General features: G+C 29.2%; 2 protein-coding genes and 2 long non-coding RNA genes across 7 annotated transcripts; 1 reads left to right on the top strand and 3 right to left on the bottom strand.

The window, feature by feature from the left end:
* Window positions 1-3653: 3653 nt before the first annotated feature.
* On the bottom strand, window positions 3654-52187 carry LOC124955773. Of its 3 annotated transcripts, none has more exons than XM_047510707.1 (5): window positions 51832-52187; window positions 43188-43288; window positions 5965-6225; window positions 5276-5488; window positions 3654-4830 (listed from the first exon to the last, which is right to left on the bottom strand). In XM_047510707.1, exons 3-5 carry the CDS (start codon window positions 6217-6219, stop codon window positions 4492-4494), a joined length of 807 nt encoding a protein of 268 aa, XP_047366663.1. In that variant the 5' UTR covers window positions 6220-6225; window positions 43188-43288; window positions 51832-52187; the 3' UTR covers window positions 3654-4491. The 3 variants fall into 3 exon arrangements, with proteins under 3 accessions (XP_047366663.1, XP_047366653.1, XP_047366644.1); XM_047510697.1 differs by lacking the exon at window positions 43188-43288 and adding an exon at window positions 39018-39202; XM_047510688.1 differs by lacking the exon at window positions 43188-43288.
* Window positions 12810-14825, top strand: LOC124955795. The gene is made up of 4 exons (XR_007102973.1): window positions 12810-13360; window positions 13887-13925; window positions 14002-14347; window positions 14417-14825. It is a non-coding gene; the product is annotated as an uncharacterized LOC124955795 (long non-coding RNA).
* LOC124955792 lies at window positions 36941-38986 on the bottom strand. The gene is made up of 2 exons (XR_007102972.1): window positions 37806-38986; window positions 36941-37735 (listed from the first exon to the last, which is right to left on the bottom strand). It is a non-coding gene; the product is annotated as an uncharacterized LOC124955792 (long non-coding RNA).
* A 2799-nt stretch (window positions 52188-54986) lies between the features above and the next one.
* Window positions 54987-56971, bottom strand: LOC124955787. Of its 2 annotated transcripts, XR_007102971.1 has the most exons (5): window positions 56811-56971; window positions 56495-56647; window positions 56153-56233; window positions 55714-55995; window positions 54987-55548 (listed from the first exon to the last, which is right to left on the bottom strand). XR_007102971.1 is itself a non-coding variant. In XM_047510720.1 (4 exons), the coding sequence occupies exons 1-4, from the start codon at window positions 56887-56889 to the stop codon at window positions 55790-55792; spliced, it is 519 nt and encodes a 172-aa protein (XP_047366676.1). In that variant the 5' UTR covers window positions 56890-56971; the 3' UTR covers window positions 54987-55789. The 2 variants fall into 2 exon arrangements, 1 of the variants encoding a protein (XP_047366676.1); XM_047510720.1 differs by having other exon boundaries at window positions 54987-55995.
* Window positions 56972-61420: the final 4449 nt, after the last annotated feature.

Below are 61420 nucleotides of genomic sequence, written 5' to 3'. Positions count from 1 at the left end.
CTTACCAACTACGTATGTACACATGGATATCGTCTAATGATCTCCAAGAAAATCTTTAGTTGTTCCTTCCACCTTTCATGGATTTTATTTTATCTCTTTTTTATTGCTACTTGCAATAATTATTAATGTAATTTCTTTCATGTGGTAAGACTCTTGATACATCGTTTGTGGGAAGTTTAATTTTATATAGGCTAAAATGATCAAGATCAATTTATTGTTCTTAATATAATTTCGAAAATAGTCTTATAATCATTATGAATTTATAATTGTGCGTAATTATGATTTATAAATAGAAGTAATATCTAATATTGTATAATTTTGTATAAGTTGCAACATTTTTTCCAAATCAAATACTCCTATTTAATAATAACTTTCATTATTTGTAAACGATCATAGAGATCCTTGGAGAGAAATGGATATTTTTGTATTTCTAAAAGTTATTAAAATATCATGATATTCGTTTATTTTAAAGGTAAATAAATGTTATATGAATCGTCAGTTTTTATCTTACATCATTGTTTCAAATTTATTCATATTGTAATTTATTGATTTATCCGAAAAAACTATTTGAGTACTATTGAGAAAAAATAAAAATCTCGAATTAATATATTAATTAATAAAAATAATAAATTTTCCCTGTCATCGACTTCTTTCATCATAATGGTTTCCGAAGTCGTAGAAAAAAATAATAAAACGAGTATGAATTCATTGACCTCAATTAAGACACATTCTCTTAAAAGAATCATCGAGCAACTGCATCGGAATGGTAAACGTTCGTGATACTATGTATAATAATTTCCACATAAAGTGGCTTAAATTTAATAAATTTCTTGATTGTTACGAGCTAATCGTTGAAATTAGTCGAGCAACGTGATTCCGTCTCATTTCGTCCTGTTAGTTGTTTGAGTGAATATTATCAAATCCGGTTTTTTATTTGGCTGTCCGGGACAACCTTGAAACGAAAGATCTTGATCTTCTTTTTATACGTAATTTTAAAATAAACAAATATCGTAATAGATATATAGAATTTATATAAAATATTTTCATGTTATATATAATTCGTAAATGTTTTAAAAAACTTTTCTTTTCTTTTTTTTTTTACATCATTGATTAAAAAATGCTTCAAATTTTACCGTCAATTATTTTATAACTGGCTATAAACGTTTTTAATTGTCATGATTAATGAATGATGTTATAATTGAAGAATCCCGGTCACGTTAATTTCGTGTGAATAAACTATAATTTAAGAATATTGTTATTATTTTTCCTTTATTATTTTATTGTTTAAGTTACGATATCGTATCGATAACTGGAAAACGATTGGGCAAAAAGACTTTATAAGACGTAAGCACAGTGAATTTCCTTTCTTTTTAAAAATTAAATGATGGACTTTTTGAGACTTTGGAATATTTGAAAAAAAAAATCTCGGTATCTTCGTTTTGCTCATGATGACCCATGATAGTCGGTCATGGATTTTATTATACGTATGTATGAGTAATGGCTTCAGTTTATCAGAGATTACAATGTAAGCAATGTAAGTATTGCATCTATTGATGCTGTGAATACACTTGGAAATGATTTGAATTGAATGGATCCGTCAATGGAATATTCTCATGCTGATAAAATGCCGCAGATATATTCGATGTAATTAGAAAGTAACAAAGTTTTATCAAAGTCCGAACTAATGAGACTGTCAATTTATAAATTTATAGATACTCATTAATCATACAATGGTAACGATAATGATAATATAATCATTTTGAACACGTTTATATAAGATAAAAACTAGACATCGAGATGATAATTCATAATTATTATAATTTTCTTCTTCGTTGTTCGAAGTTATAAAATAGTATTAATTTTAATTATAAATTAAAGATTATTGTATTAAAATACAATACATTAGTTTAATCTCTTTTATAGATTCATAAAAAATAGATAATAATTTAAAAAAGAAAAAAAGAAGAAAACCAATATTTATAACTTATCATATATAATTTAAAAATTTAATTAACTTTCAATTAGTATCAGAAAATTAAAAATTGTATTCTTGTTTGTTTACTTAATTAAAAATTGTTTTGTTAAAAGAACTGAATAGAACACCATCTGTTGACACTCATGTGGAGTTAAACAATAACATAGAACATGTTAGAAAAGTAAAAAAGAAAATTTTAGAATCGAGCAATCTTTTTATTAATCTATAGTATGATTAATCAATGAAATTCATTTAAGATTTAAGATACTATTTATTACCACAATTGTTACATAGATAAAGATATTTATGATCATTTGCAATGATTAATGATGATACATATTATGAAACATAACGATACAAATATATTTATATCACAGTCGTAGATAAAGAAATTAATACTAATTGATATCTGAAAGATATAGCTTACATAACAGCGTTTAAATCTGTTTGGAATTCACAAAATTTATAAATTCGTTAATCGTTTAATTGAAATTATTTTTATACAAAAAACTGATGATGAATTGCTAAGTAAATTCCATCGAGATTATAATCATCGTAAAATCTAATTAATCTTAAGTATGATAAATTTGATTGGCGAGATAACCAGTAAATTGATACTTATATATTCTTAATACAAAAAGGTTTGCTTTTAACGTAAAGATTAAAAAAACAATAAAATGAAAATAGAATAAAAATAATTCTATTATCTATAATAATAGTTTGACATGTAGATGAGTTCTTTGATCTACGTTTACTAATTGTAAAAGATGTTAATGTGGATGGTAAGACCAGTCTTATTGCGATCGCTATTAATTAACAATTTGGACATGACATACTCTGTAATGTCAGCCTTGATTTTCTATTATTGGTAAGACATATGGATAATAGATATCGATAATATTTCTTAATGAATATTCAGTTAAAAATTTTGCAATACAATAGAATTTTACATCAAGATAGAAAAAAAGTACATTGCATTGGATAGTACAGATTGTCATTTGTAGCATGAATCGGTAATATCGGAAACTATATCATTTTATTAAAACCTTTCTATATCGTAGAGCAAAGACATATATTTGAAAGGATGGCGATATAATTTTTAAATTTTTTATTGAGGCTTTGATTTTACGTTTTTATCTTTTCCAAATTCTTAATAATTAATAAGTTTTACATATTAACAATAGACAAAGCTTTATAGTAAGGAAATGTAGCGATCGACTTTACCGACTGTTCCAAAGAAGGTAAGTTCATATTGTGAGAAATATTTTTACTAGGAAATCTTCCATTTATGATTGGCTAAAATCGTAAACATAGATCGCGTTAACAAATTCAGAGAGAAATGTTACAATTTCTACAGACAACATAACGCCTTGGAAGGGAAAGTTACAAGATTTATATCTACATACACATTACATGGGTTTTTTAACTTACGCATACATATATTGCATATAATATAATAGCATTGTATTGATGATTTATGATTAAACGATTCTTATCATAGATCGTCTTATAGATTCAGGATTTATTTCTATAGACGTATCTAAGATTAGAAACTTCAACGATCACGTTTATATAGTGATTGTATCGTCGGATAACAACCTCGAGCGTTTTTCTTAAAATTATAGGTAAGAAACAAAAAATCGAAACTTTTACGAAACTAATTTCTGTTTTTAAAGAATAATCTATTTTCGTGAAATTAACATTCATGACCACGGTGTATGCCTATGACAGAATATACAAAAGTGAATAATAATGAATATACAGAAACGAGACAAGTTTTTAACGCTCTTTTTTTTTTTGTAATTTTTTTCGCTCATTATGTTCTATAATTTCGTGTCACGCTTCATGTATTTCTCATTGAAATACTCATTCTTCGTTATTCACTGTAAAATAATTGAACGTAAATTTCGAGTATTTCTTTCAAGTTCCTAGTAATTTCGTCGTAATTCCTTGTATTTTACGAGTATCGATTTGGAACGAAATAATATGATTCTTGTAAAAACAGTCAGCCTTTTATCTTTATTATGCAGATTTATGAAAGGCGACGTAAAGAGTTTCGAAATAATCCAATATCCCATCTAGGTATATAATGATATCCTGTAACGAAAATAAATGATTCCCCGAAAACTTAGATGAATTTCAGTCTTCCATTTATCCAATATCCAGAAACGGTATGATAAAATCTATGACGATGAAATCGATGAAATATCAAGAAGTTCAAATAAAATTACCGGATAAGTGAATTTAATCTGAACTCGATGGAAATGTATCGATTCCTATCATCGTCAATTTTCCTTTGCAAATTATTTCTCTTTAATCGGAAAATGGGATATATTTTTGCTTAAAAAAAAAAAAAAAAAAAAAAAAAAAAAAAAAAAAAAAAAAAAATAAACGGAATTCTTGTTAACTCCACATATAATGATACTCTCATTGTAAAAAAAAGAAAGAAGATTCGATTCGATATAAGGTGAAGAGGTGAAGTGAAACTACGAGGATTTCATGAGGTTGTCCGTGACTCAGAAACTTGCCTCGAGGGAGTTCTCTAACTCGCTCAAGGCTGGCACCAACGTTTGAAGGGAGAAATATCGCGATCGATCGGCAGCATCGACGCTCGTCACGTGCTGGAATTGGCATGGCTGGCTTATGTTGCTCTTCGCTGGTAGGACGACCTTCTTCTGCGGCACCTTCTTTTTCTTTTTACCTGGCACCGAGAGACTTATGTTCTCTGGACACGACACTAGTCGTTCTATGTGCTGCCACAAATCGTTCGCTGCTTTCGGATTGTCGAAGCTCAATCCAGCCAAACGTGTGTGGTCCGATGAGAGACACATTGTGTGAAATGCTGGTCCCGATACCTGTATTAAATTCTAGTGTGGGTATTTTTTTTTCTTCTTTTTTTCTTTTTTTCACCCTACAGTTTAATCTGTTATCTAAGAGAAGATAAGTTAAATCGTCACGAAGATATAATTTAATTTTTTTAATTATTAAAGAATAAATAAATCAATTTATTTCTAATTTCTATTAAAAAAAAAATTAGATCTTTAAATTTTTTTTTGTTCATTTTTTTATTTTTATTTTGAATAAAAATAAATTTCATGCATTTACGTTCGTCGATTAAGAATTTTCTTAGTTAACGGGTTAACAAATGTTCGTTCTATTCGATTTGAAAATGATATAAACCTAATACGATTTTAGACACGTTACATTTATTTAATGTCTTGCTTCTTGTCTCTTTTCAAATGTATCGATTATGAAATTCTAAATTATAGAGAATTAAAAATGTAAAAGAAACAAACATACCTTATAGGATGAAAGATTATCAATAGTTTCTCGCCACAATGTGAAGCAAGTGCCTCGCTCAGCTAATAAAATCTGAATACGTCTTTTAGATCTTGATCGTGTTTCTCCAAGATCGAGGACGACAACCGGTATTCCGGTGAATCGAAGTTCCCACCTTTCTGTTTGCGAGGCGCTACCAAGATACAAGTTTGCCAGTGATTCGCATACGAATACCTGTAAATTCAAAGGCAAAAATAACCAAGTTAAAATACATTGAAATATACAATATATATATATATATATATATTTTTTTTTTTTTCTGTTAAGATATCTTTTCCATACATGTTACATAACTTTTTCCTTGCTTAAACAACAAAATGCTGCTTTTGATTTTCCATATTTGATAGGACGCTATATTTGATATTACAATATATTTACATATATTGAAATATATATAAATATTCAAACATGTACATGAACTCGTTCATTCTATATTTCTTTGCATATAAGTACTATATAATAATATATGTATATATGTAATATATAATATAATAATTATACAATAAAAATTATACAATTTATAATATTTATGTGTGGGTGTGTTTATGTAGTATATGTTTATGTAGTGTGTATATACATATAGATAGATATACTGTACATCGTATTTCGAATGTATATTATTTTCGTGTATATTGTATTTCGAATATTACCTGTGATTTCAGTCCACGAAAGAACGTCTCCAATTGTTCGCGTTCCATTTGGCTAACCGGATCCAATCGTGATTCGTCGCTGTTTTCGGAGCTGTCGCTTCCTTCGTAGCTCGAAGTAGCGGAAGTATCAGCCTCACCGGTCGATGACAATCGTCTTCTAGTTGTGCCACTGTATTCGCTATAATATGATGAACTATGTAAAGAGAGATTCGATTGTAGTGTAGGACAGGAGGACGCATAAACCGGTCCGTTCATTTTTCCCTAAAAAAGAAAAAAAGAAATAAAACAATATTATATATTATAGTTTTTCTTATAAACATCGTTTAGATTATTTATTAAATTGTTTACGTTTTAATATAGATTTCTCGAAGTAGTTTCGAAGAAGAAATATTATTTTATAATGTTCCTATAATACTATTTATATTTTATGAATGTATTTATTATATTTTATATAGAATTAATATCTCTCAGGAGTTTAAAATTTTGGCAATTTTCTACTTATTTAGTGTCTATGCTCGTTTAATCGAATATGTCCGATGAATTACATTCAGCTAAATATCAGATATCAAACAGTAAATAGACCTCAAACATACGTTATTCGGCCGAATGTTAAACCTTATTTGAATGGAATCAAATAGTTAGAGTTTCGAGTGGATAAATGAGCGAGTCGGCTTTTCTTTACATTCAAATGCGTTTTAATAGTCGCACCGACTTTACTCCATTTATCATCCTTTTATATCCTCTCTTCCTTTTTTATCCATCAGTATGATATCGAAATCAAATCGATAAGTAAGCCATAGCAAAATATTACGCTCCATTTAATCTAAAAGCGAGGAAACTTTTGTATGATCGAGTAATAGTCGCTCCTTTTTCATGTGTATTTTTATGTTTATGTACGTGAAAGCTCATCAATTTTATGAAAGCCCTGATTTGAATTTTAGATTCTTCTATAAATAGCTCAACAATCTTTGTATATCGAGTCATTTCCTTTCGATTTTATCCTCGAATGTTATACAAGTTGAACTTTACGATTAAAGAGAAGACTCTACTAAACAAAATAATAGATACCTATAAGTATGATATATCATATATATATATATATATATATGATATATGTATGCATATATGTGTATATATACATACATACATGAGTACATACACTATATAATAAATAATAAATAAAAAAATATTTAATAGAGATTACATCTCATTAGAATAAAAATTTCTGGGGAACCATAAAAATGATTTGGTAAACAAACATATCATTGATTATAATGAAAGTCTTTCTTAAATAAGAAAGACAATAATTATGTATAGAATAGGAGAAATTTAAAAAGCATAGAGATATAAAAATAGAAAGAGAGAAAGAGAAACTGTTTCAATTCGATCGATTTTTTTAATCTTCTCTTCGTTTTTCTTTCTCTTTTTTTTTAATTGACCTCGGTTGTGCAAGAAATTAGGTCGTCGACTTCGATGCTGTGACGCAAGAGATACTAGCAACTTCGTACAAGAGCTAATCAGTCAATGGCGCACCGACAACGACCCACTTAACCTGAACGAGAAAAGCCCATCTTCTGATGGCCTTAATTTGATCTCACTGCTTATAATCACCTTACGCTATAGATCTTTTACCAAAGCATTTACTAATATATCGGTTTGATATAACGATAGTAATTGAAACGCAATAGCTACGATCAGAAATCTATATCGGAAATGTATAGTTCAGATTTTGTCGCGTTTAAAAAAAATGCAAAATTATTTTCCGAAGCGTTATAAATCTTTAATATCCAGTTTCATCTCTGATAAATCAAAGATAATCTAGGTAATACGAATAAGAGTGAGAAAATATGGATTTATAATTAATAATAGATGATTATTGTTCTTAGTATTGTATTGAATGTTATATTACATTACATTACATGATAAATTAATAGATGTTCACTTATAAACGAATACCATTTTGTTTAAATAAATGGAGGATGAATCAGAGTTTCAATAGAAACCATCAAAGTCTGTAAACGCCATCACTATACTCTTCGAATATTTTGGCTTCAATTTCTTTTCTTTTCGATAAATAGATCATATTTTGTAAATTATCATAAATATCAAATTCACTTAAATATTAATAGAAATAACGATTATTTGCTTATCGCGATCTCCTAATCGATAACACGACAACAAACGATATTCGACGATGAGTTCGAAAGAAGCAAACAATTTTTAAGCTTTTTCTTGTATTTATCGATGACACCAATGATAGTTGATGCATAAATCTCTTCGGCGATTGAACTTTCCTTTTTGCATTCACGAGCATGCGTCATCTGTGATATGCTGATTTCACTTTTATCCGATGATTTTTCCAGGAAATTACTTTAATGAGATCATTATAATGATATGTTCTATAAAAAGAAAATACAAATTTTGGATGGACTTTTAAGTTGATTTAAAAAATAATTTTTTAATAAAAAGAAAAAAAACAAATTGTAGATATTTTAAAAAATCGAATATGTATCTTTCTTTCTCTCTCTCTCTCTCTCTCTCTCTCTCTTTCTCTCCTTCTCTCTCACTCCTTTCCGGTTATTTTTAAAATGTAACTAACTTCGTATCAAAGTAAGCTGATAGTTTCAATAATATAGATGGATATCTTTACCGCCCGAATGTATCATCCTTTGAAAAATGAAATCGATAAGGGTGAATTCTTTCTTGGTGATACACAATAAGCCCGCATGTGTTATAAATGATCTTGCACTATAGATCTTTTACTAAAGGATTTACTAATATATCGATTCAATATAACGATAGTAATTGAAACGTGATAGCTACGATCAGAAATCTATACCGGAAATATATAGTTCACATTTTGTCGCGTTTAAGAAAAATGCAAAATTATTGTCCGAAGCTTTATAAATCTTTAATATCTAGTTTCATCTTCGGTAAATCGAAAATAATCGAGGTAGTATGAATAAGAGTGAGAAAATATAGATTTATAATTAATAGTAAATAATTATTGTTCTTAATATTGTATTGAATCATAGATATTTTATTCAATATTATAATAATAATTAGCGAACCTGAAATTATTAATTTTATTATTACAATTGTAAATACAACACTCCCTGTATATTATTATTGCAATAATTATAATGGAGTTTTACAGTATATGGCATTAATGTACAGAATGTAATTTACAATATAATTTTGAATTTGAAGTAACAATATTTAAAATATTATTTTTTTAAGAGCACTGACATTATTACTACAACATTCATTATATTTAATATATTAATATTTTTGTTCCCTATTAATATTCCATGTAATATTACATGTTCCCAATTACTAAAACCTTCATGAAGCGTAACAAAATAGTTATAATTTCTTATTTGTACTTATACAAATATATGAAGATATTTAATATACATACGTATATATGTATGTATAAACAATATGTTTAGATTTTCATATCGTAATATTCAGGAGATGGAATTGAATCAGATACGCTCTACATATCGTTTGATTCATAACGAGTTTGCTAACGAATATATCCGTGTACAAGCGTTTTTATGTATTGTAGGCGGCATATGTAATCACATCGAGTGTATATAGCGGAAAACTGTAATCGATTACATTTCACGATGCACAATAAATGAGCTAGCGACATCGTCATACTTGAGTGGTTAGATAAATTATAGATTCGTAGATGGTCATCTAAGTACTTACGATAGTAGTAAGTAGGAAGCTTCTAAATAGTTCTAGAATTTCTTTCTAGAAGAACCTACTCTTGCGAGTAGGAAATTTCCACATAGCAAACGATCAGGATTTTATGATTCGCCAAACGGAAAAGAATATGAAATGGATTTCCTTGTTGGTTCTACTGTATTTTTTTTATTACCAATACTGATTATATATTATTGATCATTATATTATTGATCATTTTATTTCTTTTATATCAAAATAAAATAAAAAAAATAATATAAAATAATAATAATATTTAAGCTTTTCTCTTTTTTTTTCAAATCGAATATGCTACGATTCCTTAAAGATATATTTTATTAATGGATTTGAATATGATCGTAAACACGCGATTTTTCACGTTTTCATAGATATTCTATTATTATGCTAGATTTTATGACTATCTCTGAAGATTTCCGAAGCTATCAAATTTTAATACCTTACTTAATTCGTATGTTATTGAAATGTTTCTTTACTATTACCTTATACGTAAGAAAATTGACCAGAAAACAATTTTAGAAACGATAAATAAATCGAAATAAATAATTGTTATATGTGAAATTAATCTCGGCATAGGAAAGTAAATCGATTGAACATGTGCGATGGAAATTATTGATTGTTTCAATGATTTGAATTAGCGTAATAAACGTTCGATTGAACGTTACTAAGTTTGTACGGAAGCTATATTGTTTTTGTAATTACAGGTAATCAATATATTTTTTTGATAGCATATACTTTCTTTTAATATATCGATCGATTCTTGAAAACATGATTTTGACGGTATATTGCTAGTAAATCGTGGTTATATCGCAAAAAATATTCGCGAAATTTAAATTTACATTCGTTTTATTTGCATGTCTTATCAGACTTCTTAGTTATTTATTTTGATAGTTTGAACCGATAGATTATTCTTTTTTACAGTTTATGTGCTTGTATATCATATATAAATTATTGTATTTTTCGATTTGTAAGTCAAAATATTACAAATTTTAGCAATGGACATATGCATAGTGACGCTATTATTTACAAGTGGCGGGACCGTCAATTACTTTATTGGTTGGTTGCTTGCTTCGATGCCATTTTTATTTCGGTTGGCGTTAAAAAGTTGCACAGGAAATTATCTTGTCGTCCTAATTACAACTAATTAGTATATTTCTTTCCAATGTACACCTTTTCTTAATGTATTAATTGACTGCTAAATGCCGAAGTCGTATTTAAGAAATATTAGTGTAATTAATATCTTAATATATATTTTAACTACTTGACATTAATATAGGTATTTGTTAATATTTTTTCTTGAATTTTCAAGTTTTTTCTTTGCAATATTCTACTTGTATTTTAATGTTGTTTATTATTTAATTAATCTCGAAGTTCACTTAATTTCACTTAAATTTCACTTAATACTTTTTTTATATGCATTGTATATATATAAACACGATGATGACGATACAAAAATTGATTTTATTTCATAATAATAATATTTCATTTTTCAGATTTCATCGTATTTTATATATGAATCATTTTTATATGTGAAGATTATCGATAAATTATCGACAGATTTTAATACGAAGTATGTACGATCATCATTGTTTATTTGTAGTTGTTATACATTATGCATCAAGATAAGTGTTTCAAAGTTAAAGATAATGAACGGGCAGCTAGATAAAGCTCGTTTGGATACAACATGGCCCTATAGTTAAACCCATTATGGACAACCCGCATGACACGTTCCGACCAAAAGTTTTGAGAAACATTCAGTACTTTTAGTTGCAATGAAAAGTTCATCAGAAGAGGAGCTGGTTGTAGTGGCTGTAATTTGTGCAGAGCAGAAAAAGCGGAAAAAGTGTATCTCGCGAAAATACAAATTCTGGATGCATGAAATATTTAAAAAGAGATTATGGCGAATTCCATCATCCATTCCAGAATTTATTAAAAGATGATATAAAATCTTGTCCACTTGATAATTTTTTAATTCATATTCTTTAACAATAATTTCTTTTTTATTTCTATCTGAATTGATAAGGAAAACGTCCTCATTGTTTTTTTTTTATAGCTTTGAAAAAAGCAGCCGAAACATTAGTTTGTATACTGCCTAGATAGGTCTTTCTAGATGTTCTTTTTACTCTGAAAGTAATCTTGTAACACTTGCGTTACAAAGGATGAATGACATCTTTGCCTTTACTCTTCCTAGTCAGACTACGATCTATTACTTTAGATAAATGTTTTTATTTGTTAGAGGTCATTTGTTGGGGTTGTTAAACATGTTGATTCTTGCGCGTATGGTTCTTGCGTAATTTTCATTTCTTTCTTAATGGAATTAATACTGACGTCTGGACCATCTATCGGAACTGTTTGATTGACAAATTCATTGCTCTCTTTAGAATCAAGTGTTATGTTTATAATCTGATTTCTCTCTCCAATATGTATTTGATAAACTACGTTATATTTTAAAACAGTTTTTGTTCAGCTGCCTGTCCAAACGTAGTCTTCCTCTTTTTGTATTCTTTTCGAAAACGGTCTCGAAAAACAATCCATATTTTTTTGCACATTATAGCTGAAACAAAAAAGTCAAAATAGTAACATACCAAAATATAGAAATAACGTGTGTGTATGTGAATGTATATATTTTACAGATCCAAAGTACATTTCGAACTAATTTTTTACGACTTTACATATTAAACTTTCAAAATAGTATATATTATACGTTCTTAAGTAATTTATGAAGACATATTTAAAGCAGCACTTAATATAGTTAAAATATGATAAATATATGTTATAGTATAATTGTATAATTGCGCTGTAATATATTTACCTGTCAAAGAATCGAATTTTTCTGAAAATTTTGTTGCCAAGTGTTGTCATCTTTCCTGCTATCATAATATGAAGTATCTGAGACATCGTACAGAAATGAATACTCCCGCATTGATTCTATGAGTACTTCACTTTTGGTATATTGTAATAAAATTAAAATATAACATTAGAGAAAAAGATGTTCAGTTGTACGTGGTCAAAGTTGTACTGGTTGCTCGAAACGAACGGAAATAATGTTACACAAAGCATTCTGGTCGTTTAGTTCTTGTGTCGATCTATGCCATAGTGAGTTACAATCCGTTTAAATCAATGCAAAGTAATGCCGCTTTCCCACGAGGGCGTGAACCAAGAAGGTGAATTACACTTTTGTGGATTACGACTTGTATGAGCATGCTATCGTGAAGATTGCCTGTGACGTTAATACCTCCACGACTCAGTCGTGACTGAGGATCAAACCGGTTTGAATTTCAATCGTGGCAGTAGCACGCGTGGAACAAAATATCTACGCAGCGTTTTCGGTTTTGTCAGACGGGTTTTGTTGGATTTGATCAGACGGAATCAGTATTTTATAATCCGATATTTAATGAATACAGGGATTGTGATATACGAGCATCAGCAAGAGTTTAACGAATTTCGGAGACTTTAAGTACAAAAGAAGTAATTAAAAAATTTGTAAACTTGAGAAGTTCGTATTGCCAAGAATTAAAGAAGATCAAGGATAGTCAAAGGCCAGGAAAATCTACAAATGATGGCCATAAACCAAACAATAGTGTAGTTTACGAAGATGAATTCCTTCATTCATCCTTTTGTATAATGAAGAGAAATTATTATTATTACACTTTAATATTTGATATTAGTGAGTACATTTAAAAGAGAATAACTATGCATATACTAATATAAATAATATCTTTCTTTGGTAAAATAAGTAATATTTCCAGTTAATATTTGATTTAATTAATATTTGATATTGTCATACTCCTTTACCATTGAAATAGTAACATTTCTCATATTCCTTCTGCTTCAAAGTTTGCATGTCTGTTATGCACTGATAGCAAATTTTGTAAACCATTGTTTCTAAATGGATTCTATGAACTGAAAGAAACATGATACTTCTCTTCTTCGTACTCAATTAGGTCACTAGGTATATAGCATGGATTGATTTTTCTCAAACAAGTTGTGCAAAGTACAGCATGCAAAAACCACTTTATACATTGTCCCTAGTTCTAGTATAATTGAACTTTCAAAAATTATAAATTTACTAACAAGCATTTCAAACGTGTTTTCCACGACTTTGCATGCTCTGGAAAGTCTGTAACTATAAATCCTCTCTTTTCCTGATAAATTACGTCGACTACAGGATTTTATAAATATTTTTTTGACAGATACGGATAATCTCTTACAATAATCGAATTAGAGGTTCGGTAAGAGCATTGATTTCTAAAGCAGTATTAGTATAAATAAATTATTTTAAAATGTCTTTATATGATCTTTTTTTAGCTCCAACGTCGGTATATCGGAAGCAATAATTACTATCAACCAAAGCAAGCAATACGATATTGTAACTGTTCTTAATATTGCCTGAGCCACTTAAAGGAGATTTTATGACGATGTATTTTCCATCGAGAGTTTCTATGTATTCTGGAAAATTCTAATGCGTTTTGAATCCATATTCAATATTTTTCTTATATTCTTGTATCATCGGTACTTGAAAAAATTATTTGTGTTCTCATATGTTGCAAAGAAATAATACTGAAATTGAAGTTAATCAAGAAAAGGACAAATGATAGTGAGAAATATTGTTAATGATGAGACTTTTTCTCACAAAAAAGAAAAAAAGCAGAAGGTGAGCAAAAATTTAATCTTTATTTATCATGCTTTAAATAAACTCCAACACGAGCGGTACAAATTGCAGAGAAGAAGAATAGCTAGAATCATTTCGGCAAATATTAGGATCGTTATTGCGAATCATCGAATTTCCAAATGCAACAATGAATTATAATTTTGTTTGTAAACAGAATGTGTACATCAACTATTCAATATCAATATAATAACTCATCTGTACCAAATTTATATGTTATGCAATGAAGCTTCTGAATATATTTATTCATCTTCGAATGAATTAACCTTAATTTATTCAAAGGTAATTAATATATATTAATTAATCTTTAATTATATCTATAACTAATCTATAAATTCTACAGGAAATAATTGTATTTTCTTATTTATTATTTTAATGTCAATACATATATAATATTACTTAACATGTAATACATAATGTAATTTGTTTAGTTATATAATTTATTATTTAAATAATAACAAAAATAACAATAATAATAGTAATAAGCATAATAATAATCATTAATTTTTTACGTAATTAAATAATTTTACTTACAACAAAATATAAATGGTATCAGAAGTATACAAGATCAATTTACTTATAGTGGTTTTCTTAGGTACGGAAAAAATATTTTAAACTTTTAATTGATTCTCCTGTTGTTATGTAATCCAACATTATTGCTAATTTTGTTTTATTACTTATCGCCGGTCATTTTAACAAATTTGCAAATTATATTTTTGTCATTTGTAATAAATGTTTAAAATCATCAGAATAATTATTTCTAAGATTTTTTTTTTGTATAAATGTAGAATCTCTCGAAACTCGACATTGTAATATCAACTGTCTAACCCACTATCACTATTTCTTGTGTTTCTTTTGTTCAGTTTTTAGTAAACGAATAATTTGATGAACTAAAATAGAATAAATAACCTGACAACTCACAGAAATAATTATGTTTATGATCATAATTCGATTTACGCTGTTGTAAATTAAAAATGACACGTAAATAGTACACACTTTCCACTAACAAAAATGAAAATAACTAAAGTGAGCATGACAGCGTGATTCTTTTTACGAAGTTCGATATTGATACCTCGACTTCTACGTTAATCTCATGATAAGTTGAATAAACTATAAAAAACCACATTCGTGGTTCATGCTTCGTGGGTATATAGTAGCATAAAGTAAACGATGGTATGTTGTGTTGTGCCGTACTTCGGTGAGTTGTACTGTCCGCTCATAACGGGTTCCCTCTTTTAAACTTAATATATCTATCAGCATATGTGAAGGAACATTTGATTGTTTTATTTTGATTGAAGTTTCAGAAAATCGAACGGCAATGTAAACGAAAAATATCGAGAATCGTGTTGCTCGAAGCTAGGTGGAATGCTTCCCCTATCTCACTTCAATTATAATACGATTCTTACAAGCAAAAATTTTTCCGTCACTTGATTTTTCCGTAGGTCATGTATAATACCTAAATAATATAATTATGATACAATAATATATTATAATACAATTACTAATTAATATTTCAGCGTATTTTAATTTATTTTAATAAAATGTTCAACGATTATTCTTCGTAGAACTTCTTTATTAGTAATTTAAAACAAATTCAAGTTCCTTTAATATTCATTATGTAGAGGATCAGGTCTAAAAGGTCCAGATCAACACAAACTCACTGGTTTTAATTGTTGAGTATAACCGTGAGTGAATTCTTTTGTAAATTTATTAATAAATTGTACATTTTTTGTATCTTTTTTTCATAAAATATGTCTTTTGCATATTTATTAATATTAGCTTAGATTAGACCCTTATTGTTCGTATCTAGCAGTATTTGAAATTATTAACACGTGATTAAAACTATTTTATAGTTTATTCAATTTATCATGAGATTAACGTAGAAGTCAAGATATCAATATCGAACTTCGTAAAAAGAGCATGCAACCATTGCAAATGAAAAATATAATATTGTCAATTAATTAAAATAGTCATCTTTAAAAAGGATTCATTCCAAGGATATTTTGATATAATACAACTATAAAGTTAATTTTTATTACGTCAAAAATGAATTTTTTCGAAGTTAGAATCATTTAAAAATAGTTTCATAAAAACGATATATAACTTTACTGTTTCAAAAAAAGAAAAAAAATAGTCATTAATCCATAGAGTTAAATTATAAGTGAATTTTTATTTTTTACCTGAATATTATCAGTTACTAATTGATTAATATTCGTTTTTTCACTCTGTGAAAACTGTGTTTACTGTGTTTACTGCATTCTCCGTTATGCGTATGATTAAGTACTATTCGTATGGGTGAACATCAGTTAGTACATGTTTAGAATTTAAAAATCACTTTTTTAACGAATGTTAGTTTGTTGTATACGACGTGCATTTATCTCTGTGTGTGTTGTAATATTGTAAATTATACATCGGTAAGCGAAATTTCTAATTATATAAATATATACGAATAGCATACAACATACAAAGTATATAGTCAATTTTAATACTATATAGAACTATTATATTATAATAAAATATTCGTATACTACTGGTGTGATTATATATTACTAAATATTAGTACTTATTTTGAAAGTAGTTTATCACGTAATGATCATTAATATTTGACAATCAATTACAACAAATTGATACCTATTCCTAATAAAGATTTTTTATCAAATGCGGAGTAAATTAGGATGATGTACGTGTTATATCTTGGGTCATATCCTAATAGTTTACTTTTATACTTTGACGGTATATGTGAAAATTATGGGATGTGTGTATGTGTGTTGAAATGTATGTTTTATCTTTTTTAAATATAGGTATAGGTAGACAGGTAACATATTCTATTCGAATACGATTTTAGTTATATATAGGCGAAACCAGACCAGGCGCCGAGTCATATATTTTCAATTCGGAAATGGAAAATCTTGCCTCCGGTTATTTATAAAATGGTTGCAAATTTGACATCTTTCAACATATGTATTTCCTATACTTTGTTATTACTTTGTTAATACTTTACAGTTTTACACCTTATAAATGATATCAAAATATATGATTTTTATTTATTTTTTTTTAATATTTAAATAAAATTTATAAAATTCAGGTTTTTTTAATCAAATTTACAAAAAATTTTGAACACGTTTGATATGTAGAATTAAATATATTGATGTTTTATGCATCCGCAATTTATGTAATATATTATTTGCCATGTGTATGTGTATCTAATTAAGATTCAGATATTACAAAATATAAATAATTCTTTAAAAGTAATTTTTTGAATTTTTAAATGCTAATATAATAGCTTTAATGATTAGAACAAATATAAATTAATCTTTTATTTTTTTATTAATAATATAAAAAAGGACAGAAAACTGAAAGATTAGCAATAAGCGCAATCAAGGATATTTCTTATTTATACGTTCAATGGTCATTTCATACGTTGTACCTACTAATTTCAACATATTACAATGGTTATGTCATTTGATTAGAAACGAAACTTCGCATAAAAATTTTATTCTTGGTCATCGATAAAAAGATTGAATTTATTACGGCAAGTTCTAGGAAATCGATATTACTCGCGATCTATTAAATGAATGTAAAAGAAATATTATTTATTTCGTTGTTTTCAAAAATATTTTTTTTCTAATAATATATGAATATCGCTACAAATCATTATTAAGTACTAATATTTTTAATTCTTATCTTCAAAATGCACAAAATATTCAATCTTGCAACAAATTTTTTTTTAATAATAATTACAGTTTTGATAATAATTATTATTATCATAGAATAATAATAATTAATATAAAAATAGGATAATAGATTCACATTTGCAGCTGCATTTGAAGATATTGTTATCGCGCTAGCAGGATGCATTTTGGTGTGATTAGGGAACATCGTCTGTCAAGTTGAACATACTCGGTAAATTAATGGCTCGAAAAGCCATCTCTCGTTAGAATGTGGCAAATACGTCGGTAACATAATGCCAGCACTATAGTAATCGTAAATGAGAAGTATGCGAATGAACAAGAATCCTAAATGAATTTTCTTGTACATCCTTTTGCCACGTGTCTTTCGTTTTCTCAGACAGGAAACAAAATGCCTTGTTACGCCGTCGTTGAATAGTTTTCTTGCGCATGATTAATCAGCTTGAGTTAGTATCATAACTGACAGACCTAACAGATCGGCATTATATATTTTCCGCAAAATAAATAAATGTTTTATTACTATAACTGTTTCTTAAAAACTTTTTAGAGTATCTTGATAGACTAGTAGATAGTAACCATTTAAATAAGCAGATACACATTTGTTACTTTAAATTATTTTCTTCGTTTATAAGTAAAAGTCATTGTTCAGCGAGGAACATCATGACATTAAATAGGAAATAAAAATTAAGTATTAATAATAGAGTTGAAAGAAGTTTTAGATAATTCAAAAAGTTTTGTTTTAAAATAGTATTAAAATACAATATAATATAGATCGATATACTGCTATATCGTCATTATAATTTATTTCATAGAAATGAACTATTTTGTTACTATTTTATAAGAATCCGACATGTTATGATATATATTTATTTCCTAATATATTAAGTATATCGACAAGTTCTTTATTAAAAAATTTAAAATTTTCGTATATATAGTATATAATAATATATATAATATAATATATAATATATAATAATTAATATATATATGCATATATATACATATATATAATATATAATATATAATATATAATAATTAATATATATATATATATATATACACGAATATGTAATACTAGAATTACGAAATCAGTAAAAATGATGAATTTTAGATTTCTTATTTTGCAATTATTTGAATTATAACTATTAAAAATATATAAATTAAAAGCTGTTTCTTCTATAATACTTATTATTATAAGATGAAATAAACTAAAAATATCATTATTAATCTAATTTTACGATATCAAATTAATGGATATAGTAAATATATCAATCTAATATAATAATATATATCAATCTAAATAAATATAAATCTAATTTTATTATATCAAATTAAAGGATATGGTAAAACTAGATCGATAGCTCTAATGTTAAAAATAATTTTAGAATATTACAAATAAAGAATATAAAAAATAATTATATACATATTACATATATATTACATATATGTATAATTATGCGTTTAACGAAAAAGTATTCGGTAGATCAAATAGATTCTTTGATAATTTTCTTTCAGTGATTATTATCTTTCTAATAAAAAATAATCAGATTTCATCTTTGATAGATATTATTTCGAAAGGGAAGTTCACACAATTGCGGTGTATTATTAGTAACTTCATTGTCGCCCAAAGGCAAAGGCACATTTGTACTCCTTTGATCTCGACATCATTCCGACGAAATCTCTCTCTCTCTCTCTCTCTCTCTTCCCTCCTCTCTCACCCTATCTCTATTTCTCTCTTTCTGCCGTTTCTCCTTTCTCTATACCTTCTGAAGTTATTCTTTCACCTCTTCCTTCCTCTCAGTTTCTTTCCTTTCTCAAGGCACGTCGTATTTCGTGACGGGACAATAAACACGAATACGAACGATGTGATCTATCGACACGACACGATTCTTGCTATCGGTTCTCTCTCTTTCTCTTTCTACTTCTCTCTTTCTCTCTCTCTCTCTTTCTCTTTCTTTCTCCCTCTCTTTTTTCCTCTTTTTCTTTTTATAACTTAGGCCCTTCGAACGTTGTATTGTATATTCCACGTTAGTATCGTGTTTACGTTATTACATGGCATATACAGTATATCTTGGGAATGTACGCAGTTGGTAGTGCATACACAATATACATATATGCACACACCACGCGCGCGCGCGTGCGTACACGTACACGTATACGACATACGTACATACACATTCATAAATCAAACGTTTGTCGAAGTACGCACGTGGTGTCCCATCGTCGTAGCACTTACCTCAAGGATTACTGTTCTCCGGTGCAACGACCGACGAGAGAAGAATAATACGCGTGACGATGCAGGAAACTCCGAGGTTCCAGGTTGTTAAGCGGCCTATGACCTTGAGAGACCCGTGTACGAGAAAGGTACACGGTCTTTTTCGTGGGACGACGATGATTTCAAAGCAGACGTTCCATGACGTCTTCTGTTAGAAGAAAGTTTTCTCTCACACAGAAGTGAAATCGATAGGAAAGATATGTTGGAAAGAATTGTCGAATATATAAATCTTATATTGTTTTATAAATTATACCTCAGCAAGTTCTTTCATACTGTTGAATATAATATAATATTATCACACAGTTTTGAAATTTACTCTTAACGCGTTTATTTTCCATGCATTTAGTTTATCATATATAGGTTATCTTTTATCATACATGTATTGTTATTAAGACCTATTATACATATATAACATTACCAACAATTCATGTGAACCTATTAAATAATAAAAAAAAATGGAAAACAATAATTTTTTTATAATTCTAACCTGCAGAAAAGAAAATACTATCAAGAGTATAAAATGTTAATTATAGATTTATGAAATTTGTAGAGAGAAATATTGAAAATAGTTAAAATCTCTTATTGCTCCCCAACTGTGAAACTTAAATTATTAATATTAATACAATGATGTCATTCATAATAATCATAATATATTGAATATTTTTTTAATAATTTCCTAAATCATGTTATCTTTATTTAATAAAAAAAATATATTTACCCGAATTAAATATTTGTCAATGTTTTCTTTTTGCTATTAATGCATAATACGTTTTGTACTATGTGTTATAGACTACGTTATAAATGGACTTATAACAAATTAATTCATTCTTGGTAAAACGTTAAATATATAATAGTACGTATCTTAAATATCAGATTACTATTTTTAATACTAATTTGGATAAAATGTTACATCAACCAAATAGAAAATATGACATAAAATATTTTAAATGGTAAAAATTTTAACAAATTCTTTCCTTTTAAATGGTATCATTAACGAACGTTAAGAAAACATTATTTGCTTTTGGGACAATTTCATATCTAGCGAAGTCATTTTTAATTTTTCCATGACTGGTCAAATATCTACGACGAGGCTCGATAAAACGAGTAATATCATGTTAACCTGTTTATTTTATTGCTTATCCTCTAAGTTCACGAACGTGCCAGTAATCGTAACGTAGTCTTGATAAACCGTTTTAACTAACCATGTCAAGGAACATTCGATAAAATAAAAAGCTAGCTAGTATAGTGTGGTTTATGTTGACGTGAACCAAATTCTCTTTCGAGTAATAAGCGACATGAGAGAGAGAGAGAGAGAGAGAGAGAGAGAGAGAGAGAGAGAGAGAGAGAGAGAGAGGGGGAGAGAGTGAGAGATAGAGAGAGATAGAGAAAGAGAGAGAGAGAGAGAGAGAGAGAGAGAAAGAGTGAGAATGAGAGAGAGAAGTGGGATGTTAGATTAACGATAATTGTTTGGTCAATTAGATATCGTCAAAAATAATGGATTAAAGAACGAACTCGTCGTTGTTATGGACATATGTTAATTCAGTCTAACTTCTTATTGACAATACGTATAATGAAGGGTAGATGACAATAACGTATGTACTTATGTTTGACAAGAGTTCCAACGCGATGATTCTCCTTAAAGAGAGGGGTTGAGTGTAATGCTAGTAAGTATAATTATTACAGGCTCGTGAATGGCCATAATGAGAGGAATGGCGTCATCTCCGTGAACAGTTGTAAGCTGGAGAAATCGAGAGGAGGATACTCTCGGAAATGTGAGCCGAGAGTCCGAGGAGAATTCACTTTCTCGATATCGTACCTCACGTATGCCTTTCTTTCTCTCTTTCTTTTTCTTTCTCTTTCTTTCTCTTTCTCTTTCTCTCTCTCTTCTCTCTTTCTCACTCTCTTCTCTCTCTCTCTTTCTCTCTCTCTCTCTCTTTCTCACTCTCTTTCTCTCTCTCTCTCTTTCTCTCTCTCTCTCTCTCTCTCTCTCTTTCTCTTTCTCTCTCTTTCTCTCTCTCTTTCTGTTTTTCTCATAGATCCTCGATCATTCATGAATCACGTCGAAACAGGCGTATCGCCGATTCGAAATTCTCGTTTCTCTCTTGGCACGCATTTCGTTTGAAATACGTCGACTGTAAGCGAGATATGCGCAGCCGGATGAAAAATCAATCTTTTCGAAATATGTGCGTGTGTGTTTATGTGTATGCGTTGTGTGTGGGTGTGTGTGTGTGTGTATGAATAGGGGCGAGTTTTCATATTTTAATGACGCGATGAAAATCTTATTTTTTCACTTCGGAAATACTTTTTTAAATCATATTGTATGATATTTTTATTAATTTATGGATTATCATTTGATATTATAATAGATATGTGTATTATATGAACTCGAATATTATAATAGATACGCATAATATTATTATTATAGTGATATCGAGTTATTGTGAAATATTAACAATCAAATTGTATGATTATAAAAACTTTGGATAGAACAAATGTGGCTAATCTTTTTTCTTTCAGATAATATCTTATCGTGTAATTCGAAGGAAAAATTCGTGATTTTTCATGAATTCGTCATTGATCTCAATACCCTTTCTTTAACCGCAAAATATTCATCGAGCAAGTATCGAGTTGTGAAGCACGATTTTGCGGTCGATTAAATTATCCCCTCGTAGTTCGGTTCTCCTAATCGGCCAAGATAATCGTCCAGATAGAATTTTAACGAGTCTTTCCTCGAGGGATCGACGTTGAAGGGAGATCGTTCTCTTTCCCTCTTTCTCTTTCTATCCCTTTAAGGACGATCGTTAAGATCGTAGAAACGTGATGCGATGCGGAAAGCTTTCGTTATCTCGCTCGTCAGCCTTTTACCACAATTTTTTCTCAAATCATTACGTCGTTCAATATCATTTTACAAAATTCATAGACGTCGTAGTACGATCTTTACTTTTCTACAAAAAAGAAAAAGCATAACAAACACGCTCATTCGTTAATATGAAAGTTACGTAAATGTGCTGGTGCATCGGTTGAATATGTAACGTTTTAATTCACGGCGATTACATAAAAATTCAAGCTATTTATTTGAAAGAGAATTTTCCGAGAACTGCGTCTCGTATTTTTCTGCGACAATATCATCTACTTTGGAAATCTCTAGAGGTTTCATCATGGAGGACCGAAATGTGCTTCGCAAAATGTAAACATTTTCAATGCGAACATTGTGTTTGATGCAACGTTTTCTCATTGTCTGAGAGCGTGCTATTTTTCATCTAAAGTATCATCGTCTTTATATACTCAGTTTTGAAAAGTTTAACCATCGGGAAGTACCGAGAATTTTCTTAAGCAGAAAAAGAAAAGATTTGACTTAGAAAACGTTTTCGAAAAATAATATTAATTATTGCCAATTTAATATTAATTCTAAAACGAGAAGTAAAAAAAACAGATACATATTTTCTTTGATCGTTCAAAATCCAATTGTAAAGCTACAATTATAATATGCGTATTTATGCGTATCTATGTATGTGTATAAATATACATATGTATGTGTACATGACTACGTGAAAAACTCAAGGGAAACTAACGCATATATCTCGGCGAATAGGAAACAGAACGCGTACAGAGCGGTTATAACGCTAGACCTGAGTTATATGCAAGTCGTATATCGGATTTACCCGCTAACCAACTCGTCTGTACTTCCTTACGATCCAGGTCGTTTCTATGTACCTGAATAAGTATACGTACGTACGCGTAACTATGAATCGTGTTTAAATAAAACAACTTCTTCTCTCGCGCGTTCGAAATCATTTCGAAACGTAGAAAAGCCTGGGAAGTCGCGTGTAATCCAGTTCCTACCGTCCGGAAGATCTTATTAACGCCTTGAGATCCATTTTCATTATGTTATAAAGAATAATCGAGCTCGATAGAAATGATTACTTGTACATAACGGTAGAGATAAAATCATTTTACATCGTTCTTGATTAACAGTCGCGAATGATTTTCTTTTTTCTTAAGGCTGTTCATTATCCCTTTTTTTAATGGTTTACGAAATCAAAGAAAACAGGCGTAATTCTTGATCCATTTTGACGAACAAGTTCTCATTTTTAAAATAAACATTTAATCTACCGTCTATTGGCTTCGAATTTTTGAGATAGTTTTATTTTCTCCGAAAAAAATCGTGTTAACAAATGGTATTTTTCGCGAATAGTTTATGCACAAATAAAAAGCTTCTTAAAAGACCTGTGGAACAATGCCGTAAATTAAACTTCCGTTTCTAAAATGAGATCTTGTTCATCAAAATTAGTCGAGAATTACTTCTGTTCTCCCTGATGGCGCAAATGCTATTTTCGACATTTTTTGCGAAGAAAAAGTTTAGTAATGTGGCGCTCCTCGAAATTTTCGGCAAAAGAAATAAAGCTCATATCTCCACTTTCGATTTTTATATGCATGCTTGAATAGTGTGTATTTTATGTCCATGAAAGAGCGATTGCCTATTCTTTTGAGTGCGTAAATAACTGATACTCAGATTTTCTAAATATTCCTAAATGTAAAGAAATGCGTTTCACGATGTTTGTACGAACAAACTAAGGAAACACGCTCGATCATTTTAATGAGTTTTGATCAGATAATTTTATGACAGAAATAAGGAAATACGTGTCCAATCGTTTATGCTAATGGATCTTAGTCTCTAAAATATTGTTAAATTTTTGAAAAATTTATAGTTCTTTTCAGATTTTATAGACCAAAAAGATAGAGATTTTATAACCAATGTGTAATACATTGGGAAGTATCTAGATTCGTAATACAGGAAATCTTAAGTTTCCGAGGTTAAACGATTCCGATGTTTTTTTTTATTGTATCGATGTAAACGAAAATAATGAATTGATTTATTCTTTTTTCCTTATTTTTGATAATTATTTAGTAAGGTGTTACTATCCAATTTCTTATATTTATTTCCTCTACTGATGACTGATGTTAATTTCGCAGTAATTTAGATAGGATGCAACATTAGTATGATTTTATTCGACGACAAATGCATATAACGTATATACATTTGTCGCTTATTTGTTCAAAATTAATAATTAGTGAACATATATATTATATATTATTTTTAATAAACATTAAAATATGAATTCGTTTCCACATTATCTACGAAATTTTTCTCCTAGCGCTATTTTCTTATGTAGGAGATCATTTGTAGGAGTTTACTTCATATTATTACTATACTATAATAATAATATAGTAATAATAAGAAGAAACAGAAGAATATACTTATATTGTATAAATCATGACACATATGATGACGATAATTTATGACAACAAAAGAAGGAAAAATGTATGATTTTACGTGATGGTTTATGTGCGAATTCTCTACATATCGTGTCCTTGATAATTTCGATACATAACCACTCATCGATAGATAATGTTTAATACGGACGAAATATGAAGAAAAATACGAAACGTTTCTTTTGTTTTCATCCGCTATTGCTTCTTTTTTTTCTTACTATCGTAATGCATTTATTTCCACACTGTTTCTTACTTATGAACGGTCGAAACTAATTGTCTTTACTGTTTAATGTAAAATGTAAAATAATATCTAGATGTATATAAATAATATTTAAGTACACTTTTATTATTATTATTATATTATATTACATTACATTATATTATATTATTATTATTAATATTATTATTATCAGTAGAAATATTTATAACATATTATTATTAGTAATAGTAATAGTCGAAGTCGTATAGAGTGGATTAGTTCTACAGGGATAATCATGCAAGAAAAAAGTGCTGCTAGTTCTATTTCATAGGTAGTTTACAAATTAATTAATGTTTTAATTTGTATTAAAATAATATAATATGTAAATATTTACTAATTATTTTTGAGAAAATATTCAACAAATTCTTATTTTTTGTCACAAATTTATATACTAATTCTTATATGTATCAATTATATTTATTATTTCCTATGCATTTATCGTAAAAGAAATGCACACCGACATCGTATTTAGCACGGATTACTGCGGGACGTACACTACCATTAAAGAAAAATATACGTATCAGAGATTGAAACGTGTGAGTTACAGTCTACTAACATTACTTACTCTATCCACACGAAACCAATTGTTATATTACGCAAGAGGGGAATAATCAACAAACTTATACATCGATACGATAAATGCAGGATGGAGACAGCGTTCCCCGCTTGTATTCGTAGTTCATATTTTGTTCATACCTGTCGCTGAAGTCACTCGCTATGAAGAAAAGGTGATGAACAGTTTGACCATATATGATTCCAAAATTACAACATATCAATGTTAAATATTGATTAATTCTTGATGTAATACGTATATGCAATAATTTAGTTTTTCACTAAATTTCATAACAAATTATTATAACAATTATCTCTTTAATATTTACTTAATAGGTATATTTTATATTTTTTTTTTATAAAAATACAAAAATGAATCGTACATTAACGCGTTGAGTTCTAAACGAATTTTATGCAATTTAATATACTAATCTAATGATTAGAATGCAAACGTTCATGCAAATGTATATTTTTTCGAAAAGTAATAATAACGTGATATTCAAAAAGGAATTTGTTTAATTGATTTCAATTGTGTACTATTTTGCATATTTTATACGTTTTGCATATTTTATATATTTTTTCAATACATATGCAAAGTATACTACATATTTTATTTAAGTTTTCATATGTATTTTTTAAAATTCAATATTATTTACTGAAATTTCAGATCTATTTCCTGGAAGCGAAATCGAAATCTCGGTAAATTTATCGAAACTGATAACATTCTATATGTACCCAAACATTTTATACAATAGCAAATAATTTTCCAAGAAATGATAACAAACACAGGAAACAAACATTTCTCTGATGTCTTGTTTGTCTTGTATATATTGATTCTTGATGTCTGTAGCCTATATAATTGTGTGATAGTGTTTTAGTACAATTCGAAACACCGAAGAATTAATATTTTACGACTATTAAATATGTATATTTGATTTTCACTTTTAAATCGCTAAAGTAAAAAAAAGTTAACGTAGATTAATTCAAAATTTGATTGAAGAAATAGAAGATAGTAGTTTTGTGTGAGAGAATCTGTGCTATGTAAAATATATGAAAAAAATATTTGTTGTGATAGAAAATCACAATCGACACAATATTTTAATACTTTCAATATATTACAATCACAGGAACAAAATTCAGATAGAACGTATTTACAAGACAATCTACAATATCAGAAAAGAAAATTAATTGTGACGAACAAGAATGAATTTTATATTGACATGTGTAAAGCGATGGTTCTTGTAAATGTGACTATACGAAGTCTTGATAATGAAATAAGATGTGATTTTTTTTTTTTATGAAATACACAAATCAGAATATTTCCGATGAGTCAACATTTTGCAAAAATTATTTAATTGATTGATATAAATTAGAAATGCGTAATATTATAATAAAAATGTTATGTATTGCTGAAAATTATAAGCGGATTTCAGTAAACAAGACGACGAATAAAATCGGGCAACGCGTAGCAAATCTAATTGTTGGAAAAATGTGAGAGAATAAAACAACATTACCTCATTTAATTTCGAGCAAAAAATTAAAAAGAAATAAATTACATAAGTAATGTTTGTTTCGTCAATTCATTTATACGAATGGTGTGAATGGCCAGATGCTGTTGAAGAAAAGATATTACTGCTAGTGACAGATACAGGTGCCAAAAAATTATTAAATATTTTATCCAAATATAATTCACGTAACATATGTAGTACATGGATTAAAATTACGGAAGAGTTGCCATCTCCTTTTTCTGTTAGTAAATAATTTGATATCTTCAATTTAAAAAAATATTTCTGAAAGCACGTTTTAGTATTAAATTTTATGGCTTGAAGCAGCAATATTTTACACAATGTACGTAAACAATATAAAAGATGCAATGTTTTCAATGTACTTATTAAATATATATCTTGCATATGTTATATTTCTGCACAAGTTCATATACTACTTTTTTATATTTCGCATATGTCATTTGCATAATTCATTGTCATTACCTTTATACATAAGACTTTAATATTATTAAGAAGTATATTTTTATTTTTAGTTTTTTAAATATTATACACATAACACATACACACACGAAAGATTTTTTAAAACCATTTTAAATAAAATCTGCAAAATTAATTGTGATTAATGATCTCCACATCGTTCAACGCATTAAAAGATTAAGTTCTCAATTTTAAAAAATGTAAATTTAATTTTACTTAAATGAAAATTTATTAATTTTAAAATATAACACGAAAAATAAATAGATATACGATTTTAGTGATAGTCCGTGAAATCATTTAAATTTTTTCTCATATTGGTTGACCGGTTTACCATTGTAACGAATGACGTGCGAAATTTATGTATCTTTTACGAAAACAGATTACTGTCGCTTCCCCTGTTAAAGAATTTTGAACTTGGCGGGTAAAGTGGCAGGTTTGCATTAATTATAAGGGCAAAAGGGAATATCGTGTCTTAACTAGACGTACGATAATCTGAACTCGCGGATATTATTCCTTTGGTTTTTTTCTCCTTTTTTTTTTTAACAATAAATTATTCTCCTCAAATGTAATAAACAATAAATAATTTACTTCTCTTATCAACGCGCGAAATTAAACGACTATTATAAATCGTTTAGAGAAATTTGCGTTGCAAATGAAGAAGAACGAAATGAAACGCGTTAGAACTTGCATATATATGTAACAAAGTAATTCGGACTGTCCAGATTGTAACTGTAAATTAACAGTGAACACCTTGTAAAATATGAAACTCGTTTCATGCGCACCTTTTAAATAGGCATACGTCACTTTACTAAATGTATAAATTCAGAAGATGCTGCATTCTGCCTAGCTGCGCTAGTCCTACTGCTAAGTCCCAGTCGTGAAATGTCACGGATTCAATCGACTTCAGCTTTCTTAGTGATATATATTATATATGCATGTACATATATACATATATATATATATATATATATATATATATACATACAAATATATATAGTATGTATATAACACACACACACACACACACACGCATATATGTAGGATATTTTTGAAACCTTATTATTGGAAGATATAGACTGACTAATTTAAATGACATACTTTTGATTAACATGAACTTTATTAACAAGATATTATAACTAGGATGTATAACTAGGATTGGAAACTATAACTCTTTTCTAGAATTCTGGTCTACTCAAGGGATTTCTCGCTACTTTTTTCTCTATAATATTCTTCTCGTTATTTTCGTTGGTTCATTGAGGACAATACGTAATTTTCTTAAAGCTATTCACTCACTAGCTATCTCTCTTAAACTAATTTCTTCTTTTTTTTCTATAAACAAATGTTCCTCCCAAAAAACAAATCACACTCTCCTTAACTTATCTCATATATACACACACACAACTAATTAGTTCTAGAATCTTCCATCAGCATATCTCACATATATACACACATACACATAAATGACTGACTAGCTCTGAAACCTTCCATCCTACATACCTATGTATACACACATACATATATATATATATATATATATATATATGTATTATATTATACTATGTACTATATATATAATATTATACACACATATTATATTTGTATAAAAACGTATATAATTTTATGATTATTTAACCCATTTGCATCCAAGCGCGGATATATCCGCGAGTCCGCGATTGCTTTTCATTACCAGTTACCGAATATTCTTCAGATTCCACAGATCATGTCTCTGATCTCTTCAGTTCATTATATTCTAAACAAGTTTTATTTTTGTTGTGTAAATCTTTCAAACTATTATTATGAATAAGTGTTTTCAATCTATATTTAAATATCATCTATCAATGATTCAATAATACGATATACTGGCAGGCATTTTCCTATACGGATACCTGCAACTTTAGCAAAAGGAAAAAGAACATCAAAGCGATGCGTTGTATGCTTATCTAAGTCTTTGCGAAGAGAAACGATTTATAAATGCCATGTTTGCGATTTACTATTATGTATTGATCACTTTAAGGAATTCCACAAAAAATAAATTTTTTATTTTATCTATAAAATAATTTGAATTTTTTCTATTTTAATAAAAAAATATAAAATTCGTTGTTTGCAATGTATCAACTGTTTTAAAAAGTATAATTCTGTTGTCATGTACTGCACTTACGACCGACTACGCGCGGTGATATGGGCCGCTCATCAATTGAATATTGCTGATTTTTGAATACGGCACATTAAGTAAATGCATGATGCATATGGGTTAAAGATTTATCTTTTCGATTACGTACTCAAAATAATTCTTTTCTTTTTTTTATCGAGTATAAATTTTGCAGATAGAATGCAGTATAGAATTTTATTAGTTTGTTTTTAGTAATTTAGAGATAAAATTTGAATTTGTCAGATTTTAAAAATCGATACGACGTAACTTATCGAACAGGAACATATAATATTATTATATAAATTTCGACTTCATTAAGGATAATAATGTATTGGTTCATTTTGTTAATTTAAAAATCTAATCTTAATTAAAATAAAAATCAATGTCAATTTTACATATTGAATATATATAATTTTATTAGATATTTATTAGAGTTCATTTTATTAATTTATGAATATAATTCTAATTAGCTTTAAAGTTTAAGATCATATCAACTGATGCGCGAGATATTTCTTGATGTTTAGAAATTAAAACTTTGAAAATATTTTTAAAGGACTACGTTAATGCATACACCGTGAAAGCAATGTTTACAAACTTTATTAGAGCATCGATCTATGAACAGACATAGTATCATGTACTATATATAAGCGTTTGTAGTATTGACGTAATTATTCTCGAGCGTGAACACGACCGGTTAAGCTTCAGAGAATGGCATCGTGGATTCAATAGTGATAAAGTTACGGTGGAATACGTGTCATCATGACAGCTGTCGAAATCAACGAAGTAATTCCTATATTTATTCGATATCGAAACAAAAGCTGCTGCCGATATTGGAGACCACTTTCCATGTTACAATTCGATGGATTTTAGATTATGAATGTCATGGAAAAAATGATCTTCTTTTTTTATAATCAAATAAGTTAGAAAATTATTCATCAACGATTCATTTTGATAGCCAATCATGACAATTTTCATTAATGTGCTCATCGATTAATATTTACTTTTATATGAAAAATTGATATAAAAGTCATATGTGAATCAATCTAATTAAAATCTAAAGATATGAAGTTTTATTAGAACTCCATCTAATCGTGTTTATCTGTAATACATACATATTTATTTACAATTTATTTTACAGTGTGAAAGATATTACTCCTAGTTTTATACCTGCCTTTATTATAATGCTAGTATAAATGGTAAAAGTATTAAAATCAAGGTGAATTTGCTAAGTTAAATATAATTGAATAAACTGAGAATGTGAAAATATTTATAGCATTGTTTTATCACGTTTCATTTATATAATCCGTTTGATGATCATAGTCATATCGTCGTTAAGTTATAGGAGTTATCTAATTTCCAATAATTCATACATGTATGTATGTTCAGTTCGTAGTTAACATATAATCTATATATATGTCTAGCTATTTATTGCGAGTAATAGGACGCAAAAGCGCCGTATAATTTGAACATGAGTCAGAAGTTACAACGGTGTTATTAGACGTAGAGACATACGCATGAAATGGCGGCAAGGCCATGAGTCATTCATAATGTACGCTTATATGTAGGAAAATAACGAGTTCGAGCGGAGACCGTTGATGGTCCATAAAAAAAGAAAGAGAGAGAAGAAAGAAAGAAAAAATAGGTGAAGTTTACGTTCGTATGGACAATGAAATAGAAATGAAAAATATAGCTGTTTACTATATCTCTATTTGTTATCTATATTATGATCGAAAAGTCAACTTTATTAGACTGCAATGAAAATCACTTGGTTGATGCTGTAATGATCCCTTAAGATTGTTCACTACCTTTTCTTCAAAGTGCAAGTGATTTTTTTCAAGCGACAGGCATGGACAAAATATGAACTACGAATACAAGCGGGGAACGTTGTCTCCATCATGTATTTATCGTATCGATGTATAAGTTCGTTGATTATTCCCCTTTCGCGCAACATAACAATTGGTTTTGTGTGGATAGAGTAAGTAATGTTAGTAGACTGTAACTCACACGTTTCAATCTCTGATACGTATATTTTTCTTTAATGGTAGTGTACGTCCCGCAGTAATCCGTGCTAAATACGATGTCGGTGTGCATTTCTTTTACGATAAATGCATAGGAAATAATAAATATAATTGATACATATAAGAATTAGTATATAAATTTGTGACAAAAAATAAGAATTTGTTGAATATTTTCTCAAAAATAATTAGTAAATATTTACATATTATATTATTTTAATACAAATTAAAACATTAATTAATTTGTAAACTACCTATGAAATAGAACTAGCAGCACTTTTTTCTTGCATGATTATCCCTGTAGAACTAATCCACTCTATACGACTTCGACTATTACTATTACTAATAATAATATGTTATAAATATTTCTACTGATAATAATAATATTAATAATAATAATATAATATAATGTAATGTAATATAATATAATAATAATAATAAAAGTGTACTTAAATATTATTTATATACATCTAGATATTATTTTACATTTTACATTAAACAATAAAGACAATTAGTTTCGACCGTTCATAAGTAAGAAACAGTGTGGAAATAAATGCATTACGATAGTAAGAAAAAAAAGAAGCAATAGCGGATGAAAACAAAAGAAACGTTTCGTATTTTTCTTCATATTTCGTTCGTATTAAACATTATCTATCGATGAATGGTTATGTATCGAAATTATCAAGGACACGATATGTAGAGAATTCGCACATAAACCATCACGTAAAATCATACATTTTTCCTTCTTTTGTTGTCATAAATTATCGTCATCATATGTGTCATGATTTATACAATATAAGTATATTCTTCTGTTTCTTCTTATTATTACAATATTATTATTATAGTATAGTAATAATATGAAGTAAACTCCTACAAATGATCTCCTACATAAGAAAATAGCGCTAGGAGAAAAATTTCGTAGATAATGTGGAAACGAATTCATATTTTAATGTTTATTAAAAATAATATATAATATATATGTTCACTAATTATTAATTTTGAACAAATAAGCGACAAATGTATATACGTTATATGTATTTGTCGTCGAATAAAATCATACTAATGTTGCATCCTATCTAAATTACTGCGAAATTAACATCAGTCATCAGTAGAGGAAATAAATATAAGAAATTGGATAGTAACACCTTACTAAATAATTATCAAAAATAAGGAAAAAAGAATAAATCAATTCATTATTTTCGTTTTATATCGATACAATAAAAAAAAACATCGGAATCGTTTAACCTCGGAAATTTAAGATTTCCTGTATTACGAATCTGGATACTTCCCAATGTATTACACATTGGTTATAAAATCTCTATCTTTTTGGTCTATAAAATCTGAAAAGAACTATAAATTTTTCAAAAATTTAACAATATTTTAAAGACTAAGATCCATTAGCATAAACGATTGGCCACGTATTTCCTTATTTCTGTCATAAAATTATCTGATCAAAACTCATTAAAATGATCGAGCGTGTTTCCTTAATTTCTTCGTGCAAACATCGTGAAATGCATTTCTTTACATTTAGGAATATTTATAAAATCTGAGTATCAGTTATTTACGTAAAGTGGAGATATGAGCTTCATTTTTTTGTTGAAAATTTCGAGGGGCGTCACATTACTAAACGTTTTATTCGCAAAAAATGTCGAAAATAGCATTTGAGCCATCAGGGAGAACAGAAGTAATTCTCGACCAATTTTGATGAACAAGATCTCATTTTAGAAACGGAAGTTTAATCTACGGCACTGTTCCACAGGACTTTTAAAGAAGCTTTTTATTTGTGCATAAACTATTCTCGAAAAATACCATTTGTTAACACAATTTTTTTCCAAGAAAGTAAAACTTTTTCAAAAATATTTAAACATTCTAAATAATTAATTAGCATAACAAGTTGAAAATTATACAAATATCTGTATCGATATATATTGTAGAATTAAGAGCATGTCATATATAATTGATAATTGGAAGATATTGTGACAATCGTAAAGCCATAAAAATTAAAATTCTTTTCACATTTTTTTAGATTCATTAGTATCACAAAGAGTATTATCTATGTCTTTTTATTAACATATATTAACATTTTTATTAATGAAATGTTCGCGTACATTTCTTTTGCTTAACAAGTACTTACGTTCGTTATGCGAAGTTGTTATCGTTATTATTCTTTACTTAACTTTGAAATATAAGAAAATGAAACACAGGTATGTATTTATGAGTAGAGTGATAATAACATAGCTAACTAACATAAGGATACGATTAAACTTCTAGTTAAACTATCACTAATTACCGCTAATTACGTGGATCATGTTGCAGGTGAACAATAGCGTACAATTGTACGAAAACGTAGGCGAACTGCCAGTGAGGTATTAATCGATTGAACGTCAACCGTGCAATCATGGGGGAGTCTCTGCTTTGACGAGTCGTTACTAATTAGGACTGGGCCATTTGACGAGACTTCCAACGGACATTATAATGACTGATTATCGATATCGGTGGTAAGTGGTAAAATGATATAAGAGCTTATATGCATAATACCTATGTTCATACGTAAACTCGTCAATACAACATATATGAAAATACGTACTAATACAATATATTGTAAGTACATATGTATTTACGAATATTACTCATATATGTGTGAATACTTACACATACTTACATATATCACAGATATACATTGTATTGATTTTAGTCTCACTCTGGAATATGAAAATGTGCAATTGCATCGTTTAAGATTAATCTTGGATATATTATATTATATCTGGAATAAAATTCAAAAAGTACTAAATCCGCGCGGGAAAGTAACACAGCTGGATGGTTATGTTTGAAGGATTATATAGGCACAAAAAATTTGCTAGAAATTCAAGGTAGATTTTAATTTTCTCTCAGAAACTTTTCATCCTAGCCACGAAATTCGTTCCTCCTTATTTTCGACAATGATCATAATATTTCATATTATTATTTCGTCTTCGTTGCTGTGTGGATTAGATTATTGACGAATCTATTTAGCGTGTGGGTATATGTATATCTTATAAACTTTCGAAGCAACGCGTTCAACTATTTATTACTCTTGAAGAAGGAATACCAATAGCGCACCAATTTTCTCACCGATACTCAACGAGCTCAATCTCGAGAATGGAATTATTTTACGAGCATGTGCTTTCTCTCTGTTCCAGAGAATATTGCAATCTTTTGTGTGTGCATGTTTATATGTGTGTGTTTGTATTCGTAATTTAAGAAAATTTTAAACGTGCTCTATTTTCTAATGCATTTTATATTGAACTCGGATTTATAGAAATGCTTTTTTTTCTGGATTAACAATGTGAATGATTGTCTAATCAAGAATTTCTTTCTTTTAATAGTATATCGTTTGTTTCTGATATTTCATTTCAAGAGTTTATTAAATTCACCGTATGAAACGAATCAAGGTATAAATCTGAAAAGTTCTTAAACGGAAAATGTTGATTTCCTTTCTGGTCCTGACGAACAGGTTTGCTGACGATATCACGAATAAGTTTAACAATGACAAAGGCCATGTCGATTCGTTAGAAAACGATTGTCGAAAGAAGTTTTCTTGAAAAAGAAAAAGTGAGAAACTTAAACGAACTCGCAATTGGGAAAGTTTCTTTACGAAGAAACTTTTTTAGACAGAGACGTAAATTCAGTTTCCTAGGTTTTCGTTAAAACTTATTGTTAGCCGCGGGTCAGAAATTTCCGAGCTTATTGTATTCCATAGCATTTCAACTCCCTCGTTCTCTCTCTCTCTCTCTCTCTCTCCCTCTCCCTCTCTCTATCTTTTTTGTCTCATGTATGATCGACGATTCCACAATTCGGTCGGATGGCGATTCACGTTTTTTAGATCGCTTTTTTCTTTCTTTTTTCTATTTTTTAAAAAAGGTTTCAATAAAAAAACCTTTAATAAATTATTTTTGCCGCAGAATCGTGATATGTCCCTCGTATATAACGCACATGGAGGACAGTTGCCAAACGCACACTGCTCACTTAAATTCTAGCTCAGCAATTTTTTTTCCTATTGACCATATGGAATATAAAGGCCATTTAACAGTATATATTGAGAAGTAAATGAAGATATATAAAAAGAGATTTTATAAATTATATATTATTTTCCATGTGTTAGAATCATTTCAAAAAATCAGGTAGGACCAATGAAAATCTATAATTTAATCTTATACAATTTAATAAAATTTAAATTTATAATTTGTGTTTTTAATGATATCCCAATTATATAATTTTCTTTAACATTTATCAGTTTTCATAAAAATTAATCCGTCTTATTCAATATTCTTCTGGAATGATCTTATATATGCTATAATTAAAGAAACAATTGAAATATGTACATATTTATATAAAATAAAAATATCTTTCTTAATCATATTTTTTATTATTTCTATTAACAAAGGATATACAAATTAATATGAACATCTGATAATAAATCCCTTATATATCAAGCTACAATTTTTAATATTATTTAGCATAAAAATTTGTACCAAATAGAAAATCTGATATAATATTTTAAGTTTTACAATTTTCAGGATCTCTCTCTTTCTCTTTCTCTCTCTCTTTCTCACTCATTCACTCACTCACTCACTCACTCACTCATTTTTACGTATATGTCCGATAAATAAATCAGGATAAATATAGATAGATCAAATATTTCCGGCATATATGTATATTCCAGTAACAAATAGGTATTCTAGTACTATAAGTATTGTAGTATTCTTTTTGAGATGTCGCGAAACTAAAAAAAAGGAATCAATGTTCGAGCACGTGAATGTCATGCAATGTGAGAGAGAAATCACTTGAAAGAGATAAGAGCATTCATTTTGTAGGATGTGCACGATATCAATTGAGAGCTGATGATTTGCTTCCGTCTTTGAGACCTCGTACTCATCGAGTCTCGTTATAGCCAAACGACAAAGGGAGTTGACAGAGTCACCGTAGAAATCGTATAGATAATGAATAGTTGGCAAAACATGTTTCACAAGGCTCAACAGGCATGCTCTTCATCTTTAGTACAATTTCTCTGCGCGATAATATCCACAATTTTATAATTTTCGCGTATATCCTCCATAACTTTTGACCGTCATTATCCTTAGTTATCTTTATTTTGATGGCCTTCGAAGCGCGAGAAAATCTTTCGTCGCGGAGTAAGAACTGGAAAGATATAATGTACGTCAGACTTACACATACACACAAACACACACGCATAGATATAGATACGGACATTATTATCTATCTCTTCGGTTATAGATATTCCACGTACGTTGTAAATGCAAAATGCGAACGCGAGCGAAGTCTCGTTCTTAGAAATTCTGATGTCACGTTTTACCTTCCGATGGACGAACGCTGAAGTCGATTAATCTAATCCATCCATTGAACGTATATATATGTTCGATTACATACTATATGTGTACACGTACACATAGAAATAGATGCTAGGCGACATAACAACATGTGTTCGTACGCGTAATTTCTTCCCGCAGCGCATATACGAGAAATGCAAATGACATATGCGCTGACTCGGTCGAGAGTGGTTTTGTTAATGAATAAGCTAACGCGTGAGAACGCAACTGGAATGCTGATATTCCCTACTTCGACTGATCGATCGTTCGATGCTTTAGTCAACCATGATAATAGTAATTATAAATGGAATTAATTTTATGAAGAACAAATATTATTTACTTTTTTACGAATAATTACTTATTAATTACGAATAATTATTATTTAATTTTCATTATTTCTGTAGAAATCGTAAAAACGTTCAATCGTTCTTTTTTTGTGATATATTCTTTTGCGAATATTCTAACAGCCTGTAATATTTATGTCAAAGCATTTTCTCTCAATTTTATTAGTTCTACGTTGTAAATCAATAAGAGAAAATTTATGCTACAACGCAAAATGACTCAGGTCCGAAAGAAAACTTTTTCCTCGTAAGATTGATCAATAATATCTGAAAGATTTTTTATTCCACTGATTTCGTCATAAACGTCAGATGTGAATTAATCTTAATCATGGAACAATAAGCTCGTTGAAAACATTGAAAATAATAATATTAGAAAACCAAGAACGAGGATTAATACAAGAACATGAAAAGCAATATCACGAAGATAACGATCAGTTGATAGAAAGAACGAACATAGTTAATTTTCGAAACCTTGAAACTTGAAGTTTCTGACATCATTATCATTCATGCTAATGTTGAAGATCATCGCTTAAAATTGTTTTCTTCGGGACGCAAAAGTTTACTTGTCAAGTGGAATTCTCGATTTATTGAGGCTTGTTAAAAAAAGTTTCGAACATTTAACGACGATATAAATTTTAGAACTAGAAGTAAATTTTGAAAAAAGCCCTTTAAATAAAGAAAAAAGAAAAAAAAAGAAAAAGAACAAAGAAAAAGAAAAAGGAAAAAGTTCCGATATAAATTCAAAATTATTACAAAAGTATCACGTCCTGTTAATTACGTCCTGTTCTCCAGTTTCTTTGATCTGTCCATTGTCATCATCGTAGTAGCAAATCGTGACACTACGAATTGAATTTATTTGATGACGTCACCTCATCGTCATTTTGTCGCGCTCAAGAAAGCCATTGTTATTGACTAAAAATCCAAAAAGATCTAAAGATCTAAAAAAATTGTAGAAAAAAGAAAATAATCTTATGTATCATAAGCGCATAAACGTAAATAAGAATAGTTTTTAAATAATTAGATACTATTATTATAAAAGCATTATTATTATAAAAGCATTATTATAATAAAAGCATTATTATTATAAAACCAATGGATATTTAAGCGTATTAAATAATAAGAACTTTTATAAATGTTCTTCTTTCTTATATTTTAAGTTGTACCATATTTAATTAATGACTCATTGCCTGTACTCGTACGTGTAAAATTGTCGACTCTTCGTATATTTCATGCGTAATCATTACACAAGGCTACTAGAATGCAGTTTATGGGTTATGCCGATCACATTTCATGAACGCGGCTTATCACCTATAACAATAAGAATCTCCTTCAAATGTGCATACGTTGCACGAATCGATATCAGAAACGTTAAAGTTAAGGAGGTCTCTTTATTAATGATAGCTTTCAAGTAACCCAAGGAATGATATAAGTTAGGCGGGTAAAAAGGAATATTGGAATTTTAAGAATGTCGAGTGGTATTTTGGAAGAAAGATAAAAATCTAAAATCATGACAGTTATAAAACGAGTGGGATTATGATTGCCAAAAACACGATCTTTTCACGCTCCTGACAAATGTGTTCTCATCAGTTTTTAAAAAATCAAGAAAGGTGTAAGTAAATTCATTAAAAAATTCTTGGGAAAATTCTTCCGCGGACTTTTAATATCAAAGAAAAAAATTTTATCGTGTATTCGTATAGATATAATCTATAAAGAAGAAGAATACTTTTACTCATTTTACGAAGGGTACTCGAAGTAACGAAGGTAAATATTTTCTTAATGACGACAAAATTAGACATCGTTGATTAATAGAACCAACAACATCAGAGAATGAAAATTAATCGTCTTGGTAGGTCTCATGGAGCTGTTACGTTCGTCTGGCTAACGTTATGAACGTTTCACGCATATAAATGACGCAAGTGCAGCCAGTCCATATCATCTGCTCCCGTCTGCTTTGGTCAACCGGATATGGAACAGACCCCCAAGGGTTAAAAGACGTTAATGGGCTAATAGGGACGCTAATGATTCATTAGCTCATGTGAGCTCCAAGCCGGTTAACGATCATTTCTCTTGCGTGTTGACGGTAACTGGCCAATGTCAATTGTAGATATTTGTTTCTTTACTATTGCTTAGACAAGATAAACGTATTGATTGATAGTTATTTTCAAATTAATCTTCGGATAGTTCTTCTATGTTTATATATAGAAATACATTTCGTATAACATTATAATAATATTACGACAGTTAGCAATTTGGCTACATTATAATATAGAAATAATACACTTTTGATACAATGAGTATTGTAATATTAGCAAAATAAGAAAAAAAAAAGACATAAATTATGTAAATTCCATTGGTTTTAGGAAATGATTATAAATTTCAATATTATTTTATAAGTTCACAAAAGTTTGTGTCAAATTAATTATAGAATTAGGTATTTATAATAAATACAATTAATCTTTGATTTTGAGGATTACTTTTGTCCCTGGGCGAATTGTGTTTGTACAGGAATGCGTTTTTCATTTGCTGGCAGACGCAAGCTGTCGTCCCAGAAATCGTAAGGTTCGAGTTTGCTCGAACTCGTCTTTACGGTGGTTCTTCCTGTTCCGAAGGAGGTTTCAGGGTCTTGACACATGACACTTTACATAAATGGAACGTGGACCTTACGCACATTAGCATATTCGATAAGGAATATTCTTCGGTCAGTCGCATATGTTTCTTTCAAAGTTTATAATTACCTAACGTAATTATCGTAGATCTGGCCTATATGTTTTTAATATCTTTGAATCAATTTATTTATTGTATAAAATGTTATAGTTTTAACAAATATCGAATATAATATTTCTTTGAAAATTATTTAAATATTACGTTAACTCTCGATAAAAAAAGTTATAGATCATCATATGTATAATTAATTTTTTTATAAAATAAATTTTATATTGTTACATTTTATATCGTATTTCAACGTATATAATAATTATGGAAGATTATTCTAGTCGTAATAATATATATAAAACGACCTTTCATATCTTTCAAACGTTCATTTCGTTACACGCATGAAACATGGTATGTCTAGTTAGAACACGAAGTAATTGCTCGAAATTTTCAGTAAAACGCACGATTCAGTAAAACGGCCAATGGATGTTAAAAAAAAATAGAAGCCACTTTAAGAACGTAGGATGCGGAATATGGAAATTTTTGCTCATATAAAGTTCTATTATCAGACGTAATTAGTAGCCGGAAAATTTCATTCGGAAATAAAAAAGAAATTAAATGGCGACTATTTTTCATTATGCCTGAGCAAAATGAAATTTTTCCATATGCGTAGGTATTACGATTTTCGATTGTCACAAACATGTTTTTAAATCTTATAGTTTCTTCTTTCTCTTTCTCTTAACATTTACAATGAAAACGTCAAGTTTTATATATGCGAAATATCGGGACATTCAATGAAACGATAGCGTGATTTCCTTTATCAGAAGAAATGCGTGACAGGAAATGGTCGGTTTTCTGTAAGCTAGATATAATCGTGTAGAGTATAATACTCCCATAATGCTTCTACTTGCATACAATGAAAATAGAATAGGATTTATTCATCGTATAAAAGCTTACGAGTTTTCTCTTAACAAATCATGACATTTTAGTTATCTAAAATTAGAAAGTAAGAAATATGATCTTAATAAACGAACAGACTTGATTAACTTTCTGACAAAGGCATACTCGGGAAAGCTTTACAATAAGATATTTTCAATTACGGACTACTTTTTTGACGTTGGAAAAACATTTTTGAAAATTCATAGAAATTCGATCGTGGCGGAAAGATTTTAATGAAAAGAAAAAAAAAAAAAAAAAGAATAGAGAAGCTTTTGGGTCTGTCTGATGAGAACAATGCATCCGCCATTGTATTCTGAAAACAAATAAGTTGAACTTAGAAAGAATGAAATGAACGAGAAAGATTGGACAAAATTTTTCCAAGGTATATAAAATACCTCTCGTCTTATTCTTCACAAATTTATGACATGCACTTTTTGCACTGCACCGAAAAAAGTAAAACCAATGTATAGTATTTTGATTGAGACAAGTACAATGAGCCAATCACTATGCGGAAACACGATCGAGAGTAGAAAGAGATAAAGAGATAAAGAGAGAGAGAGAGAGAGAGAGAGAGAGAGAGAGAGAGAAAGAGAGAGAGAAAGAGAATTTCGAATCCTCTTTCGAATTTCACTTTGCAAGAGTAAAAAAGAAATGTAGGATATCGTGATAAGAGCTGGACCTCCTTTCGTACGAACGTCGTTATTTTCTATTATTCTCAAAGAGGAAGAAAAAGAAGCAGAAGAACCAGTAACATAAGGATCAAAGGTATCGTGCTTCTTAGGTTTCTTTTTACTATTTCTAAAACAAGCGAACAAATTTGAGAATTCGATGTATTAACGTCGATTAATATTTGAAATAAAATTTCGCTTAATGTTTACCGTGAATAAATATTACCTCCGTTCTAGCACAACGAAATTCTCAAAAGCTTTATAATTTCGCTGAGTATAATAGTTTATCAATCGTAGTGATTAATATTTAGTTTAAACTAAACATCGATAATTACTTTTTTATACGAGCGTCACATTATCTCAGGAATTTTGTATCCGTCCCAGTTAGAAGGAATTAGCATTATCAGCTTTCCATGTCCCAATTCTGTTAGAAGAAGCAGCAATCGATATTATTCGTCGATATCGCGATCGTTTTTCCCTTTGCGGTCTGAATTCGCAGATTAATTCTCTGATTCGTAGCATTCCGAATCGTAGCTTGATTTTTATTCATCTCTTTATATTCAACCGCAGGAAGGTAGCGAAGAACCGGTTTAATTTTGTGCCAATTAATTTCAGTTATACTACTAGGAGATACGGAGGAGAATTTCTATGGACAATACTTAACCAATCAGTACTCGAGCGATGCCTGCATCGCGTCTTGTCTTCTTCTTATTCTTAACCTTCCTTCACTTCTTGTCTTTCTTTTCTGCTGAGTTACGAGTGTGCCTTGAAACGAACGAGACGAATAAGATAGACGGATGTGCATGCAAAAAAGAATCCAGCCGACAATGGTAAGCGAAAAAAGAAATGTTATCTTACCAACAAGTTTGCACATTTTGAAAGTTCTTCAGTAAAGTTTTTTTTCGTCAAATACAAAATACAATTTCAATGAGATCCTAAATTGGACGGTGTGATTAATAAAGAAGAAAACAAAACCCTTTGATATCCCTTATATTTTCCAATATTCTATGGTTTTTGTCGAAAAGAGAAATGCACGTTGGATCGAATAACATATAAGGGAATTTTTAACAATTACTAGCGTCTCTCTTCTCCTGTCATTGAGACACATATTCCAATAACGTTGAACGTCGTTTATACGCAGCTGGTAGTCGATGCGAAAGCGAAGTCAAATGGATGAAGTAAAATACGGCATGAGATGATGCGTTAGGTGGTACGACATCAATGTCTTTTGATTTCGATGGGAGCAAAGAGAGTGCTTTTGCGGTATGATAAATAGTCAAAGAAACGAATGGTTGTACCGGAAACGTTACTGAAGCATTTCTTTTTGAGCACGCATGTCCGGAATAATGGGCCAGTCCATGATTAAAATAACGTAAAGAAAGTGTTGTTCGTTTTCGTTTGATCTTCTTTCATGAATGTTTCCTTTCGTTTCTTATTTATCGTCCATCGACTCGTTCAAAATTAATTATAATTAAAACATTATATAATTCAATCTTTTAATTCGATAATCTTTTTATTCGATATCAAGAAAAATGATATCTATGAGAGATTAAAAACAAAAATTTGTCGAAAGAGTATCAAAAAAATAAAATAGTAGATTCGAGAAAGCTTCGAAGAGATTTTGTGATCGTGATCGAGTGACGCTTAATTTAAGGTGCGACTTAATCGATGACCAGCTTTAATCGAGCCCCAGTTAATTACGATCGAAGTCGCGGCCAGCTCGTCGAGCCCGGGACTGTTTCGCACCCCGTCGATTCGTTCATCGATTTCTCGAGAGAGGTAGAGAGACTGGAAGCGTACTCTTTTGTATGCACTGAAAGAGAGGTGATCCATGATTAGCGGCAGCTTGTTCGAAATTGGAATTAAGTTTTGACCGTATCTTTATGATTTCTCCTTCGTTCATGTCATTTATCCTCTTCTTCTGTTTTTTCTTTTTTATATTTTTTCTTTTTTTTCCTTTCTTCTCTTTGTCACCCTTGATCTTCATGGACGAGTCAACAATAAGACGAGATCAGATTAATCGAACGTTTTTCTGATGGTCAATGAACCAAGTAACTACAGGAGTTGATTCATAAATTTATATCATAAGTATTGTTATAAATAAAAAATTTATTACAATAAAACGTCAGTTAATTATAACTCTATATATAAATATAATATCTACTTTCTAATCAGTATTTTTAATTTTATCATTTTGTATTTATATATAGTAATATTAAACAAATAATTACAATAACAATTACAACACTCGAATTAGCAAATTTTATTAATAATCAATATAATCTATTGTTATTATCGGACAAATTAAATATTTGGCAGTATTAGGAAAAAAGAAGTCGTCGATATCGTTTTGCAACGAGGGTTAAATATTTGCCGAATGACCATTTTCACGATAACGAGCGCATTAACTCGTGCACGTTGCTCGTTCTCTTTTATTGAGAAACCTTCAAACCCAATTGATCTCCCTCGATGGATGAAAGCGTCGGCCCTTTCGAGAAGAAAGGGAGACATCGATCTTTCGACGGTAATATTCTCGTGGTCTTTGTAATTTCTGCGTGAATTTCGCGCCGATGGAAATGGAAGCGTACCAATATCGAACAACGAGACATAAATTTTGCTTCAGTTTAATCGAGAACGTTTTATTAGCTGACCAACCAAATCTTGAAAAGCAACAATTTTTTTTATGTTCTATTTCTCTTCACCTTTTTTTACTTATTCTTTATTTATCTTATTAATTTGACTTTTTAATTCATATTTTAATAGGTTAATTTTTTTTGTTTTACACTGTATTTTGTTTTTATATACTTATATTATCTAAGGTAACATTTCATGCTACATTATCCGTTACCGTTTTATCTACGATCACGTTTTCGTTCATATGTCCTTCCTTCATGTTATTGAGTCTTGATCCACGACAATCATTTTTTTTTCTCCACACATCTCTTTCATTCTTCGTAATTTTTTTTCTTTTTCAAAAAGATCGATATTTCTTTTTCCGTCTTGGACAGAGACGTGTTCAAAGCGGTAAGAAGGAGTGAGTGGAAAAAGGGCAAGAAGGAAGGAGAGAAATGAGACGAGAATGAAAAGGGAGGGGCAGTCAATGAGAGAGAGAGAGAGAGAGAGGGAGAGAGAGAGAGAGAGAGGGAGAGAGAGTGAGTGAGAAGAAGAAGAAGAAGAAGAGAGGAAGAAAAAGTATCGGTCAATGAACTTGAGGCCCCCGGGGCCTCGCGTGGCCCTCGGTCTTTCTTTTCTCTCTCTTTCTCTCTCTCTCTTTCCTTCTTTTTCTTCTTCACCTCTCTTTCTTACTCGTATCTCTTAATGGCAAATTTTTGCATAGCAGCACCTGAATCCCAAGAGACTGTTCCTTTCTCACGCTATACATCGTCTTCAGGTCACTCGACCTTTTCTCAGGAAAAAAATAAATAAGAATAAAATAAAGAAAAAAGTAAAAAAATAAGACAAACATGATTATTCGTAGATAATAAAGAAGATGTCATATCAGTTATTTTGAATAATTAATATCGTGCTTTTAATATCTTATTATCTACAATTTGGTCAATAAGAATTCATTAGATCGAATAATTTTTATTGTCATTCGTAATTATCATTAGAAGTTATATTATAGCCAATTTAATGTTTTGTAAATATGCGTGTCCATTTGATAGATAAAAGAAAGTTCGACTTTGCTATCGAGTCATATTTCGTTATCGATAATTGCGCTTCATTTACTTATCTGCGACATTGAAGTTTGCATTTTATGATATCGTATTTTATTAACGTTTCTATTTTTGTTCGATTAAATATATTGCTATGATTAAATTCGATTAGATATATTTTTATGATTATTCGACTTTTAAAAAGCGATATTAATTTCACGTCGGCTTAAGTAAATGTTTCTTATTTTGTAATAATATTTCGATTCTTATAAACATTCTCTGAAACGGTTATAATCTAGCTTCATTATAATCATCTAACTTCGTTCATTCGTAACGAGTACATAGACTTTGAGATAGGAGAGATCTCATCGGTATTGTACGCCATTAAAATCCACAATCGAATCAAATCGGTGTATCGGTTGAGCGAATTCTACTTGTATGCAGATCAAAAGGAAATACGAAGTTCCATGCAATCTTTTTTATTTTCACCAATGAAAGATCCTAGAATTTTCGACTTCTCCGATTTCGTAAAAATCGCATCATGCGAAGTAGGTAAATACATCAGCGTAAAGATTTTTTCCGCATATCTTGACATCAATCGGCAATGTAATGTTCCGTTGTTTTCGGCTTAACGTTTATCATTGATTTGCACTTTAATTTGTAGTTTACCATCGATCCTCAGGCTTTCTCTTTCGAAAATGTGATACAAGTTGCATACGTATTTATTCTTAATGTTTGAATTATTTTGAATATATGACACAATCGATTTTTCATTATAAAAGGGAAAGAAATGACGTGCCGATATCGATAAAAATATTTCTGATAATAAAATTGAATTAATTGATCAAACCAACGTGAAATAACGATCTCGTTATGGCAATTTAACGCTAATGACGCCATTATGCATGATTTTTCCGCATACGTGAGATTTGATAGAAAGTCGTAGGCGTGAGCTAGAAACCGTTGGACATTAAAAAAAATTATTAATTAAGAATCATTTTGATCAGTTGTTAACAAAGAAATTCGTTAAGAGTATTTGATAGAAATAAAAAATTTATAGTTCATATTTTTTTTTCGTTATAACTAAGATATATATACGATGTTTTATTATTGCTTTATTATAGATGTTTCGAGATCTTTTTTTTTTAGATGTTCGAATTAATATAATTCAAATTTCTATAAGTCTCCAAATTTTATTTCTTTTGAAGACCTTTGTAAATATCATTAATTTTTGTTGATTCAATACGCTGTTAAAATCATATCGAATAATAAAAAGTTTTGATCTTATATGATATTTTTAAATATCGTATTTTACATCATATTTTACATAAAATATCGTATTTTACACAGAATATTCGAATAACGTTTTGAAATAATATTTTAATATAATAAATAATATTTATATAATAAATAATTTAATAATAAATAATATTTTAAATGTTTGTATAAAAATATGATGAGTAATATTTCATTTATTCGAATCGATTATCTCGAGAAATTGAAACTATACGCCGTCCAATTTGTGTCCACTGTTTTCCGTCCAACATTATCAATTATTTTCTCGAAATATCAAAAAGGGGCTTCGTCAATATTAGTATTATGCTATGACGTATATTTCACGAGACTGTTTACTCGACGTATCACCGAGATGATGACATCACTGTTTCTTAACGTCGAAATGGATGATCGCGACGCGCCTATGTTTGTAAAGTATCCACTTCCACCCTACATCCTACCCTTTATCAGCAGGACAACGTCGTAACTATATAATTAATAAAAATGTCTGGCACGAGTTTTATTATCTACCGTATAATTTTCATGATTTGATAACTTTAAATCAATTTTAAAGCATGTCTATTATAATGTGAAATCGGAAAAAAACATTGTGAAAAATAAAAAAAAAATTTGATTTTTATTTTCTTACAATTATTCAGGAAAAAACTTTTACGAAGCGTGATTTGATCGCGTTACTTATCCTTTTCCTTTCATCGTTAATTCGCAAACGAATGAACGATAATTAGCACGATTATTCTCGGCGTTCGTTAATGAAACGTACCGACGTTTTCCTTATCGAATCGTTTCCTGGAAAATCGCGACGAATCTCGACTATAGTTAATCGGCGCAGTTCCTGTCTGGAATAGCGTTTGTTACATAGTTACACTCTCTAATATCGAGACGAGTATGCAAATCAGAGACGTGCTTTATGATCCACGATAATGATAATATAGTTCATCAACAAGAATTCATGTCTAATACGATAAGATAGATCGAGAGTTATCTTTTTATCTCCTTAGAATATTTCCTACCCACGTGTAGTATCTTTCCATCGTTTCGAGTTCGTTGTAACAATCAATGGATAATAAGTTTAATGTAGTGATAACCAAAATAAACATTTTATAGAAAAAAATTCATTCATTTCGATAAAACAAAAAAAAAAAAAACACAATTAATTGAACAAGACAAGAAATAAAAAGGTATAAAAGAAAATTTCCAAACAAACGAATTCGATTCGGTCATGCTAGTAGGTGTGTATACGTGACACACTAATCTAATTTCCATGTGTGTCGTGTATACGGCTTATCGGCATCGCGATTTCGCGTGCCTATTTTTTTTAATCTTTTCAATTCTTTCCTCCTCTTAACTATGACTGTATATACAATCATGTGTACGCACGCTCTCCGGATATAGATGACCATCGATTAGGTCACTTGCCTGAAGCTTTGAACGCTTCTTCATGCGATCGATACAATAAATATCTTTTTCGAAAAACGTCAATGATAAATTAAATTGATGTTTAACGTAATTGCATTATTATTATTATTATTATTATTATTATTATTATTATTATTATTATTTATAATCGAATAAAATTGATTTGAGGTCTCGATTACATCCGCTGATTTCGATAACTTCGTTTTGATAAAAATTCGAAATATTCGTACGATTTAAAATTGGCCATTTTGTATATTGTCGTATACAAATTTACTAAATAAAAACATATAAGCGTTTCTATTTTCAGTCGGTTGACTCTCGTGAGAATCGGCCAAGAGAATTAATTATCATGTGTGGAATGTCACTAGCTCCTAGTTGCGTGTTCCAATCGGTCAAATAATTTAATGCTATAATAGAATGTGGCACAATCGTGAAATGGGAATCGGTGGAAAAGAAAAGAAATGTTTCTTTTGTATCCCGTGGTTAAGGATATCTTTCTATCATCTATCTTTTTCTTTATTTCCATTGGCCGACTCGTCAGTTTTTCGCTAGACACTCGTAATTACGACGGACGAATTGCTTTGATAATAATCTGAAGTACTGTGACACCCATGTTTCAGATTATTTAACGATTCTTGTCTTAATACGATCGTAGTCGAACTACCTTTTCTCTGTCAGAAAAGAAAACGAAGAAATAAAAGAAGAAAAAAGAAGCAAATATGTCGATCGCGTTGAGTTACGAAATCGTCGTGGTAACCGTTTCGCATTGGAAATAATTACGGTGTATAGCGAAGAAAAAAGAAAAGAAAAAAAGGAAACAACGGATACGGGAGAGGTCCGAAAGAATTTTTAAATATTACGAAAGTCCTTTTTATCTGTGACGTTTATTGCAACGATTTGTAAATTATTCGAGAAAAATATATACGAGCTTACTCTTAAAGGATTTACGATTCTTCAATGTTCATTATAATAAATCACGAAAGACCGAAAAAGCTCGCGAGAAGTATCGTAACCTAAGAAGCTTTGAGAATAAGGAACTTTGCACGTCGCTGCCACAGCATAAGGAAGTATTTTTCACAGAAAACTTTCTTTCAGATTATTCGCACGGGCTATCCCCAGCATATCCGTTTTCTCCGTATGTGGGAATAACAAAACAAAAATCAGAAAATTAGACAATGAGAAAAAGAAAGAAAATATAGAAAAGGGGAGAGATACAGAAACAGTGGGAGGGAGGGAGAGAGAGAGAGAGAGAGAGAGAGAGAGAGAGAGAGAATAGAGAAAGTCCTTCGTATTACAAATTATCGTAAAAGTGCAGTCTGCTCGAGATGATTATTTCGGTCTACAGAATTCGAAGAAAATGACTAGAGGAAAAAGAGAGGAAAGTAAACGAGTTCAATTCTCTTTCCTTTCCTTTTTAAAAGCTTTGCCTATATTCGTGTTTGTGTATGCGACGCGTGCGAATAAGTAAGTACTTACATATCAACGCGCTCGAATGACGTTGTTTTACCGGTAAAACGAACTCTTTGTAATCCTCATTAGTAAATAGTAAATGGATAAGCGAATTCTTGCGCCTAATGAGCTCGACGAAGCAGAAATCTTCGATTTTCAGTAAACGCTGTGAACGTCGAGAAGTCTCGGTAGCTCTCGGTCCAGTAAAATGGTAAAGCTAATTCGAAGTAAAAGAACTTGAGTAGAATGGAAATGGAAACTGTCTTTGAACTTCTATACAAGATATTCTCTCAAAATAATTTTATTTTCAATCTTCTTCTTCACATTCATTACAAACGCTTGTCCATTTCACGTTTTGCATTGTGGACATGATATTGTTCGTATTATCAATACTATGGCCAAAAAAACTGACATAAAGTAATACTCAAATTCATTAAAAATTCACTCTTTAAAAATTTCGAGTGTTCTAAAGATTTTAAATAAACATCTGATATGTTGATGATTTTCTTATGTTTATACTTAATTATATTAAAAAAATAGTAATTATTTGCAATAATGTATAGTAAGATAATATTAATCATATAATTATATGGCAATAATGAAAAATTAATCTTTTAAATTTATCTACGTTCAATCTCTTTTTTGAGTTTTGTTTGTTTTTAATCTATGAATTTTGTATCACATAGCAAAAAAAAACATGAGATTTATTAGCTATCAAGTATTTCACATCGTCTTGTTTCAGGATTTCACATATTTTCCTGTCGTAAAAGTAGCATGTGTTTTGTTATAAGTGTACCATGAGACTCACTAGTTTCCTCAAAACGAACGAACGAGTCACGTCTTCTATCGCGAAATATTTTTTCTTCTACAAAAAGCCTAAAAGAATTGTACCTTGTAAATGATCTCGTCCGGTTTCTTTTAAAATGCGTGTCTTCCGTTTGCCATTTAGTCTTTTCCTTAGTTCATTTCCTTTTTCTTTTTTCTCAAACAAATGAATTCAATATAGATATAATTCGATAAAATATTAATTTTTTCAAATCTCTTCGCTTTTCATAATTTTAATTGATGATATTCTCTTGTTCAAAAAGTTTATAATAATTCTTAATAATGATTTAAAATTTTTATGCATATATAGAATAATGTATGCACTTTTTTTCGATGTTGGATAAACCCACAAATATCTATCTTTAAAAATAAAAATTGTAACTTGTAAAAATATTGACATTAAATATGTATTGAAAATTTTTACGAACTTTATGTGAATAAATTTCAAACGGAATTTCTTCGAAAGTGAATGTTTCGTCGCAAATATGTTAAAAGTGTACTGGATTTTTTTTCTTCCTATGACTAAGATAATGCGTTAGGAACTTCTTATGAGGATAATCGAAATGAAATAACGTAAAATTAGTTTTTTTCTTAAAGATTTATATAGGCATACGTTATATCCTAAATACGAAAAGAGGGAAAAAATCAGATAGTTTAAATACTCACGTTCATAATCTAGTCGCAAAATTTCCGTGACGTTTGATTTGTAACAGGGTATAATTATAAAAAAAATTAAAGCCGTTGATCGCGCATCATAATCGACACTGTAATTAAAACACTGGGACTCGACACTGATATTTTTTTTTTTTTTTTTTTTTTTTATTTTTTTCCTTATCTTCGATCAAAGTTACGTATACGTGAGATAAATTTTTTAAGGATTGTTTCCTCGTTCAGAATGATCCTTGATAAAATGTTCTGCGAAATGAAAACTTAAAAAAGGGACAATTATTATGAGGAAGAGAAACTAGAAAACGAAACGATCCGTCACTTACGGAGGATGACCATCGACTGAAGCGCCACGAAGCGTTGACTCGCTTAGTCGAGCCTCCCGCGCTCGGTTACGCTTCGAAATTCGAAGCGCGCACGCTCGAGTAGGAAATCTAGGAGAGAACTATCAATCTCTACGGGGATATACGTCATCTCGAGAAAAATTCGACCGATCCTTTTCGACTTCTTTTTTCTTTTTCTTTTCTTTTCGTAAGATTCATGAAACATCGAAGATACAGCATACAATTTTTAATTATTTTAGGGATTCTTTACACTATCTGATACAACAGATAATTTTCTTAATTAGAATCTTGAATATTTTGAAGCTTCGAAGAGCTAATGTATGTATTAAAATTCGTAATTTAATAAAATACTCAAAAAAATTCAATACATTAGATACATACTTTGTAAAACTTAAGAAATAAAAGTATTGTATTTTAATCCAATCTAATATTAAAATTGTTAAATAATCATGAGATAAATCTTCACTTAAATTTCTTCTTATTGTTTAGTTCTGTCAAAATATTTCTTTAAAATTTTTAAGTAAAAAGAATAAAATTAAATCTTCAATAGATCTTCTGAATACTCGATCGAATGATTTATCATGGAAAGTAGGAAACCATTACTGATGTAGTTCGAATTGAAGTAATTTCTATTTTTTTCTTTCTTTATTTCTTTCTTTTCTTCCTTGCTTCCTTTCTTTGTAGAAGAAAAACGAAAAAAACGTGAATGGAGCTAAGGATAAGAGTCATCACGGTGGTAGCTCTTGTTTACCAGGCGGAACGAAGGAAAGGACGGTAACACGTCTCTTTGTCGATGTATCCGCATATTTGCACTTTACATGCCGTGACTGCAATCCGATGGACGAGAGTTTCGCTGCGGACAGACTCTGCCCCTTTGCTAGCGATTTATATAGAAAATTCATTCAAAAGTTTTGTCTAATTCGTCTCTGAAGCGTTATAGAAATCTCGCGTTAGCTTTCACGTTCCAATTATATATGTATATCATTTTTATTTATTTATATTTTCGTTATTTTCTTGAGAAAAAAAACATAGATAAAATAGAGAATCACACTCTGAATTGAAGAAAAATTTGTAGATACAATTTTTATCGATTATCATTCATTCATTCATAAATTTTTAATCGACAGAATATTTTGAATTTATTGTATATCATTTTGTATGTATATCGTTTTTATTTATTTTTTCTTCGTTATTATCTTGAAGGAAAAATGATAGATAAAATAAATAATCACGTTGAACTGAATAAAAATCTGTGGATACAACTTTTACCGATTATCATTTATTCACAGTTTTTTAAACGATAGAATATTTTGAATTTATTAGAAATTAATGAAAAAGTGCAAGAAGGGACATGCCAGAGAGAAGATGTGAATGGTGCTATCCTGACAAATTACGAGAATGTTGCTTTCTCATTCAAAATATTGGAAATTTGCGAGATTGGACATAATCGAATTTTATTTAGCGCTTCATAGGACGACTTATGAAAATCTGGAGATAGATAGTGGGTATAGTATGATATTCGGATAGTATACGATGCACCGTATTCGTATGGGCAACGAAACATCTAATAAATAAATTAATGTAAACCATAGTTTCTACGTATTTGCTTGTAAAATGAGAACAATATTTTTTGGGAATTTTCTTTTTTGCTAGATTCATATTTATGTAAATTCTAAAGAATGTTGACGAATGGTAATCATTTTAAATCTTTGTTAATGAGCAGATATTTGGAATTTTATATTATTAAGTCGTTAATTTTATATTATTTATATTATTAAGTGGTTTTTTATGGATCGATTTTTTATGGATTTTAGAAATAGTTGTTTCAGATAAATAACTATAAGATATATCACTGATTATTTATCGCAATTTTTAACAACGTGATTCAACAATCTAATTCTAAAATACATGATAAAGAACCAAGTGAGACTTTGTTCATATTGGTAATGTTGGCCATACGAGCAAATTGTGCTTACGTCTATGTATCAACAATCTAAGCATAGTCGAGTATTATTAATAACGAAGTATCAACTTTTATATCAAGTTTCCATAATACAACGTTAATACTTGTCTTCACCGGCAATCGGTATACTGCCAGTAAAATTAATAACTCGCTCCAAATAGTTCACCGGCGAACCGCAAAAATCAATTAGATAGCCGCATCAACTAAAAGTTTCGAACTTGCAAACGAATTACCTATAATATTTAATAAACTAAAGTAAAGAGAATAAAAATAGTTGACCTATATATAGCTTTCTATCTGTTTATTTTTTATGATATTTTGTATCCTTGTAGGTAACTTTTTTAAGTTGAGAAAAATTTTCAATCGTACTTTCGAAAAATTTGTACTCGAATATTTCGAGTGACGTGTTCTTAGTACTTACTCAGAAAATTTATGAAGGGAGCATGAAAATTTTCGGTAGATCGTAGTACCCGGAAGGAAACTGGAAAGAAATAGATAGATAGATAGATAGATAGATAGATAGATAGATAGAGAGAGAGAGAGAGAGAGAGAGAGAGGGAGGGAGAGAGAGAGAGAGAGAGAGAGAGAGAGAGAGAGAGAAGTAGGTAGAGTTCGGTCCGCTGCCGTTGGCAGATGCACGAAGAATTTCCCACAGCATCGCGGCCCAGTTTTACATAACTCTATAACATTATCCGCGTAAGCGTAACGCGATTCCGCGTAAACTTACGTTTAGTCGTGCTTTTGACGGATGTTGAAGAACGCACGAAGTATACAGCAGCCGAGAAAGTCGTACACGAATTTCCGTTTATTCTGAAAATCGTTCGTACTGGTTGCATAAAATGATGAAAAATGATGCATTTACTTTTATTATTGCATACATATCATTTAAGACAAATCGTTATAATTGTATTTTTTACGATAACAATATCAGTCTCGATGTAATAATAATGGTATTGTATTGCTTAATTATTGGTTTTTCAAATGCACAACGACAATTATATTCAAATTAACAAATATAGAATTTATTTTATCTACCAATGTTTTTATTTTAAACTTCAAAATGTGCCTATATTTATGAAAGACGTGCTAACAGATTTATTTCTAATTCAGGTTTAGAAACATGACATTTTTAAGTTGATATACTTATACAATAAGAAGTATACACGACGTATAACTGTTCCGTGTTGGTATCGTAATTGCTGTACCATGAAGAATATACGATACCCCTCGGTAAATGGTCATTGTACCGTGATCGCGCAAATGGGTCTATCGTTCTTAAACGTACAGAGAAAATTTTTCATTTTGTTGAAACGTTCGAATTAGTCTCAAATCTCCGTTATATCATCCTGAATGTACAATTTGAAATTTCACGGAAGTTGTTTGATAAAGTCATAATACATAAAGGCTTTTCTATAATTAATAACATAATTTATTCCTTCTTTATAGTCATTATCAAAATATTTTTCATTTTAACCAAGGTGAAAATTCTTATAGTTTTAAATTTAAAAAAAGTAAATTTATACTCAAAATATGACTATAATAACTTTAATATTGTTCAATTAATGCCTTTATTACCTTATTTGTTTGAAATTATGATCATAATTAATATGGTAATAATCATAATTAATTATGGTAATAGATATCGTCTTCTCTATCTTATACGTAATAAAATTGTGATTAATGGTAAAAGTAGTGATATCATTCCCATCTTTACCATATCCGAAGAATTGCATTGGTCACTTTGACATAATTCTACATTGCAACTTTTTATTTTATATGGAACTAAACATAGCATATCGTTACAATAGAACATAAAAGTAGTGCATCCTCGTACTATTATCTCTTTATATTCACTTTCTATAAAATAAATAAAAATTCATATTAGAATATCTTAATAAGCACATTATTTATAAAACGAAAGAATATGAAGAATTTTTTAATAATGTCAAGATTTTAACAATTATATTAATTCGTATTGATTAACTCGATATTGAAAATGAGTTTATATACTTACGATTTTGTATACCAAAATGTCCGGTATAACACAGAATTGTACTGTTTGTATCATTCATATTGGCCGCAAATATAGACGTATCTAAGGGAATAAAGTCATTTGTTCATACACGTGAATATATAACAATATTAATAATTTTCGAACACAATGAGTACAACATTATTAAGAAAACATAAGAAAAATTATAAATTATTATCCATTGTCAATGTAAACAATTGTTTATATTGGAATTTTTAATAATAATATAATATAATTTATAATATGTATTATTTATAACATAATATAATTTAATTTTATATATATATATATGTATATATATGTATGTATGTATATAGATAATACCTGTCATTGAATTTGTCATTGAATTTATCACTGAATTTGTCATTGAATATGATATTATATTTGTCGAATTACAAGTCTTGAGTCTTTCTGAGGTGGGATTGGCACAATCATTATGAATTTCTGAATCACACGTGTAACATTGTAATCCCTGGCCTGATGTAGACAAGAAAGAAAGAAAAAATTATAACTTATTCAAATAAACATCTGATCTTCGATCACCGAATAAAAAACCATTCGTTCTTTTTTCTTTTTTTTTTTTTTGAAAGTAAATTTGATCGAGCAACTTTAAAAGTGATTAAAATACACAATCACTTACCTAACTCAATCAACTCGAGAAATAAACCTGTGAAGAAAACACACAACAGAATTTGCGTGTTATGTCGTCTTTGTGACATGACGTACGAACTTTTTCCGGACTTTCACGTAATAAGTTCAAACGCTTCTCTTCGACTAACGGGAAATTCCGAGAGAACAAGCATATTTCATTAATCCTTATCACTTCTTCTCCTCGATCGATTGGCCTAACATCATGATTTATCTCGATAAAGACCACCAATTGATATCGTTTTCATCGGTGAGTCATGATTAAAAGGACTCCTTCGAAAAAACTTTATCATTCCGCTTGTTCGCTTGTCCGTTAAACCATCCTCATTTGCTCATATCGATAAAATATCGAATATTATCTATTGTGTTGCCGCTCTTCTTCGAAACTTATCCATGATCGATGATATAATCGATAGTATTTTTCTTTTTTCTAATATGAAAAATCATTTCTCATTAGAATAATTATCAATATAATGGAATAGCGATCTCTAATGTAATTACATACATATACTTTTTATTACACATAAAATAAATTATAGAGATAAAATTGTGGAAAAAGCAATCACGAAAATGACAATTCTAATCTCGATTTATAATCACAATTTTAAAAATTATACTTTAAAAATTAGCATCGCTTAATCCAGGTTCTTCTACTATTTATTTTATTGATCTTACATAAATTTCCTTCTTTAGTAATGGACATGGTAGAAATCCTAGAGTGGATAGGTATAAGACAAATAATGGTTTATATATGTTGAAAATAGAGGAAAAGATATGCGAGAAAAATGGAAGACCTGCGTCGGCAGTGCGTGAAGATATTCGCTTTCAACCATGAAGCAAAAGAATAATAATGATCGTTGGAGATGGCTGGGTGTCATTAACACTTTTACTTGTAGTGCAAATTACTTCGTTTGAAAAAATGTTGAAAAACATATAAGAAAAGAAAATAAGAAAAAAAGAAAACATTGCAAGGGAAATAAATGTTTGTAATTAAAATCATCAAATTTTGATCATATGAAATCAACTAGCATCGTCGTTCGAATACGACGAATCATTAAAGATGATCATTCAGCGAACATTTTAAAACAATGGTATATATTGATACACTTGAATCAAACGTGATACAATGCGATACAAATCGAAAAACGTTTTATAATCTACGCTATAACTAATAATTAGCATTATCATTTTCTGTCTACAATGTTATTGTAATATAAATTACAAAAACTGTAAAAGTTGCTTTATTTCTTTTTTTTCGAAACAAATAATTATGATATATCTTAATAATAAAAAATAAGCAAATATGAAAACTAATTAAAAAATCTATTAAATTTGTGGTTCGTACTTGTACTAACATTTACATAAATAATGAAAAGTTTAGATAATAATCGTTTGATACGGTATGTTCCACTATGGGTCAAGATAATATGGTTTTAATATCGAAACGTGTTACAAACGACAAACCTTCGAAAAAGATTTATCGATGACCCGAGTCTGTATCATGCAACCAGCCATACCAACAAATAAAACATTTCCAGCCAACGGAAGTTGTCGTTACGATCACCGATCGGCATTTGCTTCGTGACGGTCGCACTGTTTCGTCGATTTACTTCGTAAACACTTCATTAATCAGTATGCAAAAGTGTCCCAGATACAACACGGAAATACCTATTGATACTTATGAAATCATGGTATTTATGGAAGTGCTCCAACGATTCTTGAATCTCATGTTCGATGATCACTGATAAATGCTTTTTTTTTCTTAATTTATTATTCTGATCTTAAAATGATTGAACCTAATGAAAATATTCGTATAAATTTGAAATTTAATAATTATTTAATAATTATTTTTATCGCAAGTTGAACATTTTCTCTTTCATTAATTATATGTATATAACATATATATGTGTATATATATATATATATATATACAATTATATATATATACTATATATAGTATACTATATATATAGTACAACATATATAATATATATACTATACATATGTAGAAAATCATAATTAATTTTCTATCAACGTTTTAACAAATACATGTAAATTGTAATCAGTGCACGAAGCTTGCTTTGATATCGATAAGATATCATAGTATTTGAATGGCTCTATCTCGCGGCTCGTGAAAAATGTCCTATCGCTATATCGATAGTTTCAAAATAAGAGTAGATAGCAATGTATTTATTACGAAGCATCATCGTTATAACGCAACATCTGGAAAATTGACAAGGTTGCTTGTGCGAGATAAAATAAACTAAAAATAAAGAAACGAATGAAATTTGCAAGATTTAGTATTATAATCGTTAAACAACTACGTGGAAGTTGAACAATTTAAAGAAAAGTTTAGACATATTATGTCAATCATAACTTTTCGATGAGTTTTTCCTTTCCACAACTTTTCTCATGTCTAAAGACATAGGTTGCTGTCTTTTGCCTTGCCTTATAAATTTTAATTTTGTATTACCATGGTATAATCGTACATCGCATATAAGTGCGATACATTTTATCATTCTAGCAAAATAAATATATATAGCTAGAAAATACAGCAGTGCGTCGATATAATAAAATGAAAGCAAAAATTTATTCTTTAGTTCATCCTCGTTGCTTTTTTATTCATCATTCAAATCAATCATTTCAAGTTCCTTGTCTTGTGAATAAAAAGAAATTCGTTTAAAAAAAATTTTTTATCAATATTACATATTTATAAAGTTCAGATAGTTAATCATATTAATTATATTCAAATCTCATTATATTCAGACAAACTGACATGCTTGAATCAGTACGTAATTTTTATTCAATTTTGTTTTAAAATGTATCAATCTTTGATTTAAAATACAAATTTAATATAACAATCTGTAATCTAACAAACCTGCAATCAAAATTATAGTATTTACGCAATATACAAGTAGTATTTACTATTAAAGTATTTTAGGTAAAAATATCATTTATAAAGAACACTCGAATGAAATAAAAGGTTTTACAAGAATAATACCCTCTTCTTCGATCAAACTTTTATTTACAACATTTCTACTAATTATTCTTATATCAAAATATATGTACCTATATGTCAGATAAATAATTTAAAACTGGAACCATAAAAATATTTATATATAATAGAAAATGTATAAAAATATTTATGTATATATATACTTTTTTTTTCGAAAGGACTGATATACTAGAAATTAAAACTTTTGATCAAAAATCATATTTTCTTTATATGTGGAACTTTATTCTTTTGCTTATAGAAAATTTATAAAGTAGATTAAGACAAGTTCAAAACATTTAAATTATAATAAATAAACAAAACTATAATACCGCGAACAAAAATATAATCGTTATATAAAAGTTTTTACCTCTACTATATTCTTCAAATCAAATGTATTTTTCCTGAGAAATTGTCTTTTACCTTCAAAAGTAATCGAATTTTAGGTGACTCACTTGTATATACGCATGTGTGTGTAACTATTTACAGGTTGACCTATAAAAGAACGGATATTACTCAGCGTATCCCGCAGAAAGGTGAAAGTAACGACAGAGAAAGCATCGTCTCATTGTTGCTTCAGGTTTTATCTCTACCAACCTGACCAACATGGGTCATGGCATATTTTATAAATCTGTCCGTTTCAATGTCATACAGGTGTGTCGAACTAGCATTTTCTATAAGTGTGAGTCAATTCGATAAGAATTATATATATATATATATATATATATATATATATATATATATATATATATATATATATATTATATGTATGTATGTGTGCATGTGTACGCGCACGTACATAATACATATATTGCTATTTTATTTTAAAATATTAAAACCGATGATAAGATACACATAAACAATTGTAAAACTTTTAAAGTATTATTTAAGAAGTATATATGTACTCAACTTCCTCGATTTGTTGTAGGCTCCGATTTATAAATTCCACTCCCACGCGTCTGCAATTCCCAGCGTAACTAATATATTCTCCTAATTCGCATTAACCGCAAATGCGCCCTTAATGAGGGTTATTCCGTGCATGAATTCGAAGGATAGAGGGATCGTAGAAAACATTGTGCGAAGTTCTCAACGAGCATTCGAACTATATTCCTAATATGACCTAATTCCTTCATATAACCATGTTTCTTCATATGATCTAAATAATGTGAGCGAGAAAGAGAGAGACAATGAAGAAAGAGAGAGAGAGAGAGAGAGAGAGAGACTACAATGCTTATCATTATAGGATAAAACTCATTTTGAAAAATATCTATTTTAATAATTTTACTTTCGTTTTTATAACAAAAAGTAATTATTTCTTTGATATGGTAATGTTGATGGACATGAACAATAATACTTTGTTTTTCAATTTAACATCGGTTCTTATTAAGAGTTTTATTGTGAAATATATTCGATAACGAGAAGTCACTTTCCTTTCTGTACTTTTTAAGACACTTTTCCTTTTTCCTTGTTTGATAAGAAGTAAATCCAGTGATAACATTTATTGGATACTCGATCGTTCTATTGAAAATTAATCAAGATAATGATAAAAACATACACTTTTTTTAAGATCGATTATAAGTAGTGAGAAAATGAAGTAATGGAAATAAAGA

Source organism: Vespa velutina, chromosome 1, assembly GCF_912470025.1.
Source record: "Vespa velutina chromosome 1, iVesVel2.1, whole genome shotgun sequence".
Classification (NCBI taxonomy): Eukaryota; Metazoa; Arthropoda; class Insecta; order Hymenoptera; family Vespidae; genus Vespa; species Vespa velutina.
The sequence above is the reverse complement of the archived record's forward strand: the minus strand, read 5'-3'. Positions and strand labels throughout refer to the sequence as shown.

Coding starts and splice junctions, on each gene's coding strand:
- LOC124955773 (XM_047510688.1), bottom strand. Junction 5,489..5,964: donor TTCGTGGACTGAAATCACAG/GTAATATTCGAA, acceptor TTGAATTTACAG/GTATTCGTATGCGAATCACT. Junction 4,831..5,275: donor ATAATCTTTCATCCTATAAG/GTATGTTTGTTT, acceptor AATTTAATACAG/GTATCGGGACCAGCATTTCA.
- LOC124955787 (XM_047510720.1), bottom strand. CDS start 56,889: ATGTCACAAAGACGACATAACACGCAAATTCTGTTGTGTGTTTTCTTC. Junction 56,648..56,810: donor TCTCGAGTTGATTGAGTTAG/GTAAGTGATTGT, acceptor TGTCTACATCAG/GCCAGGGATTACAATGTTAC. Junction 56,234..56,494: donor AATGACAAATTCAATGACAG/GTATTATCTATA, acceptor TTATTCCCTTAG/ATACGTCTATATTTGCGGCC.